The sequence below is a fragment of the Schistocerca americana genome, chromosome 9 (genome assembly GCF_021461395.2).
Source record: "Schistocerca americana isolate TAMUIC-IGC-003095 chromosome 9, iqSchAmer2.1, whole genome shotgun sequence".
Classification (NCBI taxonomy): domain Eukaryota; kingdom Metazoa; phylum Arthropoda; class Insecta; order Orthoptera; family Acrididae; genus Schistocerca; species Schistocerca americana.
The window spans coordinates 16,382,003-16,454,091 of record NC_060127.1 but is presented as its reverse complement, the minus strand read 5'-3'; the positions used below and the strand labels follow the sequence as shown (position 1 = coordinate 16,454,091).

The window sequence follows — 72,089 nt, the reverse complement described above, 5'->3', positions numbered from 1 at the left end:
CCAAGAATACGAACAGGCAGGGCTAAGATCATATAGAACAATTGCATTTGCCAGTCGGGTACTCACAAAAAGCGAGAAAAACTATTCAGTCACGGAGCTGGAAGCATTGGCCATTGTATGGGGCTTCCAACGTTTTCGATACTTCCTATTCGGAAGAAAAACAAAAGTATACACTGACCACAAAGCATTAGAATTTCTGTTATCCGCCGAACTAACTCATGGAAGGTTAACCAGATGGATGTTGATACTACAAGAATTTGACTTCACTATTACACACATACCAGGACCAGCGAAAGTATGCTTTACCACGATGTCCACAGGGTGCATCCAATAACATAGGTTTGGAAGCAGCAGAAGACCAGTTTACAATGTACCATATGAAACAAGTACCTTTCGAAAACTACATTACGACAGCATTGAAAAACATAGGCAAAGAACAGGACAAGGATCCCGAAATACTAGGAATCAAACACAAGTGGAGAAGTAAGGATTTTCCAGACATTCAACAGCACTACCTCGTAAAAAACAGTGTTTTATTTTTTAGACGAAATGTTGCAACGAATGAATGGTTAATTTATATCCCAGATGAACTAATTAATAAGTACATATGGTATACATATTTAAGTAATGTCCACTTTGGACCAAAGAAATGCTTTTTAAAAATAAAACAAACAAGCCATTTTCCTAATATGGAAAGACGAATTAGAACAGTATTAGTCAAATGCAAAAAATGTATGAGGGCTAAACACGTCACTTTCCAAACCAAACCACCTATGTTTCCAATAATCCCTAAAAGATTAAAACAAATAGCTGCAACAGATTTGATGGGGCCCCTCCCACACACAAAAAATGGATATATTTTCATATTTGTCGTTTTGGAACTTACTTCTAAATATGTTACCTTGACACCATTGAAACCGGCAACAGGTCTTACTATAAGTAAAGCATTTAGACAAGATTTTCTCAGACAAGTAGGTCGAGTGGAACGAATAATTTCGGATAATGGCACACAATACAAATCAGTGCAATGGCAGAACACGTTAAAACAACACAAAATAAAACCCTTCTGCATATTTAAGTACAAACCTAGCGTAAATCCAGCAGAACGACCTATGAGAGACATAGGCACTTTATGCCGATTATATGCAGGCAAAAGACACAACACTTGGGATATATACCTTAAAGATTTTCAAGAAGTAATAAATGAAATGCCACATAGCACTACACTACTACCTCCAGCTACTGTAGTTAAAAATATTGAACCCCCAAACATAACCAGAGGAAATGTTAGATTTCCTATTGTACCACGTAGACAGCACAAACAAATCATAGCAACAGCACTCTCCAACATCAGAAAGGCAGCCATTAAAAGAAAAGAAAGAGGAGATAGAACAGCAATTAAAAGAATATTCTCAGTAGGCTAGAAAGTATTTGTAAAAACACACCATCTCTCCAGCAAACAGAAACACAAAATACATAAGTTTTACACTGCATACAAAGGACCTGTCATAATTAACCGAATTGCTCATGATAGTGCTGTGGAACTAATGAACCCAAAAACAGGCAAAACCTTAGAACATCACCATGTGAGCCATATCAAAAAGTTTGAAGATTAATTTTATTACTGGTAAATAATCAGCACAATATTTCAAGATTATGTTGCAGATAAGATCGTCAGGAGAAAGAAGAAGGTGGGAAGAAGAAAGTAGTTTCAATAAAAACAAAAACAAAAGTAACACCAATAGTACCACAGAGTAAGGTGAAGGGATAAAGTGTAGATAGTCTAACAGCATGAAATACTAAAATGCTATACACCACGGCACCACACAAAAATAAAAAACGAATTTGAGGATTCTTGGAGACATTAAGACTCAAAATATCTTAGAATTGTAACATGGAAAGGGCGCCGAAATTTGTAAAGCTTTTAAGAAGGCGTAAAACAATGTAGATACTAGACATATGTTAGATGATTATAAGTAAAACTTTTTGTAAGAATCATTGTAAAGACTCCAGCAAGGACGAGATGTAATGACCCAAAAGCTGCAACGCGAGAAGTATCAAGAAAGGAAAGGACGTAATTAGCAAGACACGATTCCTACAAGGCAGAAGCATCGAGAGAAGGGAAAGGACAGTGAGACCAACAGAAGGCCCTTGCAGCCGAAGTGGGCAGTAAATAAATCTGCTGCCAAGCTGAACCACAGCGTGGCGGAACCCTGCTGGGACAGAACACGGACCCACACAGTGGCGGACCCCTGCAGAGACACGACAGGACACCAAACGCCAGAAGGGTCTCCGAACGCCCCGACTCAGTGGAGCGAGCAAAAAAAACGAGTAACGAGTGAGCAAATGGAATACCACAGACTAACACAAGAATGCCTAAATGCATGTCATACCTGACCACCGTGAGACAGATGCAGTTCTGAGGGGAGAAACGAGAACAGAAGCTGAGAGCAGAACCGTGTTAAGCTGGAAGGCCCTACGATAAGGGACAGACACCCACGTCGCCAGCTAACCGCTAGGACCACCCCCCAGCCCATGTTAAAAGCTAGAGCCCTCCAGAAGAACAGTATAGATCTTACGATAACACAAAAAGGGCTACCCCAGCCGCAAGTTTTAGCGTGAGACTTTTTCACATCTCTGTTATGTCAAGATCATCCCCCAGCCCATGTTAAAAGATAGAGCCCTCCAGAAGAACAGTATAGATCTTACGAAAACACTAAAAGGACCACACCAGCTGCAAGTTTTAGCATGAAACTTTTTTGCATCTCTGTTACGTTGTAAACTTTAAAAACACTGCCCCTCCACGAAAAGTATAATGTTTCTCATTGGATAGACAGAACTTTGGAGGTGGAGCTTAAGGTTAACATTAAGACCCTGATTGGTCAGACGAAAACACAGCCAGATAGTTTTTTAAACGAACTTCAGTAAATTGTAGTAAGGAGAAGTTAGGAGAGAGTTACTTCCGAGACGGCGAGATGAGTGTAGCTGTGCTGTTCGCCGCCCCCTGATGAACACCGACAAGGTAATGAATGCACGCGATGCCGCATAACAGCGCATAAAGCTTCACTCAGAACTGGAGAAGTCTCATCTGTTACACCCCCTTTTTGTGTAATACTAGTGTCGATCATCAATTAAAGCTCATGGTGTTCACATTTGCCACTTGAATCTGAAACGCGATGATTTTTCTGTCATACAGTTATTGAGAAGCCACATCAGCCACTGTAATTTACGACAAGTTAGATAAGTAATTAAAGATAATTGAGGGTCACTGTAGACCATTTTGATAGTTATCTCTTCTGTGAATCTTAATTTAAACCTAGATTATAAATGTGATATGGCATAGGTCATCCTTCGATCCATTGTAGAACTTGGAAACCCATTCAGGGAATATTCGTTCACATTTTTGTTGCACGCAGTTGGTTTTTACCATCCTGTATTAAAACATTTCCTTTGATCAATAGTGCAATTTATAAACAATGTTTTGTGAGTAGAATAAAATTTTCAATGGTAAACTTAACTGCTTTTTCGACGTTATTTTACCAGCTAACTAAAAATAGGAAAGCCTTGAACCCCTTCCACTAAATTTAGTTAGTATTAAGATTCTTGTACAGGGAGTGCAGTGGAGCTGATGCTGAAATCATTAAGTATTTGGTTATATCATCGCTAGTCTCAATGAACTCTTCTGAACTCTACATGTCATGTGTGGTCTGGCGTCTCGTTGCCAGCAACAGGTCCCAGGTTCAAACAAGTCAATTCCCTAAAAAACACGCTCAGAGTGTCGTTGCGCAAAAGTGGTAGGGAGCAACGATATAGAACAAACAGACACCACGCAGAATGTTAGAGCTCTATTTGTTATTTCTATGTGAAAAAAGTGTAACGTTTTTCTACGTAAAGAAGCTGCCATTTATGTATCTTCTGTACAAGTAACATTTGTGTAACTTGCATGTCATGCTTATCTACATCTTCATCTACGATGACATTCCGCAAATCCCATTTAAGTGCCTGACAGAGGGTTCATCGAGACACCTTCACAATTCTCTATTATTTCAATTTCCTATAGCGCGCAGACTATAGCAAAGGACTTGGAAGAGCAGTTGAATGGAATGGACAGTGTCTTGAAAGGAGGATATAAGATGAACATCAACAAAAGCAAAACGAGGATAATGGAATGTAGCCGAATTAAGTCGGGTGATGCGGAGGGTATTAGATTAGGAAATGAGACACTTAAAGTAGTAAAGGAGTTTTGCTATTTGGGGAGCAAAATGACTGATGATGGTCGAAGTAGAGACGATATAAAATGTAGACTGGCAATGGCAAGGAAAGCGTTTCTGAAGAAGAAAAATTTGTTAACATCGAGTATAGATTTAGATGTCAGGACGTCGTTTCTGAAAATATTTGTATTGAGCGTAGCCATGTATGGCAGTGAAACGTGGACGATAAATAGTTTGGACAAGAAGAGAATAGAAGCTTTCGAAATGTGGTGGACAGAAGAATGCTGAAGATTAGGTGGGTAGATCACATAACTAATGAGGAGGTATTGAATAGAATTGGGGAGAAGAGGAGCTTGTGGCACAACTTGACTAGAAGAAGGGATCGGTTGGTAGGACATGTTCTGAGACATGGGATCACCAATTTAGTATTGGAGGGCAGCGTGGAGGGTAAAAATCGTAGAGGGAGACCAAGAGATGAATAGACTAAGCATATTCAGAAGGATGTAGGCTGCAGTAGGCACTGGGAGATGAAGAAGCTTGCACAGGATAGAGTAGCATGGAGAGCTGCATCAAACCAGTCTCTGGACTGAAGACCACAACAACACAGCGCGCGGAAAAAGTGAGCATCTACATCCTTTCGAACGAGTTCTGATTTCCCTTATTTTATCATGGTGATCGTTTCTCCCTATGTAGGCCGGTGTCAACAAAATATTTCCACATTCGGAGGAGGACGTTGGTGATTGGAAAAACGCCTTTGTTTTAATGATGTCCACCCCAAATCCTGTATCATTTCAGTGACACTCTCTCCCCTATTTAGCGATAATACAAAACGTGCTGCCCTTCTTTGAACTTTTTCGATGTACTCCGTGAATCCCATCTGGTAACGATCCCACACCGTGCAGTAGTACTTCTACAGAGGGCGGACAAGCGTGGTGTAGGCAGTCTCCTTAGTAGGTCAGTTACATTTTGTAAGTGTCCTGGCAATAAAACGCAGTCTTTGCTTTCCCTTTCCTAGTACATTATCTATGTGTTCTTTCCAACTCAAGTTGTTCATAATTGTAATTCTCAGGTATTTAGTTGAATTTATTGCCTTTAGATTTGACTGATTTATCGTATAACGGAAGTTTAACGGATTCCTTTTAGCACTCATGTGGATGACCTCACACTTTTAGTTATTTAGAGTCAACTGCCAATTTTTGCACCATACACATCTTTTTTTTATATCGTTCTGCAATTTATTTTGATCTTCTGATGGCTTTACTAGTCGATAAACCACAGCATCACCTGCAAACAAACTAAAACGGCTGCTCAGATTGTCTCCTAAATCGTGTGTATTGATAAGGAACAGCAAAGGGCCTATAACGCTACCTTGGGGAACGCCAGAAATCACTTCTGTTTTACTCGGTGACTTTCCGTCAATTGCTACGGAATTTGACCTCTCTGACAGGAAATCACGAATCCAGTCACATAATTGGGACGATATTCCATAAGGACGCAATTTCACTATAAGTAACTTGTGTGGTACAGTGTGAAAAGCCCTCCGGAAATCTAGAAATACGGAATCAATCTGAAATCCCTTGTCAGCAGCACTCAACACTTCATGTAAATAGAGAGCTAGTTGTGTTTCACAAGAACGATGTTTTCTAAATCCGTGTTGACTGTGTGTCAAAAAATTGTTCAAATTTCTCTGAGCACTATGTGACTTAACTTCTGAGGTCATCAGTCCCCTAGAACTACTTAAACCTAACTAACCTAAGGACATCACACACATCCATGCCCGAGGCAGGATTTGAACCTGCGATCGTAGCGGTAGCGAGGTTCCAGACTGTAGCGACTAGAACCGCTCGGCCATCTCCGCCGGCAGCTGTGTGTCAATAGACCGTTTTCTTCGAGGTAATTTATAATGTTCGCACACTCGTATGTTCCAAAATGCTGCTGCATATCGGGCCTGTAATTTTGTGCATTACTCCTACTACCTTCCTTGAATATTGGTGTGACCTGTGCAACTTTCCAGTCTTTGGGCATGCATCTTTCGTCGAGCGAACGGTTGGATATTATTATTAAGTATGGAGCATCAGCGTAGTCTGAAAGGTACCTAACTGGTATACAGTCTGGACCAGTAGACTTGGTTTCTGTCTTTCCGACATTCAATTGTCACTTGAAGATGGCCTGGGTAGCCGAAAGCCGGTTCGTGATCAAATGTTTATAATTTTGCGGAACTTCATGAAGTGTTTTCCTTTTGTAATTAATAATTTTTTTATGTACAAGAGTATATTTTAGAAGAATGGGCTGACATTCCTCAATAGACAGTCAGACACCTCATTGTAAATGTCCAGTTACTTTTGATCAAATAGTGTACAACAGATAATTCATCGGAGAAAAAGCTGTATCAGATGTCCCAAGGTGAAGAAAGAAGGGAAATTAGAGCATGTGTTCGCGTCGTTAGTATGTGATGGCGACGTATGTTCATCATTTCATAGTGCTCAAAAGTTAAATTACTTACTTTTCATTCCAATAACAAGCGTTTTGCTAATTTTATTGTTTGTAGTGGCGATACATCTTTACAGAACTGAAGATGACAGGACAAACTCGAGCTCAGATACGGATACAGAGCCAAAAAAGAAATTATATTAAGCTGTTGTCCAGTCATACAATATTAGCTTTCACGGCCGGTGTCTATTTCAGTTAAGACATACAAGCTGAGTGTCCGTGGTCGATGTACGAGGCTGAGTCAAACGAAAACCTTACATTTGTAATAACAAATCGAAATTTCGCGCCGTTATCCTGTAAGTCGGTAGGCGTGCTACAAACAGCGTGCAGAATGGCCTGTAGGTGGCAGCATGGTGCAGATACAAACTTACCCTCCCAGTATCAGTATAAAGATGTCGACTTGCGACTTGCACCAGGGAAGAACAGCGTTCTGTTATTCGGTTTTTGCGTAGGGAAGGTGTGAAACCTATCGAAATTCATCGACGAATGAAGGTTCAGTACGGTGATGCATGTTTGTCACAGCAGCAAGTCTACGAATGGAGTAGGAAGTTAGAAAAAGGTGTGACTTCAGTGGAAGATGCTCCTCGTCCAGGTCAGGCACAGCGAGTTGTGACTCCACAGAACATTGCAGCAGTTGAAGCCATAGTGAAGGAAAACCGCCGAGTGACACTGAATGACACTGCAGCATGTTTACAGATTAGTCATGGGTCAGCACACCACACTGTGCATGATGTGCTCCAGTTTCACAAAGTGTCTGCAAGATGGGTGCCACGGCAGCTGACTCCTGAAATGAGAGAACGACGCGTTGATGCTTGTAAAGAACTTCTTCGGCGCTTTGAACGAGAAGGTGATGGCTTCCTTGCAAGAATCGTTACTGGGGACGAAACCTGGGTTCACTTCCACCCGCCGGAAACGAACAGAGCGAGCAAGGAATGGCGCCATCCCTCATCACCAAAACCAAAGAAGTTTCGAACAGAACCATCAGCAGGGAAGGTTATGCTGACTCTCTTTTGGGACGAAAAAGGCGTCATTTTGGAGCGTTACATGCCTAAAGGGACCACTGTCACCAGTGCATCATACACAGATCTCCTAAAAACTCATCTGCGGCCTGCAATCAAATCAATGCGTCGTGGATTGCTGTCAGCAGGTGTCCTTTTGCAACATGACAATGCAAGGCCCCACACTGCCCGTACAACAGTTGCAACAATCACAGACCTGCATTTTGAGTGTCATCCTCATCCACTATACTCACCAGACCTTGCCCCAAGTGATTTCCACATGTTTGGACCACTCAGAGACGCAACTGGAGGAAAGAAGTTCCGTTCTGATGAAGAGGTACGCCACGCGGTGCATGAGTGGTTGCCCAGACTACGAAAAGAATTTTTTTTTTCTAAAGGAATTTATGCACTTTGTAACTGCTGGAGGATGGGCACTGAGCGTGGGGGAGGTTATGTTGAAAAGTGATACAGCTTTGAACCACTTCTGCACAATAAATAATATTTAAAAAAATTTAAGGTTTTCATTTGAGTCGCCCTCGTAAAAAACTGTTCCCCGATGTTTCATGTCCGACTGCGGGTGACAATTTCAGAGGTAAATATTACGTTTTACAGCCGAAGACATTTCCAGCATTAGGAGACGAAACGTCGTGCTGTAGTTTGATATAGTGACCACGGACTCTCAGCCAGCAAATTTTAACTAAGGAAATTGTCTTTGACCTGTTTAATCACGCACTACATCTACTGGTACAGTTATACAGCATGTTTCAGAAGTGATGTTCAGTATTCAGGGATATGAGAAGAATGATCACTCGAAACAAGAAAGTCAAGTAAACATGGGCTTTAAAACGCTTACCTTATGAGCTATAAGTAATTCTTGATCTCCAATATTGTGAGACAAATCTCTTGTGCTGCAAGCACTTTGCTTTCCATATTTTGGGAAGTCGTAGTATGGCCCAAAAGAAGAAAAAATGTCGAGTGAACGTCTGCTCTGAAATTACGAGCACTTGTTCGTTAGAATAGTTGTGTTTCAAAGTAGCGAAGATGAATAAGTCTTCATAGCTCTTAAGGTATGCATTTTAGGGTGTATGTTCACTGGGCATTTTTTTTTTTTTTTTTTTTTTTGGTCGATACCACCTCTGCCCAAAATATGGAAAGCAAATAGCTTGCAGTAGAAGAGATTTGTTTGACAGTATCGAAGATCAAGAATTGCTCAGAGCTCTGCAGGTATTCGTTTTAGAGCCCATGGTTACTTGACTCTTTTGTTTCGAATGATCATTGCTGTCATATCGCCGAATATTGACCATCACTTCTGAAACACCCTGTATAAAGTGAAAGTGTTGCGTTGGGAGAGACACTGTCATTTCGGTGCAGATTTCCTTCAGTCTTGACGAAAACTGAAAGGAGCCTATACACGCTGGCAAAGTTGGAACGAAAACATTGCTCCGGTCTGCCACAACCGAAAACGAGCGTAAAATAACAGCGCACGGGGACCCACTCATTATTCGGGCGAGGTGCTCGGGAAGTGTGTCGCCGGTCACGGGCGGAAGGGAAAAGGAGTGCCCTGGGACCGGGGGAACGCCCCCACCGTCGTCCTGAGAGGTGCTTCAGGGGCACAGACCTGCCAGGCCGCTTACTGGAGCGAGAACAGTCGAGCGGGACTCCAGGAGAGTGTGTCGAACTGTGCCGGAGGCCCGCAGGTAGCTGAGTGAACAGAACACACGGAAAGGCTCCTCTAATTAACTGATCATCAGTTGACTTCGTAGCAGCTGAAGAGAGTTCTGCCTACCATCCTCCAAGGGCGCCATGGGTCTGAAGATGGTTATATAAATATAACCGAAACCGGTGACCTATGTTATTGAGACATAAGTGTTGTGAGCAAGCCTGAACTTTAGTTAAAATATAATAATCTATTGATCACTGTATTCCAAAAATGTTTACCAAAATTGTAATCAGAGAGCTGTCACTGAGTCTCTTTTGGCGGGAAACCAGTCACACATGCACAGAGGTGCTTGCAGTTTCTATACAGAGACCTTGCAGTGAACAAAAGCACGGTGAGTCGTTGGGCGAAGCGTGTATCATCGTCGCTCCTAGGTCGCGCAAACTCGTCAGGTCTCCCGCGTGCCGGCCGGCCGCACACGGCTGTGACTCCTGCAATGCTGGAACGTGTGGACACTGGCCGGCCGGGGTGGCCGAGCGGTTCTAGGCGCTACAGTCTGGAACCGCGCGACCGCTACGGTCGCAGGATCGAATCCTGCCTCGGGCATGGATGTGCGTGATGTCCTTAGGTTAGTTAGGTTTAAGTAGTTCCAAGTTCTAGGGGACTGATGACCTCAGATGTTAAGTCCCATACTGCTCAGAGCCATTTGAGGCATTTTGAACGTGTGGACACTCTCATTCGCACCTCGCCGCTCAACACGACGTCTCTGTCGGTGGTTCTACTGACGTACCCGTCCACCAGTTCAGGTGCTCACACGTGTGTACCCTCTGGATTCCTCGCCGTCTGCGTGGAATTGCTTAGCGACAAGGGTTTTTTTTTTTTTTCAGACGTCGTCGCGACGATGAAACATTGACGTCGACCAGTAAAGTGGTACCATGTGAGCATATAGTTCCTGCCAGTAACGTACCACAAGGTGTCACATTGAATGGGGGTTATCTTGAAGAATAGGATTTTGTAGTCAAAACAGTGGGTAATAATACGACGTCTTGGAATCCCGAAAAAAGGCAACATGCTTTCAAAAAAAAAAAAAAAAAAAAAGTGTGTTACATTACTTACTGTATGTTCCTCCTACGTTTAGGATTAAAATCTTGTTGAAGTTTCAGAAAAGTCAGCAAATAAGACGAAGCAAATTTTCCACAATTCGAATCAAGAACAACTGCCAGCATGAGTAACTTAGAACTAGATATCCTCGGAGTAGTGAAGCAACATAAACCACTTAATAAAAGCAAGTCTTCCGGTCAAGATTGTAAACCAGTTAAGTTCCTTTCAGAGTACGCTGATGGAATAGCTCTATACTTTACAATCATATACAACCGCTAGCTCGACGAAAGATCCGTACCCAAAGACTGGAAAGTTGCATAGGTCACACCAATATTCAAGAAAGATAGATGGAGTAGTCCACTAAATTATAGGCCCGTATCATTAACGTCGATATGCAGCAGGATTTTGAAACGTACATTGTGTTCCAACATTATGAACTACCTCGAAGAGAACAATCTATTGAGTCACAGTCAACACGGATTTACAAAACATCGTTCTTGTGAAACACCACTAGGTCTGTATTTACGAGGGCAGTTCAATAAGTAATGCAACACATATTTTTTCTGAAACAGGGGTTGTTTTATTCAGCATTGAAATACACCAGGTTATTCCCCAATCTTTTAGCTACACAACACTATTTTTCAACGTAATCTCCATTCAATGCTACGGCCTTACGCCACCTTGAAATGAGGGCCTGTATGCCTGAACGGTACCATTCCACTGGTCGATGTCGGAGCCAACGTCGTACTGCATCAATAACTTCTTCATCACCCGCGTAGTGCCTCCCACGGATTGCGTCCTTCATTGGGCCAAACATATGGAAATCCGACGGTGCGAGATCGGGGCTGTAGGGTGCATGAGGAAGAACAGTCCACTGAAGTTTTGTGAGCTCCTCTCGGGTGCGAAGACTTGTGTGAGGTCTTGCGTTGTCATGAAGAAGGAGAAGTTCGTTCAGATTTTTGTGCCTACGAACACGCTGAAGTCGTTTCTTCAATTTCTGAAGAGTAGCACAATACACCCCAGAGTTGATCGTTTGACCATGGGGAAGGACATCGAACAGAATAACCCCTTCAGCGTCCCAGAAGACTGTAACCATGACTTTACCGGCTGAGGGTATGGCTTTAAACTTTTTCTTGGTAGGGGAGTGGGTGTGGCGCCACTCCATTGCCGTTTTGTTTCAGGTTCGAAGTGATGAACCCATGTTTCATCGCCTGTAACAATCTTTGACAAGAAATTGTCACCCTCAGCCACATGACGAGCAAGCAATTCCGCACAGATGGTCCTCCTTTGCTCTTTATGGTGTTCGGTTAGACAACGAGGGACCCAGCGGGAACAAACCTTTGAATATCCCAACTGGTGAACAATTGTGACAGCACTACCAACAGAGATGTCAAGTTGAGCACTGAGTTGTTTGATGGTGATCCGTCGATCATCTCGAACGAGTGTGTTCGCACGCTCCGCCATTGCAGGAGTCACAGCTGTGCACGGCCGGCCCGCACGCGGGAGATCAGACAGTCTTGCTTGACCTTGCAGCGATGATGACACACGCTTTGCCCAACGACTCACCGTGCTTTTGTCCACTGCCAGATCACCGTGGACATTCTGCAAGCGCCTATGAATATCTGAGATGCCCTGGTTTTCCGCCAAAAGAAACTCGATCACTGCCTGTTGTTTGCAACGCACATCCGTTACAGACGCCATTTTAACAGCTCCGTACAGCGCTGCCACCTGTCGGAAGTCAATGAAACTATACGAGACGAAGCGGGAATGTTTGAAAATATTCCACAAGAAATTTCCGGTTTTTTCAACCAAAATTGGCCGAGAAAAAAAATGTGTTGCATTACTTATTGAACTGCCCTCGTACATGAAATATTGAGTGCTACTGACAAGCGACTTCAAATTGATTCTGTATTTCTAGATTTCCAGAAGGCTTTTGACACTGTACCAGACAAGAGGCTTGTAGTTAAATTCCGTACTTATCGAATATCTTCTCAGTTATGCGGTTGGATACGTAACTTCCTCTCAGAAAGATCACAGCTCGTAGTAATTGACGGAAAGTCATCAAGTAAAACGGAAGTGATTTCTGGCGTTCCACAAGGTAGTGTTATAGGCCCTTTGCTGTTCCTTATCTATACACACGATTTAGGAGACAATCTGAGCAGCCGTCTTAAGTTGTCTACATATTATGCTGTGGTTTGTCGACTAGTAGAGTCATCAGAAGATCAAAATAAATTGCAGAACGATATAGAAGAAATATGTATATGGCGCAAAAATTAACAGTTGACCCCAAATAACGAAAAGTGTGAAGTCATCCACATGAGTGCTAAAAGGAATCCGTTAAACTTCCGTTACACGATACATCAGTCAAATCTAAAGGAAGTAAATTCAACTAAATGCCTGGGAATTACAATTATGAACAACTTAAATTGGAAAGAACAGATAGATAGTGTATTGGGAAAGGGAAATTCTGCGTTTTATTGGCAGGACAGTTAGAAAATGTAACAGATGTGCTAAAGAGACCGCTTACACTACAACTGTCCGTCCTCTTTCAGAATACTGCTGCGCAGTGTGGGATCCTCACCAGATATGATTGACGGAGTACATCGAGAATGTTTAAAGATGGGCAGGAGTTTTTGTACTAAATGGTTCAAATGGCTCTGAGCACTATGGGACTCAACTCCTGAGGTCATTAGTCCCCTAGAACTTAGAACTAGTTAAACCTAACTAACCTAAGGACATCACAAACATCCATGCCCGAGGCAGGATTCGAACCTGCGACCGTAGCGGTCTTGCGGTTCCAGACTGCAGCGCCTTTAACCGCACGGCCACTTCGGCCGGCGTGTTTTTGTACTATCGCGACGAAGACGAGAGTGTGTCCGTGACATGATACAGGATTTGCGGTGGACATAATAAAAATAAAGGCTTCTTTTTGTGGCAGAGTCTTCTCACAAAATTTCAAACTTTCTCTTCCGAATGCGAAGATATTTTGTTGACGCTGACCCACATAGGGATAAACGATCATCATTATAAAATAAGAAAAAACAGAGCTGTCACGGAAAGATATAGGTGTTCGTCTTTTCCGGGCGCCGTTCGAGATTCGAGAAATACAGAATTATTGTGAAGGTGGCTTGATGAAACCTCTGCCACACACTTAAGTTTATCCATGTAGATGTAGATGTAGATGTAGATATAGATGTAGATGTACCCTCCACCAGACGCATGACAAATATCCAGATATCAGTGATACCTGTTCAATACATCTGCAGTACCTCCAGACACGATCGAAAATATTTGGATGGATTTGACCGTCGTCTGGATGGTTGTCGTGCGCCTGGTGCAGAGTACATTCATTCACTGCCGTTGCTATGGCAACTTGTCACTTCACCTGAAGTTGTTGGAAGTGGAGCCACATAGATAGAGTCTTTAATAACTCTCTTCCTCTTCCGTCCGACCGGGCCTTGGAAGGCCCAACGGAACCGACTGGCCGCCGTGTCATCCTCAGACCACAGGCGTCACTGGATGCGGATATGGAGGGGCATGTGGTCAGCACACCGCTCTCCCGGCCATGTGTCAGTTTACAAGACAGGAGCCGCTACTTTTCAATCTAGTATTTCCTCACTTTTCCTCACAAGGGCACTGCTCATTTTTTTTAAATTTATTTTATTTTATTTATTTATTTATTTTTGCATCAGTCTTCTGATTAGTTTGACACGACCCGCCACGATTTCCTTTTCTGTGCCAACCTCTTCATCTCAGAGTAGCACTTGCAACTTACGTCTTCAATTATCTGCTGGATGTATTCCGATCTCTGTCTTCCTCTACAATTTTTGACGTCTACTGCTCCCTCTAGTACCACGGTAATCATTCCCTGATGTCTTAACAGATATCCTATCATTCTGAACCTCCTTCTTGTCAGTGTTTCCCACATATTCCTTTCTTGACCGATTCTGTGCAGAATCTCCTAACTCCTTGCCCTATCGGTCCTTTCAACTTTCAGCATTCGCCTACGCACCACGTCTCAAATGCTTCCATTCTCTTCTGTTTCGGTTTTCCGTCCATGTTTCTCTATCATACGATGCTGTGTTCCAATACTAGTAGATGTATCTTGGCCAGGAACGCCTTTTCTGCCAATGCTAGTCTGCTTCTGATGTCCTCGTTGCTCCGTATGTCGTTGGTTATTTTGCTGCCTAAGTTGCAAAATTCCTTAACTTCATCTACTTCGTGACCATCAATCCTGATGTATTATGCTATGGGAGACATATTCCTGCGCTTGCATGGGACCCGTGATGGTAATCGAAGACACGCTGACAGCTCCAAACCACCCTCAACCCTTCATGCTTGATATCTTCCACGACGGCGAGGTCACGTTTCAGCAGTATAACTATCGGTGACTCGGAACCACAGCCGTGCTGCAGTGATCTGAGTAACATAATAGTGAGGTATATGTCAAAAGCTTGAAAAAGTGGAGACACATGTTGCGGAGATGGGGCTGAGCATTAATCAGTCAAATGTGTTAACATCTAAGAAAAGATACAGTGAAGGAGAAAGAAGCATGGCTTTGAACGGAAAAGAATATGAACGCTGTGAGAGCTTTAAATATCTTGGGTCACTGGTAACTGGGAATAATGATATGAGAAAAGAAATACGTGCGAGGATTGCAGGTGGTAACACGAGCTTCTTTGCACTGGTTAAAGTGTTTAAGGCGATACGGAATCGCCTATCCCCGCAATGTTAAAATATGCCTACTGTAGGGAACATTTTCTCACAAACAGGTGGAGACAGAGAGACATAATTTTTACTGTATGTGCATTGATATGTTATAACAATACCGAAACAACAGTTTATTGTCAAAGTATTTCATTACAGAGATATTTTACATTTATTTTTAAGTAATTTTTTTCCATCATTTTTTACTAGATTATCACCCCTAAGTCTTTTGTAAACCAAGTAATTAAAAAATCGTTGTTTCAGTGTGTAAAAGAAACCCATGTGACTGAGCCATAAAAATTTCAGACTTCTAGGTTCACCAGTACCTGAGATAATGTACCTAAAACAAGTAAAAAACAAACTTACGGAAACGGAGAAAGAAGATTAAAACATTTCTGGTCCATAGTTAATACTCCCTTCACAGTCTTTATAATCATGTTAAAGTCTTCTTTTGGCACTCCTCTTCACCTGTCACGCTTTTTTCACTAATGTCTTGATTATATTGTCAGCATGCCTTAGTCTGTGCTGATCTAAAGTCAACATAGCACTCATTGTACGGTAACCAACACGCAATCCCAACTTTTGAAGGACCTGGCATTTAGTTATATTCCCAAGATTGAAGGTTGCCACAGCATCATACACAACAAAATGTAGTGTATTAATTCCGACAAACACTGGTTTTGGGAGACGATGCCATATCACACTATTCAATCACTCGTTGGGGTTCTCCATTTTTCCATGAAGACATTTCATCAGAAGACTTCTGTCAGCCAGATCCCTGAAAATGGGCTTTATTTCTTCCATGATGGCTAATAGTAAACTGTGGTAGTGAGTGTATTTCTCTCCGGTTGTTAGTCCCTCATTGTATTTACACCAGCTCTTTTCACCTTTGGAGCACAGACAATGTTCTGGGTGCTCATCTGTTGATGCAGTGTGGAAATACAAAGCCCATATAGATTTCCTCATTGCTTCAGGATTGCCTGTATTTTGCCTGATTGCAAGGCCCTAGCAACTCTGAATGTGGTCGGTTTACTATCGAATCCGTCAATCTTCCTTTGCCATGCAAGGTTTTCCCTTCATCTAGTTTTCTGATTTTAATCATCTCAGCCTGACACCCATTCTCTTCTGCACAAATACTATACAATGTCCTATACATTCAAGTTTGCTTATATTTACACTGATCCCATATGGCTTGCTTTCCAAAACTTCTTTGAGTGCTTTAGATTTAGCCAGACACTTGACATAGCGAACATTATACCACTATGAAGAGCGATGAAAATTTTTTTATCACCCCAGCAACCTCCATGCCACCACTACTACCATAATAATTAGCAACACAGCCATCACTATGTTCTTTTCTCAGCCTGTCTCTGCAATCTGTATTATTTAGACATTATTGCAACAACAATAACCTTGCCAGTGTCAACACTAGTTGCCGTTACAACACAATTGTTGGAGGTGTGACCCCTTTTTTGTCACGTGCCATCAAAAGCTACTGTGAGGTCACGACTGCCATCATTTTCTTTCACTGCTTGCTATCTGCGTTGACTGCTGTGCTACATCCTTCAACTGAAGATCCTAGTACATAGTTGTAAGCATCAAATGGTTCAAATGGCTCTGAGCACTATAGGACAACATCTGAGGTCATCAGTCCCCTAGAACTTAGAACTACTTAAACCTAACGACAGCACACACATCCATGCCCTCGGCAGGATTCGAACCTGCGGCCGTATACAGGGTGAGTCACCTAACATTACCGCTGGATATATTTCGTAAACCACATCAAATACTGACGAACCGATTCCACAGACCGAACGTGAGGAGAGGGGCTAGTGTAATTGGTTAATACAAACCATAAAAAAATGCACGGAAGTATGTTTTTTAACACAAACCTACGTTTTTTTAAAGGAACCCCGTTAGTTATGTTAGCACATCTGAACATATAAACAAATACGTAATCAGTGCCGTTTGTTGCATTGTAAAATGTTAATTACATCCGGAGCTATTGTAATCTAAAGTTGACGCTTGAGTACCACTCCTCCGCTGTTCGATCTTGTGTATCGGAGAGCACCGAATTACATAGGGATCCAAAGGGAACGGTGATGGACCTTAGGTACAGAAGAGACTGGAACAGCACATTACGTCCACATGCTAACACATTTTTATTGGTCTTTTTCACTGACGCATATCTACATTACCATGAGGGGTGAGGTACACGTACATACGTGGTTTCCGTTTTCAATTACGGTGTGGAATAGAGCGTGTCCCGACATGTCAGACCAATAGATTTGCTGCACACAATCTGTGCGTAATGAATGTCGTACACGCCGCAGTACATCTGGTGTAATGTCTCCGCAGGCTGCCACAATACGATGTTTCATATTCTCTGTGGTCGTAGGCACATCACGGTACACATTCTCCTTTAACGTACCCCACAGAAAGAAGTCCAGAGATGTAAGATCAGGAGAACGGGCTGGCCAATTTATGCGTCGTCAGCCTAGTGTTAATTGCGGAATGTGCAGATGCACCATCATGCTGATACCACATACGTCGACGCGTTTCCAGTGGGACACACTCTACTCCACTTCGTAATTGAAAACGGAAACCACGTGTGTACGTTTACCTCACCCCTCATGGTAATGTACATGTGCGTCAGTGAAAAAGTCCAATAAAAAGGTGTTAGCATGTGGACGTACTGTGCTGTTCCAGCCTCTTCTGTACCTAAGGTTCATCACCGTTCCCTTTGGATCCCTACGTAATTCGGTGCTCTCCGATACACAAGATCGAACAGCGGAGGAGTGGTACTCAAGCGTCAACTTTAGGTTACAATATCTCCGGATGTAATTAACATTTTACAATGTAACAAACGGCACTGATTACGTATTTGTTTATATGTTCAGATGTGCTAACAAAACTAACGGGGTTCCATTTAAAAAACGTAGGTTTGTGTTAAAAAACATACTTCCGTGCATTTTTTTATGGTTTGTATTAACCAATTACACTAGCCCCTCTCCTCACGTTCGGTCTGTGGAATCGATTCGTCAGTATTTGATGTGGTTTACGAAATATATCCAGCGGTAACGTTAGGTGACTCACCCTGTATGTAGCGTGGTTCCAGACTGAAGCGCCTAGAACCGCTCGGCCCGGGTTCCCGGGTTCGATTCCCGGCGGGGTCAGGGATTTTCTCTGCCTCGTGATGGCTGGGTGTTGTGTGATGTCCTTAGGTTAGTTAGGTTTAAGTAGTTCTAAGTTCTAGGGGACTGATGACCTAAGATGTTAAGTCCCATAGTGCTCAGAGCCATTTTTGAACCGCTCGGCCACACTGGCCGGCTGTAAGCATCTAACTTTGAAGGTACACTTGGAAGATTTGGAACACCACCAACTGCTTTGCCCTTACCAATTGCTCGCAATCCATAAGTAACCTAATATTTACACTGTAAGTTGATTTTTTCTTGAATCCATTATTTACAGTTACTGACACAGAACTTGGAATCTTACAGCTGTAGTTACAAACACTGCATGTTAAATGAAACTGGGCAGCCAGGCCAACATGGGATTCTACTTTCAGAGAAACGTTTCCCTGACATTTTTTGCAGCACACACTGTTTTCAAGAGCTTCGCACAATACACTCGTATCAATGAGTTCAAAAACTTCTTTCACTTTCTCGAGTAAATTATATTTCTCTTCGAAATCTCTTAGTTTTGTATGAGAAGCAGTGGTTTCATTTGGAGTAAGTTCGTTCGGCAAATCAGTAGTAAGTGGACTCACATTTTCCAGCAGTGATGATGAAGAACTGCTTTGCTTTGCTAATGAATCATCATTTCCTTTCTTTTGCCAGTTCACACGCTTTTTAAACACGTTTGCTCTAGCTCTAGCCATTTTCACTGGGAAAAATAAAGCACTAAATGCGAAATAACTCGACAACAACAACTTTCGTATAGCACACTGTTTACAAACAATTCCCTCACGAAGCCAACGCGTAACTTGAGGAAACCAAAGGGAAACATTTTCGGACAAATAGTGTATAAAGAGTCGCTGGAAAGCACGATATTTGAATTCATGTCACAAAAATGTACTGCCAAAAAGTTTATGGTCAGCCATGAGAGACGTGCGTAACTAAAGCGCAATACCCTATCTCACAAATATAGAAAGTTGAAATACTTATAATTCTAGTAGAGCTATGTATGATACGTCATTTTAAAGAGGAATATAATACGTCAATACAACGAAAATCGATTTTTTTAACCCAAAATCCGACTCCGTATCTCCTTAAAGCAAGGAGCCTTAGCAGGAATCTGAAGCTGACTGTGTATCGCACAGTAGTTAGACATGTGGTGATGTGTGGTTCAGAGACCTGGACTCTGACACAAAATGGTGGGGAGTTGTTGCTGACATGGGAGAGGAAGATACTTAGGAAACTCTATGGGCCACTGAATCATAGGGGTTTTTGAAGAATCAGAAATAATAAGGAGATCAGAGAGTTGTACAACAAAGCAGATATCGTGACAGAAATAAAGAGTAATAGACTATGTTGGTTGGGACATGTGGAGAGAGTGTTGGAGAGCAGCACAGTCAAGAAAGTTTTCGATGGAAAACCTGGAGGACGTCGTATAAGGGCCAGATGAAGGACCAGATGGCTAGACAACGTGGAGGAGAAGGATGGGAGTTAGATGGATAGCCGAGGCAGCCAGCAGCTCTCCTGCGAACCTTGCAAAACTAGCACTCCTGAAAGAAAGGATATTGCGGAGACATGGCTTAGCAGGAGAGCTTCTGTAAAGTTTGGAAGGTAGGAGACGAGGTACTGGTAGAAGTAAAGCTGCGAGGGCTGGGCGTGAGTCGTGCTTGGGTAGCTTAGTTGGTAGAGCACTGGCCCGCGAAAGGCAAAGGTCCCGAGTTCGAGTCCCGGTCCGGCACACAGTTTTAATCTGCCAGGAAGTTTTACATTACACTTGTCCGTCCTCTGCTGGAATACTGCTGCGCGGTGTGGTACCCATTTGGGTCAGTATCAGGCACCAACACCACATTCACAAATCATTAGCCGGCTATTTACGTAAATTACATGACCTGTGGATAGACATCTAATGCCACACACACCCACAAAGCTACCAACTGTCGGGTCCCTGATACTCAGAATCAGTAACCCATTTCGTTGCACATACGTACAAACAAGCTGTTTAGCAGGTGGTCAGAATGTTTTCGCTGATCAGTGTATATACATAACTAACCCTCAGTGTGCAAGTCCTATTCCCAATTGGTCAGTTTTCTTTCTTAATCGTGTGGCATTTTTAGTGACATCTACATCTACATGATTACTCTGCAATTCACATTTAAGTGCTTGGCAGAGGGTTCATCGAACCACAATCATACTATCTCTCTACCACTCCACTCCCGAACAGCGCGCGGGAAAAACGAACACCTAAACCTTTCTGTTCGAGCTCTGATTTCTCTTATTTTATTATGATGATCATTCCTACCTATGTAGGTTGGACTCAACAAAATATTTTCGCATTCGGAAGAGAAAGTTGGTGACTGAAATTTCGTAAATAGATCTCGCCGAGACGAAAAAAGGCCATTGCTTTAATGACTTTAATCCCAACTCGCGTATCATATCTGCTACACTCTCTCCCCTATTACGTGATAATACAAAACGAGCTGCCCTTTTTTGGACCCTTTCGATGTCCTCCGTCAATCCCACCTGGTAAGGATCCCACACCGCGCAGCAATATTCCAACAGAGGACGAACAAGTGTAGTGTAAGCTGTCTCTTTAGTGGACTTGTTGCATCTTCTAAGTGTCCTGTCAATGAAACGCAACCTTTGGCTCGCCTTCCCCACAATATTATCTATGTGGTATTTCCAGCTGAAGTTGTTCATAATTTTAACACCCAGGTACTTAGTTGAATTGACAGCCTTGAGAATTGTACTATTTCTCGAGTAATCGAATTCTAACGGATTTCTTTTGGAACTCGTGTGGATCACCTCACACTTTTCGTTATTTAGCGTCAACTGCCACCTGCCACACCATACAGCAATCTTTTCTAAATCGCTTTGCAACTGATACTGGTCTTCGGATGACCTTACTAGATGGTAAATTACAGCATCATCTGCGAACATCCTAAGAGAACTGCTCAGATTGTCACCCAGGTCATTTATATAGATCAGGAACAGCAGAGGTCCCAGGACGCTTCCCTGGGGAACACCTGATATCACTTCAGTTTTACTCGATGATTTGCCGTCTATTACTACGAACTGCGACGTTCCTGACAGGAAATCACGAATCCAATCGCACAACTGAGGCGATACCGCATAGGCCCGCAGCTTGATTAGAAGTCGCTTGTGAGGTACGGTGTCAAAAGCTTTCCGGAAATCTAGAAATACGGAATCAACTTGAGATCCCCTGTCGATAACGGCCATTACTTTGTGCGAATAAAGAGCCAGCTGCGTTGCACAAGAACGATGTTTTCTGAAACCATGCTGATTACGAATGAATAGATCGTTCCCTTCCAAGTGATTCATAATGTTTGAATACAGTATACGTTCCAAAACCCTACTGCAAACCGACGTGAATAATATAGGTATGTAGTTCTATAGATTACTCCTGCTACCCCTCTTAAAGACTGGTGCGACCTGCGCAATTTTCCAATCTGTAGGTACAGATCTATCGGTGAGCGAGCGGTTGTATATGATTGCTAAGTAGGGAGCTATTGTATCAGCGTAATCTGAAAGGAACCTAATCGGTATAGAATCTGGACCTGAAGACTTGCCCGTATCAAGCGATTTGAGTTGCTTCGCAACCGCTAAGGTATCTACTTCTAAGAAACTCATGCTAGCAGCTGTTCGTGTTTCAAATTCTGGAATATTCCACTCGTCTTCCCTGGTGAAGGAATTTCGGAAAACTGCGTCCAATAACTCCGCTTTAACGGCACAGTCGTCGGTAACAATACCATCGGCACTGCGCAGCGAAGGTATTGACTGCGTCTTGCCGCTCGTGTACTTTACAAACGATCAGAATTTCTTCGGATTTTCTACTAAATTTCGAGACAATGTTTCGTTGTGGAACCTATTAAAGGCATCTCGCATTGAAGTCCGTGCCAAATTTCGCGCGTCTCTAAATTTTAGCCAATCTTCGGGATTTCGCGTTCTTCTGAACTTCGCATGGTTTTTCCGTTGCCTCTGCAACAGCGTTCGGACCTGTTTTGTGCACCATGGGGGATCAGTTCCATCTCTTACCAATTTATGAGGTATGAATCTCTCAATTGCTGTTGCTACTATATCTTTGAATTTGAGCCACATCTCGTCTACATTTGCATAGTCAGTTCGGAAGGAATGGAGATTGTCTCTTAGAAAGGCTTCTAGTGACACTTTATCCCTTTTTTAAATAAAATTATTTTGCGTTTGTTTCTGGTGGATTTGGAAGAAACGGTATTGAGCCTAGCTACAACGACCTTGTGATCACTAACCCCTGTATCAGTCATGATGCTCTCTATTAGCTCTGGATTGTTTGTGGCTAAGAGGTCAAGTGTGTTTTCGCAACCATTTACAATTCGCGTGGGTTTGTGGACTAACTGCTCGAAATAATTTTCGGAGAAAGCATTTAGGACAATCTCGGAAGATGTCTTCTGCCTACCACCGGTTTGGAACAAGTATTTTTGCCAACATATCGAGGGAAGGTTGAAGTCCCCACCAACTATAACCGTATGAGTGGGGTAATTTATTTGTTACGAGACTCGAATTTTCTCTGAACTGTTCAGCAACTATACCATCGGAGTCTGGGGGTCGGTAGAAGGAGCCAATTATTAACTTAGTTCGGCTGTTAAGTATAACCTCCACCCATACCAATTTGCACGGAGTATCTACTTCGACTTCACTACAAGATAAACCACTACTGACAGACACAAACACTCCACCACCAATTCTGCCTAATCTATCTTTCCTCAACACCGTCTGAGACTTCAGATCATTGCGAGGTAACAAGAAAAGCAACGGACCGAGAACAGAACCCTGTGGCACCCCGCATTTCACACGAGCCCACATTTTGGCCCACTGCTACCCGCCAGCTGCCGCAACGTCGCTTGCCAGCGCCAAGAGTGGAGAGATGACGATTCTGAGCGCTGACCGCCCACTTGCTGGGAGCGGCAGGCGGCGGGAGAAAGTAGCCGCCGCTCCTCTGCTCAGCTGCCCGCTTCCTTCCTTCCGTCCGCGGCTCCCGAGCAGGGAGCGGAAACCCGCTCCAAACGAGCAGACGCCAGTGCGGCCGGCCGTGAGGAGGGGAAGCGGATCGCGTGTCGACGGGGGGGGGGGGGGGGGGGGGGGGGGAGGGGCAGGCGAGGCTGCAGCGAGTATAAATCGCTGGCGCCACCCGCGGCCGCCAGCAGTCGCTATCCTCCCGCCTGCAGCGAGCAACTCAGCCCAACTCAGCCAGCCGACATGAGGACTCACGTGAGTACAGGCGCGGCGCCAGCATCCCGCCGCAGAAACTGTCCCACCGAAGACCCCCGCACTTCAGCTCCGCTGGCTGACGAAGCCCGCTCTCAAAGTCGACCTACCGGATGGTTATAATTAAACTTTCCCTATTTAACACCGTGTGAGTACCAGTCTTGGCAGCATTAATGTCAAGGACATGGGGAAGAGAAATAATGCAGAATCAATTCAATATGCTGCTACAGTACATCATTCCATTACACACTGGCACCATTACTGCTGCAAAAGGGGCTCAACATGGCGCTCATCAGTGTCGCGTAGAGTCTGAAAGCGCAACATTCTGCGCAGCAGAACAAAGCGTGTCCATAGGTATGCTGGCTACCTCTCTTGATATGCTGCGCTTCGGATCGGCACGTGTGTGAATATCCCCCTGGTAAACCCTGTCCTTCCGGTGGCCACACAACCCGAAATCACAGGTAGTGAGATCAGTTGATAGAGCCAGCCAAGCATTTGGAAACGATCGACTGATAATGCGATAGTTCCGAAATGTGTTTCGGTGAAGCAGGTGAACTTCACGAGCGGTGTTCGCTGGGACCCCATCTTGGATGAAAACCGTCCAGTTCGTCTTTTTGCTGTAGGGTGGGTACGAAATGCTGGCGAAGCATATCGCTCTAACGCTGGCCAGTCACACAGTCCTTAAACGCCAACCTGTTCCAAAAAAGAAAGGGCCAATGATGAATGTACCCATGAAGCCACACCGTACGGTGACACTTTCACCATACAGAGGCACTTCATGCACAGTGACTGGAGGTGAAGATCCCCGCTCTCTGTATGTCCACCTCACCCATCAGAGAAAAATGAGCTTCTCTGGGCATAGGATGGTCCAGGGGCAGACCTCATCGACTTCAATGCTTCCGGGAAAGTGGAGAGCGAAGTCAACAGGTCGTTGTGCGTCCTGTGGTGAAAGCTGCTGCACGATATGGATCTGGTACGGATAGCATTTTGGAATGGTTCGAAGCAACTTCTTTGCAGTGGACCACGGGATGTTCAACTGTCGTGACACGGCATGCGCGCTGCCTGACGATCGGGAATTGCGAGCCGTAGCAACAGCGATTTCATCAGCCAGCTGTGGTTTGCACCACAAGTGGTTGATGAAATCGCTGTTGCTATGGCAGAAACCGCTGATGGTCGTCGGACTCTTTCCGAAGCGCCGTCCAGTTCTCCAGTCGAATCGAACTTCTTCGTCACGCTCTACACAGCAGCTGGAGAAAGAGGAGCCTTCTGTAATCCTTTCAGCTGGCGATATTCTCGAAGTGCAGCTGCAGCATTACTGTTGTCTCGATAACAGAGCTTCACTAATAATGCCCTGCTCCTTTTGTCCAGGCGCAGACGGCCGGTGTGGCCGTGCGGCTCTAGGCGCTTCAGTCTGGAACCGCGCGACCGCTACGGCCGCAGGTCCGAATCCTGCCTCGGGCATGGATGGATGTGTGTGATGTCCTTAGGTTAGGTTAGGTTTAAGTAATTCTAATTTCTAGGGGACTGATGACCTCCCATGTTAAGTCCCATAGTGCTCACAGCCACTTTGTCCAGTGTCACCTTGACACGTCAACAAGTGCACTGTGACTGGTTAGGCATGTGAGACAGTGAATCACGGTGACTGACCATGGGCCGGCCGGAGTGGCCGAGCGGTTAAAGGCGCTACAGTCTGGAACCGCACGACCGCTACGGTCGCAGGTTCGAATCCTGCCTCGGGCATGGATGTGTGTGATGTCCTTAGTTTAGTTAGGTTTAAGTAGTTCTAAGTTCTAGGGGACTTATGACCACAGCAGTTGAGTCCCATAGTGCTCAGAGCCATTTGAACCATTTGACTGACCATGGCACATGGTGGCCATAGTTGTAACTGGACGGTAGCGCTGTGACGCATGGAAATCGCGCACCCCATATTCTCGACATTAATACTACCAAGTTTGGTACTCGTACGGTAATTAGTTTCCGTGTTATAACGTGGTAAATCGGGAAAGTTTCATTATAACCACCCTATATATTGTGAGACAAATATTATGACAACTCGCTTAACAGCGCACGGGTCCGCCTTTGCGATCCAGCACAACTGCGTGCCATGGATTCGACAATCCCTTACTAACAAGGGAACCTCCCCATCGCACCCCCTCTCAGATTTAGTTATAAGTTGGCACAGTGGATAGGCCTTGAAAAACTGAACACAGATCAATCGAGAAAACAGGAAGAAGTTGTGTGGAACTATAAAAAAATAAGCAAATTATACAAACTGAGTAGTCCATGCGCGAGATAGGCAACAACAAGGAGAGAGCAAGTACCGTGGTCCCGTGGTTAACGAGAGCAGCTGCGGGACAAAAGGTCGTTGGTTCAAGCCTTCCCTCGGGTGAAAAGTTTAGCTTCTTATTTTCAGTTTATGTAACAAACGCTTATATTTTCATCAATTTTTTGGGAGTGATTATCACATCCACAAGAAAACCTAAATCGGGCAAGGTAGAAGAATCTTTTTACCCATTCGCCAAGTGTACAAGTTAGGTGGGTAGACAACATATTCCTGTCATGTGACGCACATGCCGTCACCAGTGTCGTATAGAACATATCAGATGTGTTTTCCTTTGGAGGAATCGGTTGACTATGACCTTGTGATCAAGTATTTTCGGTTCCCATTGGAGAGGCACGTCCTTTCGTCTACTAATCGCACGGTTTTGCGGTTCGGTCGCAAAACACAGACACTAAACTTATCACAGTGAACAGAGACGTCAATGAACGAACGGACAGATCATAACTTTGCTAAAATAAAGTAAACTTTTCACCGGAGGGAAGACTTGAACCAAGGACCTCTCACTCCGCAGCCGCTCACGCTAACCACGGGACCGCGGCGCTACTGAGCTCACACTCTCCTTGATGTTGCCTACCTTGCACATGGACTACTCAGTTTGTATATTTTGCTTATTTTTTCATAGTTCCACACAACTTCTTCCTGTTTTCTCGATTGATCTGTGTTCAGTTTTTCAAGGCCTATCCACTGTGCCAACTTATAACTAAATCTGAGGGGGGTGCGATGGGGAGGTTCCCTTGTAAGAGCCTGGAGGTATGTGGCACTAGGTTTTGCAGTTCCTGAGATAAAGTGCTGGTGATATGTGAACGGCGAGCTGGCGCTCGATAGTATCCCAGACGTGATCATGTCGTTCGGATCAAATTTGCTGGACACGATATCAACGTAATCTCTCCTCACATTACTGTAGAACGATTCTGGCCTTATGATATGGACAATTATCGTGTTGGAAGATGTCGCCGCCGGGGAAGACATCAAGGATGAAGGGATGCAAATGGTGTGCAAGAATGTTCACAAAGTCCACAGCTGTTGTGGTGTCTTTGGTTGCTACCACAGGAGCCACAGAAGGTCAGGCGGATGTCCTCTCTAGAATAGTACTGAACCCACCGGTATTCACCCATGGCACATTGCAAGTTTGGAGGAGCCATTTGCCTGGATGATGGCGTAACTGAACACGTTCATCGATTTGGTGTGACAAGAAACGCGATTCATCCGAACACGTGACACGTCTCCATTGTTGTATGGTCGAATCTCGATTGTCGCATGGCCCCTGCAATCGTAAATGACATTGTCCATGGCACAGTGGAGATTTCTGGGACACACGAGCTTGCACCGGCACTGTGCACTCTGCCACAGATCGCAGTCTGTCCTATTTTACGGAACGGGCAAGCCTCCGACCTTTAAAGTTCTGTGATGATTTGTGGACGTCAACCACCTGGTAACCTGCTAGTGCTTCCACCGTCCTTCATCCTCTTTGCCGACACCCTCACGACAGTAGCTCGCGAACAGTCGACCGACTTCGCCGTTTCCGCGATGCCCGTTCACAGCCGTCAGAGGATAACTGTCTACTCTTTGTCATATTCGCTTATGCCAGTTCATTACCCAATTTGCGGTTGGATGGCTGAAGTAAAGATGACGTAAAATGGCAAGAAATGCATTTCTGATGAAGAGAAATTTGTTAATATCGAATTTAGATTGAAGTGTTAGGAAGTCTTTTCAAGTGGTCACCAGTTTAGTAATGGAGGGAAATGTGTGTAGGTGGAGGTGGGGGAGGGTAAATATCGTACAAGGAGACCAAGACATGAATACAGCAAGCAGATTCAGAAGTATTTAGACTGCAGTAGTTATTCGGAAATGAAGAGATTTGTGCAGAATATAGTAGCATGGAGAGCTGCATCAAAACAGTCTTCGGACCGAAGACCATAACAACATCAACAACAACGTCGCTCGAATGATCCCCCTTCGTCTCTGCTCGGCTTACAGTGTTTCATTACCGCGCAATGTGCCCACAACGCGATCAGATAGCAATCAATGTCGCGATGGGCAGCGGTCACAATGTTTTCCATCCCTACTATCAGCTGCTTCGCTGGGACTTCAATCTTGTTTGAGGGCTCGGTGGCTAAGCGGTCCAGTATCAAGACTAGGTCTCAGGTTCGACCTCTGGGCAGTCCAAGGACTCCTAGCTGTCAGTTATCACTTTTGGGAATGTTTGTGAAATATGCCGACTTTCTCTATGGTCCAGAGAGTAAATCAGCCCAAAAGCTGGAGGAAGGCAACGCCAGACCAATTTCTAGTAGGACCATGCTTACTAAAGCGCCCCCCTCTCTCCTGCCGCCACATCCCACATGTCTGTTGCCATCGCTTTCTAACATTTCCACTCTTCCTAGTCCTCTTCTATTTCTCTCATGTCCTCCTGTAACCCCTCTCATCAGGAACTTTCAGTCTTACGCCTCTCGTTCTGCCTTGAGGGTGCCCATCAAGATCTTATTTGGAAATCTGTCATTTGTAATGTCCATACTAACCGAGTTTCCGTTCTCTTATTCTATCTGTGACGCTTTCTTGAGTCTGGGTCATTTCCCTAACTTTTTTTCTCCTTACGTGGTCTCGCCGAGATACTCTACACGATCTTCTTAAATGATCCATTTCTACTGTTGTGGATTGGCAAGAGGGCCAGCCCACTAATGTAAGAGGAAGCCGAAAGGCACGCGTTTTAGCTCACGCAGGCTGGCGTGAGGTCTGGAACAGGACAAGGAAGTTAGACTAGAAAAAAAGGATGTAACTGGTGGAATACTTAACTTTAATCCATTAATATTGAACGTAGCTCTTGTCTGTACATTATTTACAATATCAATAGCAATTGATAATGGCGCCTTGCTAGGTCGTAGCAAATGACGTAGCTGAAGGCTATGCTAACTATCGTCTCGGCAAATGAAAGCGTATTTTGTCAGTGAACCATCGCTAGCAAAGTCGGCTGTACAACTGGGGCGAGTGCTAGGAAGTCTCTCTAGACCTGCTGTGTGGCGGCGCTCGGTCTGCAATCACTGATAGTGGCGACACGCGGGTCCGACGTATACTAACGGACCGCGGCCGATTTAAAGGCTACCACCTAGCAAGTGTGGTGTCTGGCGGTGACACCACATCTACAACTCTCAGTTTGTTTTTATTTTTTATACCAAGCTCCCAGCGCTCAAGCCACAGGTCGTTATGGGTACTACAATGTTTCTATACAGCATCTTCGGTGTATTGATGACAGCTTCACCTGCTTTTGTCCAACTAAGTAGTGGAAACAACTGCCTACCATTGATCAACGTTCTGGACTCTTCATTTGAAGAACAACTTTATTTGCACTCACAGCAGCAGTCTAAACGCTGTTAGTGGGTTCAATGGTTATGCTGCCTCCTGTCACTGAGTTCTGTTAAGCTTTTTGTTCCATCCGGCGACTTCACCAGATAAACCATCAGCTCCAACAGATGAGTATGGGGCTAGGCCGACTGCAAAAGACATAGCCAACTGCAAATACAGTTGTTTTATAATAATTAACAGTAGCAGAAACACCGCCATCATACGCCAAATTTGAACAAATTGATGCTAGAGGTCACCATATATGTGATGTTCAATGGTCACTGGATCCTGGACCAAATCAGCTGAGCGATCGCGTAATTTTTTGACGAATTCATAGCCGTTCCCTAACCAAACAGATTAAAGTGGACAAATTCTAGTTTGTAGTGAGATTTCTGTCCTCCTAATGGCATTTGTAAAGTCCTGCCCTTGATTTTCGTGATATAGCACCGTTCCAGAACCTTAAAGACAATGACGCCCCTGTTAATACCCTCTCCATTCGAAAAAAATAAGCCAGTCTTTGTGCTACCACGACCCAAGACTCACGACCGCTTGAAAATGGCCTTGGTGGCCTAAGCTGCTAGTGGTGAAAGGAAATAGAAGAGCAACTGGTGATGGTATTTGATTCCATGTAATTACCACTACTGCGGACCCCGCGCCACCACGTTTCACATGATGCTTCAGAATGTATTTCGAAACGAAAGAAAATGTGAAAAATACGACTGGCCAGGGTGCCTGAAGGCATAGTCAATGACGGCAGACTTGTTCTCACTGTTCCAAGCCTCGTACCGCCTGAAATACGTAGACTTGAAGGGTTGGCAACTGCACCACAGTTTCTCCAGTTCTGCGCAGAGCAACAACGATGCCTACAGTGGGCTTCAGAACAGTGTAGGCAACCCGCATTACGGCATTGCAGCAATACGGCAGAAAGTGTGGCACAGTTTCCATCATTTAAAGTCTATGTATTCCAAAAGCTGTAAAGTTTAGAGCAGTGAAATCAAGTCTGCCATCACTAACTCTAAGTCCAGTTTTATTTCAGTAGACAAAAATATATATATGTCCCATTTAAACTGACATAACCTTTTGTTGAAAGTGGATGTTCGTTTACTTGTGGGGATTGTGCATTCCTACACATTGTGTGAGCCCCTGACATAGGTGTATCCCTGCCTAATTGTATTTTTCACATTTCGTTTCATTTCGGAAATACACTATGTGATCAAAGGTATCCGGACACCCGGCGGAAAATGACTTCCAAGTTCGTGGAACCCTCCATCGGTAATGCTGGAATTCAACATGGTGTTGGCCCACACTTAGCCTTGATGTGAGGTTCCACTCTCGCAGCCATACGTTCATTCAATGCTGGAAGGTTTCTTTGGAAATGGCAGCTCATTCTTCACGGAGTGCTGCACTGTGGAGAGGTATCGATGTCGGTCGGTTAGGCCTGGCACGAAGTCGCCGTTCCAAAACATCCCAAAGGTGTTCAGGTCAGGACTCTGTGCAGGCCAGTCCATGTTATTGCCGTGTAACCACTCCGCTACAGGCCGTGCGTTACGAACACCTGCTCGATCGTGTTGAAAGATGCAGTCGCCATCCTCGAATTACTCTTCAACAGTGGGAAGCGAGAAGGTGCTTAAAACATCAATGTAGGCGTGTGCTGAGATAGTGCCCCCTCCATGAAAAACACGACCACACCACAACACCACCGCCTCCGAATTTTACTGTAGGCACTGCACACGCTGGCAGATGACATTCACCGGACATTCGCCATACCCACACCCTGGCATCGGATCGCCACATTGTGTACGGTGATTCGTCACCCTACACAACGTTTTTCCACCGTCCAATGGTCCAATGTTTACGATCCTTACACCAAGCGAGGCGTCGTTTGGCATTTACCAGAGCGATGTGTAGCTTGTGAGCAGCCGCTCGACTATGAAATCCAAGTTTTCGCACCTCCTGCCTAACTATCATAGTACTTGAAGTGGATCCTGATGCAGTTTGGAATCACTGTGTGATGGTCTGGATAGATGTCTGCCTATTATACTTTACGACCCTCTTCAATTGTCGGCTGTCTCTGTCAGTCAACAGACGAGGTCGACCTGTATGCTACTGTGCTGTACGTGTCCCTTCACGTTTACACTTCACTATCAGATCGGAAACAGTGGACCTAGGGATGTTTAGGAGTGTGAAAATCTCGCGTACAGACGTATGACACAAGTGACACCGAATCACCTGACCACGTTCGAAGTCTGTGAGTTCCACGGTGCGCCCCATTCTGCTCTCTCACAATGTCTAATGACTACTGAGGCCGCTGATATGGAGTCCCTGGCAGTAGGTGGCAGCACAATGCACCTAATATGAAAAACATATGTTTTTGGGGGTGTCCGAATACTTTTGATCACATAGTGTATGTGAGGTAGCAACGTTATGTGGGATACATGACATTAGTGAAGATGAAAAAGTGCTCATAGCTCCTAAAATGCGAGTATTAGAGCCCATGTTTGGTATACGTTTCAGTTTCGCATGATGGTTACTACCATTTCTCTGCATATTGATCGTTCCCCTTGGAACACCCTCTAAAGGGCGATCAAAACAAAACTGGCTCGAAAGATATTTTTGATTGACGCAGAACTGGCTCTTCGTAATGAACAGAGTAACTGCGCACGTGTCCATGAGTTAATGGGTCCAGGCAGTCTTCTGCCGGTGGTTTCTGACTTGAGTGGAATCTGAACTGTTCGATCAACAGTTTTTCGTTTCTTCAGCTGAGGCCTCGATCAGTCTGTCAGGGTACGTGATATTGCAGACCATGTCCCGTTACGCGTCTTCCCATGGGTACTTTGAAGAGCAGATGCCTAATCTCAAGATTGATGTTGGGCGCGCAGTGTATGGAGTCGGCATACATTGCGCTAAAATGCTTATGTCCACGAATCAGCACGGTTTTAGGAAGCATCGGTAGTGCGAAACTCAGCTCGCCCTTTTCTCACATTATACACTGAGAACTATGGATGAAGGGCAACAGGCAGGTTCCATATTTCTAGAGTTCCGGTAAGCATTTGACACGGTGCCCCATTTGCAGGCTGTTAACGAAGGTAAGAGCATGTGGAACAAGTTCACAGACTTGTTAGTGACTCGAAGACATCTTAAATAATAGAAACCAGTTTGATGTCCTCGACGGCGAGTATTCATCAGAGACAAGGGCATAGTCAGGAGTGCTCCAGAGTACTGTTATAGGATCGCTGTTGTTCCCTATATACGTAAATGATTTTGCGGATATGGTGGGCAGCTGTCTGTGATTGTTTGTGGATGACGCCGCGTTGTGCAGTAAGCTGTCGAAGTTGAGTGACTGCAGGAAGGCGAAGATCAGACCTAGATTTGTAGGAAGGGTTCTGGAAATGTGGAGTAGGTCTGTGACTGATAGTACATGCCAGAGACTAGTGCAATCAATTCTGGTGTGTAGTTCTAGTGTTTGGAGTCGTTATCAAGCGGGCATGACAACAGAATTCAAGGAACTCCTACGACACTTCCGGAGCTCCGACAGGTGCTCATAAATTAAGGATAATGCTGATACATGGTGAAACAAAGCTCTGATAGTCGGTTTGCGGGTTTAAATCACCTCGGGGTATGACCATGCGGTGCATTTGACCTGCGGTCGTCGCACGGTGGCGCTGGCAGCAGTCCACATACGCAGAGGTGTGTTGGTGCATGGCAGAGTACGGTGCAGCGAGTAAGTGTGCAGATGTTTCCAGACGTGCTAACGGTGACTGTTCGTTGAAAATGGCTCAAAGAACACATATTGATGACGTTATGAGGGGTAGAATACTAGGACGACAGGAGGCTGGTCAGATACAGCAGGTGGTAGCACGGGCCCTCAGTGTGCCACAAAGTGTGATCTCAAGATTATGGCAACGATTCCAGCAGACAGGAAACGTGTCCAGGCGCCACAGTACGGGACGTCCACAGTGTACAACACCACAAGAAGACCGATATCTCAGCATCAGTGCCCGCAGACGGCCACGGAGTACTGCAGGTAGCGCAGCCACTGGAGCAGTTGTCTCCAGACACACAGTCTACAGACGAATGAACAGACATGGTTTATTCGCCCGGAGACCTGCAAGGTGCATTCCACTTATCCCTGGTTACAGGAGAGCCCGTAAAGCTTGGTGTCAAGAACACAATACTTGGTCATTGGAACAGTGGTCCCAGGTTATGTTCACGGACGAGTCCACGTATAGTCTGAACAGTGATTCTCGTCGGGGTTTCATCTGGCGTGAACCAGGAACCAGATACCAACCCCTCAGTGTCCTTGAAAGGGACCTGTATGGAGGCTGTGGTTTGATGGTGTGGAGTGGGATTATGGTTGGTGCATGTATACCCCTGCATGTCTTTGACAGAGGAACTGTAACAGGTCAAGTGTATCGGGACGTCATTTTGCACCAGTATGTTCGCCTTTTCAGGGGTGCAGTGAGTCCCACCTTCCTACTGATGGATGATAACTCACGGCCCCGCCGAGGTGCCATTGTGGAGGAGTACCTTGAAACAGAAGATGTCAGGCGAATGGAGTGGCCTGCCTGTTCTCCAGACCTAAACCCCATCGAGCACGTCTGGGATGCTCTCGGTCGATGTATCACTGCACGTCTTCAAACTCCTACGACACTTCCGGAGCTCCGACAGGCACTGGTGCAAGAATGGGAGATTATACCCCAGCAGCTGCTCGACCACCTGATCCAGAGTATGCCAACCCGTTGTGCGGCCTGTGTAGTGTGCATGGTGATCATATCCCATATTGATGTCGGGTTTCATGCACAGGAAACAGTGGCGTTTTGTAGCACATGTGTTTTTCGGGACGGTTTTCTCAACTTATCACCAACAGCGTGGACTTACAGATCTGTGTCGCGTACGTTCAAATGGTTCAAATGGCTCTGAGCACTATGCGACTTAACTTCTGAGGTCATCAGTCCCCTAGAACTTAGAACTAAGTAAACCTAACTAACCTAAGGACATCACACATCCATGCCCGAGGCAGGATTCGAACCTGCGACCGTAGCGGTCGCTCGGTTCCAGACTGTAGCGCCTAGAACGGCACGGCCACTCCGGCCGGCCGCGTGTGTTCCCCATGTGCCTATGCTATTAGCGCCAGTTTTGTGTGGTGCCCCTTTGTGTGGCACCACATTCTGTAATTATCCTTAATTTATGAGCACGAGTGTGGGATCGTAACAGCTCTGTGTAGCCGATACGTAAGTGTAACAAAAGTGCTTCGGAAATTTAATAGGAGAGACACGGCGTATTTCTCGCGAAACCCTCTTGAAGAACTGACTGGGCGGCCAATTCGCTGCCACCAGCGTATGTTTGCGTAGGGATTATCAGAATAAGACAGGAGAAATTAGGTTGCGAACAGAGACAAGGTCACTGTCATTTTCCTGTCGATCAATACGCAAATGTAATTGGAAATCGGTAAGAAGCACTCTCTGCCACTTACTGGCTCTACCTAACGACTGTCAATATTAATTAGTACAGCTTCTCATCTCCGCTTCAACCCGCCAAGTCACGCAGGCTAGTGGCTTGCTAACCCAACTTACTGCTTATTGCCACTCGCGCCTACTTCAGCAGTACCATAACCTCTCCATTGCAGAGACATACGCCTCGCAGGTAACTAAGTGTAAGAGCTTCCACGATATTCACTTGCCCCTCGTCCGTGACCAGCGCACACCACGCGCAGTTCCCTATCCAGAATGCGGGTCACCGCGTACGCTGTTATTTCACGCTCGGTTTCGGTTACGGCAGCGCAAAACTGCGTTTCCATTGCGCCGTCGTCTATGCACACACGTTTCTTTCAGCTTTCTCGAACACGGAAAGATTTTACATTCACATCGCAGTCTGACACACACTACAATACTTCCCCTCATCTTTCTCGTTCACCAGACGCACGATTATTTTGTAACGCTAAGTTCCATTCGAAAGAAACACATCTGTCTGGCAATATGACTAACCACTTTCGATTATTAGAGACGTCGCACAAATGGCTCTGAGCACTATGGGACTTAACTTCTGAGGTCATCTGTCCCCTAGAACTTAGAACTACTTAAACCTAACTAACCTAAGGACATCACACACATCCATGCCCGAGGCAGGATTCGAACCTGCGACCGTAGCGGTCACGCGGTTCCGGACAGAAGCGCCTAGAACCGCTCGGCCACTCCGGCCGGCGACGTCGCACATGTAGCGAATTAGGACAACAATGCCGATATAACAGATGTCACTTTTTTAAAAAAAAAATCGACAGTCACTAAATATTATTGCTAAAGTTTGCAAGGATTGTAAAGAAGAAAAAATAGGAAGAAGAAAGTAACCCTCGAGTCTTTTAAAGATCGAAGTCACTTCTACAAAACAGCTTCAAACTTCTCTTTACCTTACAAACGAGTTAACGTGTTAAACATTTTACGTTAGACATGTAAGCGAGAAAAACTTTTAAATGATTTGAAAATAAAGTTTTTTTGCAAGTCGATAAGTGCTCTCATTATCGAACAGTAAATGAGTGCAGTCTGGGTAGTTTCCACCCCGTTCGAGCACCTTTTCACGCATCTCATTGTTAAGAAGTCATACCTCGTGAAGCATGTATCGCACAGAGATATAATTTTGTACGTACAGGGTGACAATTATTGAACTATGCGAAGTAAAATCGTCATAACTTGTGAACGATTTGAGTTAGGACATTCAAACTGCACGGCTGGCCGTGGGGCACGATGGGACTTACACTGCGTATGTATAGTTGGGTTTAGCCCACTTTCTTTTGGGTGGGTTTGTCAATAAGCAAAATTGGAGCATGTTGGGGACATAAACCGCATTTCGCGATCGAGAAGTCTCTTCACCCTCAACGGAAGACTGCGTGGTGTGCAATGTTCACTCACGGAATAATCGGTGCGATTTTCTTTGATGGCACGGTGACTACCGAACGGTGCGTGAAGGTTTGGAAGATGATTTCATCCCCATTATCCTCAATGACGCTGGTTTCGAAAAGATGTGGTTCATTTAAGACGGAGCTCGACCCCATCGAAGCAGGAAAGTGTTTGATGTCCTGGAGGAGCACTTTGGGGACTGCATTCCACTGTCAAAGTCATTATCATCTCACGTTACCTCGCGACGTATTGTCTCTTTCATAGAACACTTGTCTGTAACAGGATGCGTACGTGTGGCGCCTAGACTTGCGTCACACTTCGCGTCTAGCAGTACAGACAGGACAGCTTGAAAAAGTCCGATCCTTCCCGTCGATTCCCTCTCCCCCCCACCCCCCCCCCCCACCCCCCTCCCGCTTACTTAGAACTTTAGAACGTACTTTGTGCTTTCATTTCTTGGAGAAAGATGTTGGAAGTCTTTTTACCAGAACGTAATTTCCGTCTCTCAGATTAGTTTTTACTACTTCGGTATAGAAATTTGTATTTTCTCCATGTATAATGACCATGCAAATTCTCATTCCTTGGGTGCTCGGCTATATATTTCTTAATGGACACAACAGTGTCAGAAATATATTTATTTACTGATTTTCTGATTAACCGTCAACAAGGTTCAAACTGGTTCAAATGGCTCTGAGCACAATGGGACTTAACACCTGAGGTCATCAGTCCCCTAGACTTAGAACTACTTGAACCTAACTAACCTAAGGACATCACACACATCCATGTGCGAAGCAGGATTCGAACCTGCGACCGTAGCAGCAGCGCGGTTCCGGACAGAAGCGCCTAGAACCATTCGGTCACAACGGCCGGCGTCAACAAGATTCCTCAAATTCTATTTTGTTAAAATCATTTTATCCGTCCCAAAATGCTTCATACTGCATGCTGTATTGTCCCTAAATGTAGCAGCTTCTTGCAACACAGAGTGGAAAAAAAGCGAAAAAATACCTTTCCAATAGCGTTTTCGACAATTATCGATGCATCAAATCAGGAACGGTAAAGAAGTGATAGGGACTTGTATTCTGAATCCAAACGCCCGTGATGGCATTCGTCCTTGCACTACGAAAAATTTTAATTAAACCAACTATCAATAGATTGTAAAAATTAATGTGGGTTGTCAGTAACATAATACGACTGCAGATTGCTCGCTTTCTCTGAATCGACAGGCCTTGAATTAAAGACACGAAAAAAGAGGATGTGAGAGGAAACACACTTGAAGAAAAAGAAGAACCCAATAGTTATGTGAGCAAAGTGATTATTTAGGGCGTACACTTAAGGTATCACCCAGAGATTATAGCGAGGAATTTGAAAGTGAGTGGGAGGAAAAAGTGAGGTTGTATTGACGAAAGAGCAAGCGCAGTTGAAGATCAGCTCGCAAAAAAAGGTTACTGCATCCACGTAGTGACATGAAACCAGGTTCCGTGTACACGACTACACACCCACAAATCGCTTTATTCCTAGCAGCCTCAGTGTTTGGCGACAAGCACAACAGAAAACAAAATGGTCACCTCAGGAGACGTGACGCTAATACCGTGTAACGCCGCCGGTAACCTTCATAAATGGCGTCAGTTCTTCTGGAATGCCATATCCAGCTACAGACACTCCATGATGATTACATCCGATAGAGCTACAAAAGTATGGAAATCTCGATTGCTATGTTTCACTTGTTGTTCCAAACAGACCCCATATTATCGGATTAAGAGCGGGTAATTTAGGCGCCCATTTTTACATCTACATCTACATCTACGTGATTAATATGCTGTGCACAATAAAGCGCCTGGCAAAGGGTTCAATGAACCACCTTCATGCTGTCTCTCTACCGTTCCGCTCTGGAACGGCACGCGGGAAAAACGAGCAGTTAAAATTTTTCCGTGCGAGCCCTGATTTGTCCTATTTTATCGTGATGATCATTTCTCCGTATGTAGGTGGGTCCCAACAGAATGTTTTCGCAATCGGAGGAGAAAACTGGTGATTGAAATTTCATGAGAAGATCCCGTCGCAACGAAAAACGCCGTTGTTTCAATGATTGCCGCTCCAATTCACGTATCATGTCTGTGACACTATCTCCCCTATTTCGCGATAATACAAAACGAGCTGCCCTTCTTTGTACTTTTTGGATGCCGTCCGTCAGTCCCACCTGCTGCGGATCCCACACCGCACAGCAGTACCCCAGAATAGGGCGGACAAGCGTGGTGTAAGCAGTCTGGTACACCTGTTGCACCATGTAAGTGTTCTGCCAATGAATCGCAGTCTTTGGTTTGCTCTACCCACAATATCTATGTGATCGTTCCAATTTAGGTTATTTGTAATTGTAATCCCTAAGTATTTCAGTTGAGACAGGCTGCTCGAGTTCATGGAACCAGGTTCCAGACCTGTGAATACGGCTGTTAACCTGCTTGGAACACAGGCGTGTCCACAGCAGACTCATCATGACGCTGTAGAACTAAGAGCAACACTTGGCAAGGGGACAACTGTTGTGACTTGGCAAGACAGCCAGGCCACTATGATTGGTAGCCGAAAGGCACGCGTTAAGCTCACGCAGGCTGGCGTGAGGTCTGGAACAGTTAAAGGATTTGAGTCTAGCAAATAAAGTACGTAGCTGTTGGAATACTTAACTTTAATCCATAATTGGTGAACATCGGTCTGACGGTACAGGCATCACAAGATAAATAGCAAATGATAATGGCGCCTTGCTGGGTCGTAGCAAATGACGTAGCTGAAGGCTATGAGAGCAAATGAGAGCGTAATTTGTCAGTGAACCATCGCTAGCAAAGTCGGCTGTACAACTGGGGCGAGTGCTAGGACGTCTCTCTAGACCTGCCGTGTGGCGGCGCTCGGTCTGCAATCACTGACAGTGGCGACACGCGGGTCCGTCGTATACTAACGGACCGCGGCCGATTTAAAGGCTACCACCCAGCAAGTGTGCTGCCTGGCGGTGACACCACAACAACCTACGAGGCCCGTCCACAATGAGTGCAAGGCCCACATCACTCGCCCACCTTACATTTTTAATACACAATTACGCAATTCGCATACAGTACGCGCAATCGTTCTATTTCTAGTCATGATCTCCCGGGACTAGCCAAGTGGAGCATGGGATGATTAAATGTCTCGTTTCGCGCAAATAGCAAATTTTGTAGCAGATCGAAATAATTGAGTTAGTTGCGGTTTCTGTGAGCGCGACACAGCGCGTCCTTCGCAATGTGGCGAGCGAACGTCAGAGTCTAGGGCGGTTTCCAGCGGCCTCCAAGGAGAGCCCGAGAGAATGCCAGCCGACACGCTCCCTGCGGGCGGTAGGCTTTGTTTAGGACGGTGATGGGGTGGCGCCCTCATCCCGCACCGTACAACCTCAAAAGCTGCGATTCCACCACTGGGTGGAAATCTGGCCCAGGCTCAGGTGTTTTTTTGCGGCCCAGGCGCCGTATTAACACAAACGCCGAGTCTGGGGTTGCTACGAGCGAGGTGTGCTTCTTAAAAGCCCCGCTCTTGGCGTAGGTTCTGCAGGAAAACTCCGATGGTTGCGTTGGCGACGGAGAAGCCTCGAGAACGTTTCAACTTAAAACGCCTTTCAGAAGCCACCCATTTGCTGCAGTTGTGCGACGTGGATCGATCATTCCCTTGCAGTCGATGTTTGGAGGAAAGTCAAGAGATTGGCGAAAATTTTGTTGCAAGAGGGTGATTGGCCAGCCGCTACACTTCAGCTGGAAAGAAACACTCGTGTTCTGACTGCCTTAGCCAGCAGTCCTATCTCCCTGTATCGTGTGCTACAGGCCAGGGTGATAGCAGCTTTACTTGTCCGGTAAACGGACAGGAACACGTTCTTCATAAGCATCGCAACTGCAGCTCCTTGGGCCATGTGCATAACAACCCATCGAGCACTGCAGGCAGTCGACAACACCGGCTACAACTGCAATTGCTTACGCAGTACCGGCGTACTTCGATCGGCCTTGTGATTCCCGGTTAGCGCATTGCTCCATCTTGCTAGAGCCATAGAGATCGCGACATTTAATTACTAGTTCGCGCCTTTCGTGGTCAATACTGATGGATGATAACGCACGGCCCCACCGAGCTGCCATCGTGGAGGAGTACCTCGAAACAGAAGATATCAGGCTAATGGAGTGGCCTGCCTGTTCTCCAGACCTAAACCCCATCGAGCACATCTCAGATGCTCTCGGTCGACGTACCGCTGCACGTCTTCAAACCCCTGCGACACTTCCGGAGCTCCGACAGACTTTGTTGCAAGAATGGGAGGCTATGCCGCAGCATCTGCTCGACCACCTGATCCAGAGTATGCCAATCCGTTGTGCGGCCTGTGTACGTGTGCAACGTGATCATATCCCATATTGATGTCGAGGTACACGCGCAACAAACAGTGGCGTTTTGTAGCACATGTGTTTCGGGACGGTTTTCTCAACTTATCACCAATACCGTGGACTTACAGATCTGTGTCGTGTGTGTTCCCTATGTGCCTATGCTATTAGCGCCAGTTTTGTGTAGTGCCACCTTGTTTGGCACCACATTCTGCAATTATCCTTAATTTATGAGCATGAGTGTGGGATCGTAACAGCTATGTGTAGCCGATACGGAAGTGTAACAAAAGTACTTCGGAAATTTAATAGGAGAGTGACGGCGTATTTCTCGCGAAACCCTCTTGAGGAAGTGACTGGGCGTTCAATTCGCAGCCGCCAGCGTATGTTTGCGTAGGTATTATCAGAATAAGACAGGAGAAATTACGTTGCGAACAGAGACAAGGACACTGTCATTTTCCTGTCGATCAATACGCAAATGGAATTGGAATTCGGTAAGAAGCACTCTCTGCCACTTACTGGCTCTACCTAACGACTATCAATATTAATTAGTACAGCTTCTCATTTCCGCTTCAACTCGCCGGGTCACGCAGGCTAATGGCTTGCTAACCCAACTTACTGCTTATTGCTACTCGCGCCTACTTCAGCAGTACCATAACCTCTCCATTGCAGAGACCTATGCCTCGCAGGTAACTAAGTGTAAGAGCTTCCACGATATTCACTTGTCCCTCGTCCGTGACCAGCGCACACTTTGCATGATTTATACCGATAAAGTTGTGATAGGATACACGTCATAAGAATTCTGTGCAGTCCGTCTTGATAAGGAAAGTGCCAGCCGTCACGTACGTTGTTTTGAAGTTTACTGTGTAGCAGTGTCTGTCTGTAGTGGCAGACGCTGCACATTGCGAAGAAGTTTATTACTGAAGTTCCGGAAAACTAAGTCGGGCATCGTATTACTCCCTTACACATAAGTTTCAAGATTTTTTTTTTTTTTTTTTTTTTTTTTTGTGTGTGTGTCATCATTCTTCTGCCACGAATTCCTTACCTGTGCCAACCTCTTCATCTCACAGTAGCATTTGCAACTTCCGTCCTCAATTATTTGCTGGATGTATTCCCACCTCTGTCTTCCTCAATACTTTTTGCCCTCTACAGTTCGCTCTAGTACCACAAAAGCTATTCCCTAATATCTTAACAGATGTACTACCATCCTGTCCCATCATCTTGTCAGTGTTTCCCAAATATTCCTTTCCTCTCCGACTCTGTGAGAACTTCCTCATTCCTTACTTTATCACTCCACCTGATTCTCAACATCTGTCTGTAGCACCGCATCTCGTATGTTTCGATTCACGTCTGTTCCGGTTTTCCCGCAGTTCATGCATCACTGCCATATTACACTGTTCGCCAAACGTGCATTCTCATAAATTTCTTCCTCAAATTAACACCTTTGTTTGATCCTAGCAGCCTTCCCTTGGCCAGGAAATCCCCTTTTGCCAGTGCTAGTCTGCTTTTGATGTCCTCCTTGCTCTGTCCCTCATGTGTTATTTCGCTGCCTACGCATCAGAATCCCCGATCCATTGTTCAGTAATATTTTGAATTAAAAATTCCCGCACTTCCAGATGCCTGTGTGGCTGTGCCCCATCCTGTTGGTGAATGAAGTCGTTCGAAAAAGTCTCCAACTGCGGGAAAAGAAAGTTCTCAAGCAGAACGGGATATGTGCTTCCTGTAACAGGGTTCTCGGCAAAGAGAAATGGACCACATACCCATTCCGTGAAACTGCACAAAACACATTAAATTTTGGAGAATCCCTCTCACGTTGTACAACTTCATATTCTGACATTATGACGGTCCACTTTTCCATTTAAATGGAATGTTGACTCGTCACTAAACACTAAACGTGGAAGAAAACTGTCATCCTTATAACGACTCCTCTTACTACTAGGCTAATTACTGTTTAGCTCTACAGGGCCATTATACTGAAATGTTTCCCCACACCACCTAGTATTGTCTTTCTATGTGTGTGAGTAACTGTATGTTCACTGTTGTGGGTAAATACATACAGCGTACACAGGGCGGTGTGTGAAACTGATGGCGATTACACGCTTCCGCTGTTGTAGAAATCTGCTCCAGATGCTGCAGATACCGTGTTGAGCTGAAAGTGGTAACCAAAATACGGAGAAATATTCTTCGGTGGTCTGTTGCATAGCAATCAGATTGCTTTCAGTTCTGAGAAATGTCCAGTTACTATTGTGGATTTCAATGATCCATGAAGTGACTTCTTTTCCGAAGAAAACATCGAACTATTTCACTAGAACTGAACGCTCCCGTCGGAACTGTTCTCAACTGGTGTTTATTAGTAGATCACAATAGCAGTACATCGCTGGGTGAATAATAAGACGTACCTTCTTGAAATGAACAATATTTTTATTGTTCTATTAACTGATTTCCTTCCATATGCACTTATATTTTACAATGTGAATCAAAAACTCGCAATGGCGTCGATTTTTACATCACAAGAATGGCTCTCCTCTACTAAAATTACTCTTAACCAGAACAAACAAAAACTATATCCTAAGAATAATTATGTGAGCGCTGTCCGCCACAGAGTAATAAACAATATCTTTGTCTCTCTCTCGCACTGTCACAGCAAGTTACGCTGCGTGATACATCATATCCTCCATCTTGCCAAGGACGAAATTACAGAACTGCACGCGTTGTGAATGGTGGGCTCCATGTGGTTCCCAAGCCATACAGCGACCGTAAACCATAAAATTACCAAATATGCAGCAACCACTCGCAAAATGATGGTTTATTTATTCACTTTTGTAAATCGATTTCGAGTGATTAACAGCCGTCATCGGTGCTTTCAACCAATATGTGCCCTGACTAGTAGTACTGTCTTATGCTCGGTTTACACTAGCAAGTTATTGCAGCAATTTACTTGCGCGGAGGAACTTGCCGCGCGATTTGCGAGTGTAAACATATCGCCAAGTCGACTTGTGACTGTAGCAATTTATTGCGGAAGTGACTTGTTTCACGTTTTCCGCTTCCAGTGTGAACACCACGCAAGAAGTATCTGCAAGTAACTTGCAGCTTTTAGGATTTATTTCTATTTCCTGCAAGTAGGAAGCGCAAGTTATAGTATGTTGTCTGCATAACATTCATATTTAACATTTTACTTAATGTGGTGACTTAATTTTATGCAACCATCTTACGTATTATATGCAAACAAATTTCAGAAATGGAGGAGAGACGGGAATGGATGAAGCAGGATACAGAACATTTTATTGAAGCCCTGGAGAGCTACCCCGAAATACGGGACGTGCATAACCGAGACTTTAAGGATAGACTGAAGAAGATGAGCGCTTTAAATGAAATCTCGTCGATATTCGACACATCTATAAAAGAAGTACATAGGAAGTAGCATAACTTGAAGACACAACCCCTTTGCCACCTGCATCCACTCGCTTGCTGTTTTAGGAGTCTAGAAAAAGACGATGTGTAATTGTTACATGTTCTATTTACTTAGCTTTTCCCTTTCCATTTTATGAGCATTAGAAAAAAAAATTATAAGCATATCATTCTGTACAATGCAGTTTATTTCAATAAAAATTTAATTTCATTGTTGTGTTTTCACATACCTTCAAATACTTTTCCCTTTTCAAGACGATAAAAAAGGCTCTACATACATCGGGTGCGATCAGAGAAATCGTGCAGACGGGATTATGAAACAAGTACATTAGGGACTTGTATGAGTCTCCTACAATGAAAAGATTTCAAAATTCAAACTTTTTTGGTTGTATGTTTCACATAAATATATGAAATGCCTATTTTATTCGTAGCTCACCGGTAGCTATAAATCATAGAGTGAGTAGCAAACGTTCCTTTGCTAAAATAGCAGTATCGAAGTTTGTGTCTCGTTTTGATATGACGGGCGCTATTAACATCAACAAATACCGAGGATTATTTGAGGACATTCTGCAAAAGTATCCATGCTCTCGATACTAAGTTCTTGCAAAAGGTTATTACAGGCACCATTTTGCGATCTTCTCATTATCTACTCTCTAACCAAAATACTTCTCTTTTTCTTTTGCACGTTTTGCATTACAATTACAAGAGCTGCAGCATATCTCACCCGCCTACTTGTCATTTTACACTTCGGCTGACACTCGTAGTGGTACTGAAAGCATATGTAAACAGTATGAGCAAGTTGTTGACGCAAGTTTCTTGCCAAAGAACTTGCGGAAAAATCTTGCTTAATTCTTGCGCTGCTGTGTAAACACAGCTGCAAGCGGCTAGCAATAACTTGCAGCAATAACTTCTGCAAGCGACTTGCTAGTGTAAACCCAGCTTTAAGCAGAGGTCAAACATAAAGTTTGTGTTTGACCTCTGCTTAAGACAGTATTACTACTCAGGGCACATATTGGTTGAAAGCACCGACGATGGCTACTAATCAGCAGAAATCGATTTGCAAAAGTGAATAAATAAAACATGATTTGGCGACTGGTTGCTGCATATTTGGTAATTTTACTGCTCACGTTGATGTTCGTCACCTTCACGAAGAGCTCGCAGTAGCTGAATTTTGTTTCGTGTGTAAAGATCGACGCAACACACGCCAGACGGACATCGGTGCCATGTTGAGCTGTCGAGCTGCACGGCTGACGGATTTCTGCTGACCCCTTCTGAAACTACGGCGGATGCGTTCGAAGTCTGTGTCAGACACTCGGGGACGGCCCGGCGATTTGCCTTCGCACAAACAACCTGTTTCTCGGAATTGCTCGTCCCATCGTCCAATCCTCTGTGCTGTAGGAGGACCACACCATGTTGTTGTGGTCTTCAGGCCTGAGACTGGTTTGATGCAGCTCTCCATGCTACTCTATCCTGTGCAAGCTTCTTCATCTCCCAGTACCTACTCCAACCTACATCCTCCTGAATCTGCTTAGTGTATTCATCTCTTGGTCTCCCCCCACGCTGCCCTCCAATAATAAATTGGTGATCCCTCGATGTCTCAGAACATGTCCTACCAACCGATCCCTTCTTCTAGTCAAGTTGTGCCACAAGCTCCTCTTCTCCCTAATCCTATTCAGTACCTCCTCATTAGTTATGTGATCTACCCATCTAATGTTCAGCATCCTTCTGTAGCACCACATTTCGAAAACTTCTATTCTTTTCTTGTCCAAACTATTTATCGTCCATGTTTCACTTCCATACGTGGCCACACTCCATGCAAATACTTTCAGAAACGACTTCCTGACACTTAAATCTATACTCGATGTTAAAAAATTTCTCTTCTTCAGAAACACTTTCCTTGCCATTGCCAGTCTACATTTTATACCCTCTCTACTTCGACCATCATCAGTTATTTTGCTCCCCAAATATCAAAGCTCCTTTACTACTTTAAGTGTCTCATTTCCTAATCCAATTCCCTCAGCATCACCCGACTTAATTCGACTACATTCCATTATCCCCGTTCTGCTTTTGTTGATGTTCATCTTACACCCACCTTTCAAGACACTGTCCATTCCGTTCAACTGCTCTTCCAAGTCCTTTGCGGTCTCTGACAGAATTACAATGTCATCGGCGAACCTCAAAGTTTTTATTTCTTCTCCATGGATTTTAATGCCTACTCCGAACTTTTCTTTTGTTTCCTTTACTGCTTGCTCAGTATACAGATTGAATAGCATCAGGGAGAGGCTACAACCCTGTCTCACTCCCTTCCCAGCCACTGCTTCCCTTTCATAGCCCTCGCCTTTTATAACTGCCATCTGCTTTCTGTACAAATTGTAAATAGCCTTTCGCTCCCTGTATTTCACCCCTGCCACGTTCAGAATTTGAAAGAGAGTATTCCAATCAACATTTTCAAAAGCTTTCTCTAAGTCTACAAATGCTAGAAACGTAGGTTCGCCTTTCCTTAATCTATTTTCTAAGATAAGTCGTAGGGTAAGTATTGCCTCACGCGTTCCAACATTTCTACGGAATCAAACTGATCTTTCCCGAGGTCGGCTTCTATCAGTTTTTCCATTCGTCTGTAAAGATTTCGCGTTAGTATTTTGCAGCTGTGACTTATTAAACTGATAGTTCGGTAATTTTCACATCTGTCAACACCTGTTTTCTTTGGGATTGGAATTATTATATTCTTCTTGAAGTCTGAGGGCATTTCGCCTGTCTCATACATCTTGCTCGCCAGATGGTAGAGTTTTGTCATGACTGGCTATGCCGAGGCTGTACTAATGGAATGTTGTGTACTCCGGCGGCCTTTTTTCGACTCAGGTCTTTCAGTGCTCTGTCAAACTCTTCACGCAGTATCGTATCTCCCATTTTATCTTCATCTACACCCTCTTCCATTTCCATAATATTGTCCTCAAGTACATCGCCCTTGTATAGGCCCTCTATATACTCCTTCCACCTTTCTGCTTTCCCTTCTTTGCTTAGAACTGGGTTTCCATCTGAGCTCTTGATATTCATGCAAGTGGTTCTCCTTTCTCCAAAGGTCTCTTTAGTTTTCCTGTAGGCAGTATCTATCTTACCCCTAGTGAGATAAGCCTCTACATCCTGACATTTGTCCTCTAGCCATCCCTGCTTAGCCATTTTGTACTCTCCTGTCGATATCCACACCATATGTAGTACGAAAGTCAAGATGAACAGCTATTACTGACGCGCACTGCGCAAAACGTAGAACGCCTTCTGTTGTCCCGACGCCATTTTCACTAGAACAGCGGTGGGCGGACATTGCTGCTATCTAGCGGGAACTACGTAAAAGTCGAGAGTTTGCTCTTTCCAACAGTATGTTGTTAACATACATATCTCAAATGAGATAGTAGCTATTTATCCAAGGTTCTCGGGCGTCCAGCCGGATCCGATCGTCGAAGTCCCACGATATTTCGGCGAATAACCGTCCTGCCATCATCAGATGGTGCTGATGGAATGCACCACCTGATGATGGCGGAACGGTTATTCGCCGAAATATCGTGGGACTTCGACGATCGGATCCGGCTGAACGCCCGAGAACCTTGGATGCAGCACATTCGCCGGGAAAGCCACAGATCACAATTACAGTAGTTACGATTTTTTTAATAATTGGATTTGTGGTGATCGGAAATGGTGCTGGAGAGGAGAAAGTACCCACTCTCTTCACGGAGCAACTGGAAAGGTGCGTTAAATCAGTCGGTCGGCCGCTCGGGGGATCGCGCCGGTGGATTTCTCACGCCCCGCCGAGCGGGCGCGGAGAAAGTGTCCGGAGATCGAGAGGTCTGGTTGGCGGCAGGTCCGCCTTTCACGGGAAGCAAGAGCGGCCGTTTATCCGGGCACAGCCGCGCCGCCGCCCCGGACACGGGCCGGTTCTTCTCTGTGTTTTTGCTTTTCTTCCCGGCCGAGCAGCGAAAGTGGTCGCGGCGGCGGTCAAGGTGAGCCCTGGTCTGGGCTGGGTCGGACCGCCCGCTCGCCTTTCACCGTCACTCGGCTGACCGAACACCTCGGCAGGCCTCGCTCTCTCACACGCGGCGTCTGACGCCTCCTCCGCCGTGTGGGCAAAACCCTCGGCGATGAAATTTCGGGAATGCGGCCGCCACCTGCTGCTCTGCACCACCGCAAACCACAGGTCAACACTTGATCCGTTGCCTGACGGGTCGAGTTGGCTAACGTCGACATTGCGCGCGGTGACTTTTCCAGCGTCAAAAAAATTGGTTCAAATGGCTCTGAGCACTATGGGACTTAACATCTATGGTCATCAGTTCCCTAGAACTTAGAACTACTTAAACCTGACTATCCTAAGGACATCACACACATCCATGCCCGAGGCAGGATTCGAACCTGCGACCGTAGCAGTCGCGCGGCTCCGGACTGAGCGCCTAGAACCGCTAGACCACCGCGGCCGGCTTTCCAGCGTCACTTCCTGCTGTTTCACGATGAGGATGCACCTTGTCGTGTGAAATACAAAATAATTTCCACGTGAATTAAGACAAACAAGAAGCAACTTGAGGGCGGGACCGGGACTAAAGCAGGAACTACACTACTGGCCATTAAAATTGCTACACCAAGAAGAAATCCAGATGATAAACGGGTATTCATTGCACAAATATATTATACTAGAACTGACATGTGATTACATTCTCACGCAATTTGGGTACATAGGTCCTGAGAAATCAGTACCGAGAACAATCACCTCTGGCTGCAATAACGGCCTTGATACGCCTGGGCATTGAGTCAAACAGAGCTTGGATGGCGTGTACAGGTACAGCTGCCCATGCAGCTTCAACATGATACCACAGTTCATCAATAATAGTGACTGGCATATTGTGACGAGCCAGTTCCTCGGCCACCATTGACCACACGTTTTCAATTGGTGAGAGATCCGGAGAATGTGCTCGCCAGGGCAGTAGTCGAATATTTTCTGTATCCAGAAAGGTCCGTACAGGATCTGCAACATGCGGTCGTGCATTATCCTGCTGAAATGTAGGGTTTCCCAGGGGTCGAATGAAGGCTAGAGCCACGGGTCGTAACACATCTCAAATGTAACGTCCACTGTTCAAAGTGCCGTCAATGCGAACAAGAGGTGACCGAGACGTGTAACCAATGGCACCCCATAACATCACGGCGGGTGATACGCCAGTATGGAGATGACGAATACACGCTTTCAACGTGCGTTCACCGCGATGTCCCCAAACACGGATGCGACCATCGTGGTGATGTAAACAGAACCTGGATTCGAAACTTCCTGGCAGATTAAAACTGTGTGCCCGACCGAGACTCGAACTCGAACTGTAAAGTTTGGAAGGTAGGAGACGAGATACTGGCAGAAGTAAAGCTGTGAGGACCGGGCGTGAGCCGTGCTTCGGTAGCTCAGATGTTAGAGCACTTGCCAGCGAAAGGCAAAGGTCCCGAGTTCGAGTCTCGGTCGGGCACACAGTTTTAATCTGCCAGGAAGTTTCATATCAGCGCACACTCCGCTGCAGAGTGAAAATCTCATTCTGGAGAACCTGGCTTCATCCGAAAACAAGACGTTTTGCCATTCGTGCACTCAGGTTCGTCGTTGAGTACACCATCGTAGGCGCTCCTGTCTGTCATGCAGCGTCAAGGGTAACAGCAGTCATGGTCTCCGAGCTGATAGTCCATGCTGCTGCAAACGTCGTCGAACTGTTCGTGCAGATGGTCGTTGCCTTGCAAACGTCCCCATCTGTTGACTCAGGGGTCGAGACCAGGCTGCACGATCTGGTACAGCCATGTGAATAAGATGCCTGTCATCTCGACTGCTAGTGATACGAGGCCGTTACAATCCAGCACGGCGTTAACGGCAGAACTTGCGAGACGCCATATTGTACGAGGGGTGATCAATGAATAACGCAACACACTTTTTTTTCTGAAAGCAGGTTGGTTCCATTCGGGGTTCCAATGCATCAAATTATCCCCAACTCTTCTGGTTACAAAACGTTGTTCAATGCGACAGCCTTATGCCAGCTTACTAGGGGGGGGGGGGGGAGGGGTCAACGTCAGAGGTAACGTCTTGCTGCATCAGTAACCTTCCCATTATCTATGTAATGCCTGCTACAGAGGGCACCTTTCATTAAACCACACACATGGAAGTCGGAAGGTTCGAGGTCCAGGCTGCAGTGTGGATGAGGAAGAACAGTTTTGTGAGCTCCCCTCTGCCCTTCAGACCTGTGTGAGGCATTTCCTCGAACCAGAGTGTCCGCACGTTCCAACAATGCAGGAGTGACAGCTGTGTGCGGCTGGCTGGTAAGCGAGAGATGGAACAGGTTTGCGTGGGATGGTGACAGACGCCTCGCACAACGACTCACTGTGCTTTTGTTCACTGCCAAGTCTCTGTAGACATTACACAAGCGCCTATTAGTGTCTCGCTGTCATGGAAGAGGAGAAGTTCATTCGCATTTTTGAGGCGAGCAGCTGGAATGAGAGTGTCCAGACGTTCCAGCACTCCAGGGGGCACAGCTGTGTGCAACCAGCCAGTACTTGGAAGACTGGACAGGGTTGTGTGGCCTTGTTGCCATGGTGACATCTGCCTCGCCCAACGACTCACCGCGCTTTTGTTCACTGCCATCTGCGCTGCCCTGTTTTTCCGCCAAAAGAAACTCAATGACAGCTCTCTGGTTGGAATACACTTCTGTTGTAGACGCCATGTTGACGGATGCGTGCAGTGCTGCCACCCATTAGAACTTCATTAAACCATAGGGACTTAATCAGTAATATTCCACGATGTCTCACAATAAATTCTGCATTTTTTCAAGAAACCTTGGCCGAGAAAAGAAAGTGTTGCATTGTTTGCTGATCGCTCTTCGTATTTGTTGTGTTCACTTCAAGCACCTACAAGATTGTGTAAATGAATGAAGCTATGTCATAAATTCACTCTAGTTACATTAGTTGATATATTGTCACAAAACGGAACACCTGCAGAGAAAACCTCGAAAATTTTGTATTGTTGCAGCCTCACTTCAGATTCCTGCCACGACAACGTAACTGTGGGCAGTTAGGCAATATGGCGGCCGTGGTGGGGTTGAATATAAGCAATTGATGTCACGGCCTCCACCCTCTTCTGACCTAACCACACGAGATTTTTTTGTGTGGGCTCATGTGGCAGAATGAGTATTTACACCTTCCCTACCAACAAACCTACCAAAACTGCGAGCGCTCATCAACAGTCCTTTTGAAGACACTGGTACGGATATGCTTCGCTGAACTAGGGAATAACTTTATTATCGACTTGATGTCTGCAGAATCAATGTGGGGGCACAAATGGAACACTTGGAATATTTCAAGTGCAAAAGTACTAGTTTCACTACGAGAGACATTCACATCTGCTCAGGATCTCAGAGAGGAACTGTAGTAACGATAAAAACAATATACCGATTTAATAGGACCAGAAACACACGTATTGCGCTCTTGTGTCTTATTGATATATTTCCCTCTGCTTAAAATAAATGTGGGATTTGAACAATTAATTTTTTCTACATAATACTGTCGCACATCTGTTCAGTCTTCAGATTCAGTGTCGGATTGAAATCGAGGACCGGGTTGGGGCGGAGATCCCGGACATATACACATATACTCTCATATATACACACTGAAGAGCCAAAGAAACTGGTACTCCTGTCTAATATGATGAAGGGCCCCCGCGAGCACGCAAAAGTGCGGAAACACACCGTGGCATGGACTCGGCTAATGTCTGGAGTAGTGCTGTAGGGAACTGACACCGTGAATCCTGCAGGGCTGTCCATAAATCCGTAAGAGTACGATGGAGTGGAGACTTCTGAACAGCACGTTGCAAGGCATCCCAGATACGCTCAATAAACTTCATGTCTCGGGAGTATTGTGGCCAGCGGAAGTGTTTAAACTCAGAAGAGTGTTCCTTGAGTCACTCTGTAGCAATTCTGGGCGTGTGGGTTGGTGCATTTCCTTCCTGGAATTGCCCAAACACGTCGGAATTCACAATGGACATCAATGGATGCAGGTCATCAGACGTACGTGTCACCTGTCAGAGTCGTATCTAGACGTATCAGGGGTCCCATATCACGTTAGTTGCATGCGCACAAGCTTGAACAGTCCCCTGCTGACATGCAGGGTCCACGCATTCATGAGGTTATCTCCATACCTGTACACGTCCATCCGCTCGATACAATCTGATACTAGACTCGTCAGAGCAGGCAACTTGTTTCCAGTCATCAAATGTACAGTTCGGCTTTAGAAGTCGTTTGACAACAGAAAATGCTATATTCTCTTTTCTCTGTGAGGTACTGGATGGGCTAAACAAAAAGTTTTGAATGCTTGGCGTATTTTTTGATTTAACAAAGGCATTTGACTGTATGATCTCACAATATTGCTCCAGAAGTTGGACCATTACGGAATAAATGGGGTAGCTCACAATTGGTTCACCTATTACTTTAGCAACAGGAAGCAAAAGGTCATTATTCACAATGTTGATAACGGCTGTGATGTGGGGTCTGAGTGGGGTACTGTCAAGTGGGGGGTGCCCCAGGGATCAGTGTTGGGGCCGCTCCTGATCCTTATTTATAGAAATGATATGCCCTCTAGTATTACAGGTAACTCAAAAATATTTCTGTTTGCTGATGACACTAGCTTGGTAGTAAAGGATGTTGTGTGTAACATTGACTCGGTTTCACGTAGTGCAGTACATGACCTCAGTTCATGGCTTGTAGAAAATAAAATAACGTTAAATCACAGTAAGACTCAGTTTTTACAGTTTCTAACACACAATTCAACAAAACCTGGCGTTTTAATCTCACAGAACGGGCATATGATTAGTGAAACTGAAGAGTTCAAATTTCTTGGTGTTCAGATATATAGTAAGCTGTCGTGGAAAGCCCACGTTCAGGATCTTGTCAAAGACTTAATACTGCCATTTTCACTATTCGAACGGTATCAAAAGTGAGTTATACTTCGACGCGTAAATTAGTCTATTTTCATTATTTTAATTCACTTATGTCGTATGGTATTATGTTTTGGGGTAACTCTTCCCCGTTCTAGAAGGATATTTTTGGCTCAGAAACGGGCGGTTGGGGCAATAAGTGGTGTGAGTTCACGAACCTCTTGTCGACCTCTGTTCACGAGTCTGGGTATTTTGACATTGGCCTCTCAATATGTATACTCCTCATTGTCGTTTCTTGTTACCATTATTAGTTTATTTCCAAAGCAGCTTTCACTCGGTTAATACTCGGCAGAAATCAAATCTCCATTTGGATCGGAGTTCCTTAACTCTTGTGCAAAAAGGTGTGCAGTATACTGCTGCATACATTTTCAATAAGCTGTCACTAGAATTCAAAAAACTTAGCAGTAATCCACGCGCTTTCAAATCGAAACTGAAGAGTTTCCTCATGGGTCACTCCTTCTATTCTGTCTAGGAGTTCCTTGAAAAATTAAGCCGATTCTTATTGTATTGCTGATAGCGTTTACTTACTCTTATGGACTGACTTTTTCTCAGGTTCATGAACATTTATTTTTATCTGTTATTACTTTTATGTTGTAAGTTCGTGTACTGACACGTTCCATGACCTTGGAGATTCGCTCCTCAATTTGATCCTACGGAACTTGTCGTGTAAATAAAATAAAATAAAGAGTCCAATGTCGGTGTTGAAGGACCCAGGCGAGGGGTAAAGCTTTGTGTCGTGCAGTCATCAAGGGTACATGAGTGGGCTTCGGCTCCGAAAGCCCATATCGATGATGTTTCGTTGAATGGTTTGCACCCTGACACTTGTTGATAGCCCAGCACTGGGATCTGCCGCAGTTTGCGGAAGGGGTGAGCTTATGTCACATTGCATGATACTATTCAGTTGTCGTTGGTCCTTTCTTGCACGAGGTTTTTTCCGGCCGCAGCGATGTCGGAGATTTGATGTTTTGCCGGATTCCTGATATTCACGGCACACTCGTGAAATGGTCGTACGGGAAAATCTCCACTTCATCGCTACCTTGGAGATGTTGTGTCCCATCGCTCGTGCGCCGACTATAAGGCGGCTTTGAAACTCATTTAAATCTTGATAACACGCCATTGTAGCGCAGTAACCGATCTAACAGCGGCGCCAGAGACTTGTTGTTTATATAGGTGTTGCCGACCGCAGCGCCGTATTCTGCCCGTTTACATATCTCTGTATTTGAATACGCATTATGAAAGGTCTCTGTTGGATTCCTTTCATGTTAATTTTTTGAAACTGATGTCATTTACGGTATACATTCCACTTCTAAATTTACTGTAGTGTTTCTGACTCTATCTGGGAGGAGACTGAGCAGTGGAACGTGTTACTTTTACACATAAACAAGAACGATCTGTCACACTACTACACTTTAAAACACAGTTTATATGTAATTCATGTCACACAGTCTCATACGGAACCTACATCCGCTTTCTTTTATATACTGTATATGATAAGATACTGTCATCCCGCTTCCCTTCTGTGTGAAAGGATGAATGAGCAAATGCATTTCTAGTTGCATGCTCGATGGTAGCAGACAAGCCGGACTGCTAGAGAACAGTAGGACCAACGTCGGAACAGGTAGCTACGCTTTCTAAAAGCAGAGAGGTTTCTATTCTTGATATGGTCCTCTCTGTCCCTTGTCATGTTGGTATAGGAAGTTGCCTCTCTGGTCACTTCCGTTTTGTATCTGTGAAGCACCCTCGGCAGGGGCCCACGGCAGTCAGTCTGCAGCGAGCGTCTGAAGTGGTAAGATCTCCGGCTAAGCGCGTCTCTGCTAAGTCTATAGGACAATGGATTTCTTAAGTTCAGCCTAACTGAAAATTTAATCACCTTTATTTCAGGTTTAGATCTAAAATATCTAATGTTGTCTTAAATTGCAACGCAGTGTAATTCGAGTGTGAAGTTCAGAATATCTTCCAGTAGTTGCTTTGTCACTACTTTGTGAGTAAAGTGGAACCACGTGTTGAGAATCCGTAACTCTAACTAAGATCATCAATCTTAAATGCGAATGTGTGTGAGATTATAATGTCTCGTCTTCACAATATTTTCCAATGTAGCAACTTTTCTTTATGTTCAACCCACGTGGGGTGTACTTTGTGAGACCAGTACCACGTGCTTATACAATTGTTTGACCCATCGGGTTAATAGTAAGTCGATAGTAACCAGTTCGAGGTTTTTCTTTTGTAAATTGCGTTTCGATGTAATTTATTTTAATTATCAAAATTATTGTGGAGTTACACTCTTTGTGTAAAGCAACTTGATCCCGTGAAGCATGTGGTGTAATCATCAAAGTAGCCCTAAGCTATTCTTTTTGGGAAGATTTCACAGAGAGTTAGTATGAATTTAGTATACCGGTGTGTGGTAGTTTCACGACGGACAGGATGCGCTACGAACGTAACTCCTTTGGGTGAAAATTGAATCGGATGGTTGTGGTTAATTTCCTCTTGGATATGTTTCAACATTCTTCGTGCGTTATTATATGAATGCAGTGTTGTATGCAGTGTCCCAATCTTGGCTCCATATTTGATGTGTTCCGTAAGATTACAAACTCACATTTTCACAACCCTAAATAAGGCACCAGTTTAGTTATGAATCAAGTTTAATATGCTGAAATTTTAACGGAACAATGATCACTGTTAAAATAAATGTCTAAATATAAACTGACTTATTTCTTTTTATTTAAATTATATATATATATATATATATATATATATATATATATATATATATATATATATATCATCGGTTGTCGTAAGATAACTATTAAAAGATTATAATTGATGTTAGTCTGGTTGGGAATTTGGTAAGCTAGACTGGATACCTGGTGAAAGAGTTGCTCAGTAATGCAAGGTTAACTTCCCCAGATAGCTCACAGCTCGTAACCCGCTTTTATTGTCTTGAATATCAGCACCGCTTTCAGAACAAATAAATGCATCAACATTACAATGCCTATAGCAGTTTCTTTGGCGCTCCAGTGTATTTGCGTTGTGTTGACACAGGTGGACGCAGCCCTTGCTGCGTGTTGTGCACCTCGGCATGACACGCGTCTCCTCTTTTGTCCACGACAGGTGCTGTACAACTCCGTGCTGGTGACGGCGTTGGTCCTGTCGCTGGTGCCGGCCAGCTGCCTGTCTCAGGAGTCCGGTCCGGTTCCAGAGTACGACCTGCACGTGGAGTTCGAGCCGGTGGAGGTCCACCACGTGGTCAAGAAGCGAGGCGTCATTCACGACGGCGGCCAGGGCGTTGGGCTGGACGGCGCTGCGTACGGCGGTGGATATGGCGGCGGATACGGCGGCGGATACGGTGGTGGATATGGTACGTCACCCTTCGACACGTCTACGTGATTTTTTTCTTATGTATTTTTTTTTAATCCGTATTCTGACTGACAGATACGTTGGCAGTACGACCCATAGCGATTTCTACGGTTGTTTCGTGCAGTGTTGCTTGTCTGTTAGCACTGACAACGCTACGAAAACGCCGCGACTCTGGGCCGTGAAGTGAAGCCTGGCGGCCTCTGCGAGAGGTAATGTCTGGAATTTTGCCTTCCCGGCACAGTCTTGGCGCTGTAAATCTCGGAATATTTACTTGCCTGACGATAGTCGGACTGGAATGTCCCATCCGTGTGACTCCAACTACCGTTCCGCGGTCGAAGTTTGTTAAATGCCCTCGTGGGGCCACAATCACGTCGGAAACCTTTTCACTATGTGCGTAAAGTGTTGGATTCAGATCAGTGGTTAAGTTCAAATGGTTCAAATGGCTCTGAGCACTAGGGGGCTTAACTTCTGAGGTCATCAGTCCCCTAGAACTTATAACTATTTAAACCTAACTAACCTAAGGACATCACACACATCCATGCCCGAGGCAGGATTCGAACCAGCGACCGTAACGGTCGTGCGGTTCGAGGCTGTAGCGCCTAGAACCGCTCGGCCACCCCGGCCGGCAGTGGTTAAGTGTTCGAATAGAATTTACCTCGAAATGGATGAAGTGACAGAAAACTTGAAGGGAAAGCGAACGAAGGGGGCAGGGGGAGGGGAAGGGGGGGAGGGGGGGGCGGGAAGGGTACTAGACACTAGCGCCAATTAGAATCTTCATCCAGACAATGCACCGAGACACACCCGCTTCTTGGTCAATGACGATCTGTCATCGCAGCAAAGGTTTCCCAGACACACCTCCCGATGTGTGTGGTGCAGGGGTTAGCGTTGCTGTCTCTGGATCACGGGGTCCCGGGTTCGATTCCCGGCCGGGTTGGTCATTTTTCTCTGCCTGGGGACTGGGTGTATGTGTTGTCCTCATCATTTCATCGTCATCACCATCATTATTCGTGACTGTGGCTAGATTGGACTGTGTGTAAAAAATTGGACTATGTAAAAATTGGGACTTTGTATAGGCGCTGACGACTGTGTAGTTGAGGGCCCCACAAAGCAATCATCATCACCTCCAGATGTGGCTCCAGTGGACTTCCCCGTGTTCGCCCGAGACCTACCTAAAAGGACAATGCCATGAGACCATAACAGAGGTCAAAGAGACGCGCTGCTGGAAGGAGGGACTGGAAAGGTACTTCCAGGACTCCCTCCAAACGAGGAAAACTCGTTGGCAGAAGTTCGTCTACACCTAGGTTTCCTATTTTGTAGAATAGCCTGTTTCAGTGCTGCCCCATGGGGCACTGGTGCTGATAAACGTTGGTTATTCTGTTCGCAGACTGGCACAGCTGGTGTAGGTTACCTGGCACGTTCCCTATTACACTTGTTCCGTGCACGCGAGAACTACTTGGTCACCCCTGCCTAACACCCCCACATCAGCTGTTTGCCCACCCCTGCCGACCTCTGTCCCCCCCCCCTCCCCCGCAGCTTGCAAGTGGACACTCGAGCTGGAAGATCCTATGTAGAATGCAACTGCTCGTACCGATGTCTTCATTTTTGTTACCGAGTTTGAATCCATTCCTTTTATACAAAAGCTGTATGCTGAGGTGACAAAATACACATGGGATAGCGATATGTACATATACAGATGGCGATAGCATCGCGTACTCAGGGTATAAAAGGGCAGTGCGTCCGCGGGGATGTCTTCTGTACTCAGGTGGTTCATGTAAGAAGGTTTCTGACGTGGCTATGGCCGCATGACGGGAATTAACACACTTTAAATGCGGAATGGTAGTTGGAGCTAGACCGTTGATACATTCCATTTTGGAAATCGTTCGGAAATCCGGTATTCCGAGATCCGCACTGTCGAGAGTGGGACGGCAATCCAAATTTTAGGCACTACCTCTGACAACGGACAACGCAATGGCCGTCGGCCTCCACTTCACGACCGAGAACAGCAGCGTTTGTGTAGAGTTGTCAGTGCTAACAGACAAGCAACACTGCGTAAAATAACCGCAGAAATGAATGAGGAACGCACTGCGAACGTATCGGTCAGGACAGTCCGGCGAAATTGGCGTTAATGGGGTGTGGAAACAGCCGACAGACGAGAGTGCCTTAACTAACAGCACGACATCTGCTCCAGTGATCTCTCCCGGGCTCGTGACTTTATCAGCTGAGCCCTAGACGACTAGAAAACCGTACCCTAGTGAGATAAGTCCCGTTTTCAGTTGGTAAGAGCCGATGGTAGCGTTCGAGCTTGACGCAGATCCCACGAAGCTATCGACCTAAGTTGTGAACAAAATGGCTCTAAGCATTATGGGACTTAACATATGAAGTCATCAGTCCCCTAGAACTTAGAACTACTTGAACCTAACGACATCACACACATCCATGCCCGAGGCAGGATTCGAACCTGCGACCACAGCAGCAGCGTGGTTCCGGGCTGAAGCGCCTAGAACCGCTCGCCCACAGCGGCCGGTGGTTGTGAACAAGGCACTGTGCAAGCCGGCGGTGGTTCCATAATGGTGTGGTCTGTGTTTACACGGAATGGACCGGGGCCTCTGGTGCGACTGAACGATAACTGACTGTAAATGGTCACGTGCAGCTATTCGCAGATCCTTTGCAACCGTTCACGGACTTTATGTTGTCAAGCACGATCGAAATTTTATACATGACAATGCACCCATTTACCAGGCCACAATCGTTCGCAGTTGGTTTGAAGAACATTCTGAACAATTCGAGCGAATGATTTGGCCATCGAGATCGCCCAGCACGAATCCCGTCGAACATTAACAGGACGTAATCTAGAGGTCAGTTCACGCACAAAGTCCTGCACCTTGTAATGGTACTTGAATTACGTAACCATTACGGAACCTCACCTCAACCTGTCGATACCAGGAATATTCTACTGTGTTTCTGTAAAATAGTTGACATATTTCTGTGACAACATTCAGATTTGATTTCATTAAGGGGATACGGAATCGGATTTTGGGTTAAAAAATCGAATTTTTTTTTATTGGCGTATTATATTCTGCCATGTTTCCTCTTTAAAATGACGTATCATACATAGCTCTACTACAATTATAACTATTTTATTTTTATATATTTGTGAGATCGGGTATTGCGCCTTAGTTATACACGTCTCTCGTGGCTGACCATGAACTTTTTGGCAGTACCTTTAAAGTGACATGAATTCAAATATCCCGGTTTCTAGCGACTATTTATACACTAGTTGCCCGAAAATGTTTCTCTCTGGTTTCCTCAAGTTACTCTTTGACTTTGTGGCGGGACTGTTTTGTAAACAGTGTGATATAAGAAAGTAGTTGTTGTTGAGTTATTTCGTATTTAGTGCTTCATTTTTCGCAGTGAAAATGCCTAGAGCTAAAGCAAAAGTATTTAAAAAGCGTGTGAACTGGCAAAAGAAAAGAAATAATGATTCATTAGCAAAGCAAAGCAGTTCATCATCATCACTGTTGGAAAATGTGAATCCACTTATTACTGATTTGCCGAACGAACTTACACCAAATGAAAACAGTGCTTCTCATAAAAAACTAAGAGATTTGGAAGAGAAATATAATTTACTTGATAGAGGGAATGAAGTTTTTGAACTCATTGATGCGAATATATTGTGTGAAGCTCTTGAAAACAGTTTGTGCTGCAAAAAATGTCATGGAAACGTTTCTCTGAAAGTAGAATCCCATGTTGGCCTGGCTGCCCAGTTTAATTTAATATGCAGTGTTTGTAAATACAGCTGTAAGTTTCGAAGTTCGGTTTCAGTAACTGTAAATAATGGATACAAGAAAACTGAACTTTATAGTGTAAATATTAGGTTAGTTTATGGATTGCGAGCAATTGGTAAGGGCAAAGCAGCTGGTGATATGCTATGTGGTGTTCTAAATCTTCCAAGTGCACCTTCAAAGTTTGAAGCTTACAATTATGTACTAGGATCTGCAGTTGAAGATGTAGCACAGAAGTCAATGCAGGTTGCTGTGGAAGAAGCAGTGGAAGAAAATGACGGCAGTCGTGACCTCACAGTGGCGTTTGATGGCACGTGGCAGAAAAGGGGCCACACCTCCAACAATGGTGTTGTAACAGCAACTAGTGTTGATACTGGCAAGGTTATTGATGTTGCAATAATGTCTAAATACTGTAGGTGCACAGGCAGGCTGAAAAATGAACACAGTGATGACTGTATTGCTAATTATTATGGTAGTAGTGGTGGCATGGAGGTTGCTGGGGTGAAGAAAATTTTTCATCGCTCTTCACAGTGGTATAATGTTCGCTATGTCAAATATCTGGGAGATGGTGACTCTAAAGCATTCAAAGAAGTTTTGGAAAGCAAACCATATGGGAACAGTGTAAATATAAGCAAACTTGAATGTATAGGACATGTGCAGAAGAGAATGGGTGCCAGGCTGAGAAGGTTAAAATCAGTTATGAAAGGGAAAAAACTAGATGATGGGAAAACCTTGGATGGCAGAGGAAGATTGACTGATTCCATAATAGACCTCATTCAGAACTGCTATGGCCTTGCAATCAGGCAAAATACGGGCAATCTTGAAGAAATGAGGAGAGCTATATGGGCTTTATATTTCCACACCGCATCCACGGATGAGCATCCACAACATGGTTTGTGCCCCAAAGGTGAAAACAGCTGGTGTAAATACAATAGGGGACTAACAACAGGAGAGAAATACATTCACCACCACAGTCTACCATCAGCCATCATGGCAGAAATAAAGCCCATTTTCAGAGATCTGGCTGACAGAAGTCTTCTGATGAAATGTCTTCACGGAAAAACGCAGAACCCCAACGAGTGCTTGAATAGTGTGATATGGCATCGTCTCCCAAAAACAGTGTTTGTCGGAATTAATACACTACATTTTGGTGTGTATGATGCTGTGGCAACCTTCAATCTTGGAAATATAACTAAATGCCAGGTCCTTCAAAAGTTGGGTATGTGTGTTGGTTCCTGTACGGTACGTGCTATGTTCTTTTTAGATCAGCACAGACTAAGGCATGCTGATAATATAATCAAGACATTAGTGAAAAAAGCAAGACAGGTGCAGAGGGGTGCCAAAAGAAGACTTGAAGATGATTATGAAGACTGTGAAGGGGGTATTAGCTACGGATCAGGAATGTTTTAATCTTCTTTCTCCGTTTCCCGTAAGTTTACTTTTTACTTCATCTAGGAACATTATCTCAGGTACTGGTCAACCTAGAAGTCTGAAATTTTTATGACGTAGTGACATAGGTCCCTATTACATACTGAAACAACGATTTTTTAATTACTTGATTTACAAAAGACTTAGGGGTGATAGTCTAGTAAAAAGCGATGGAAAAAATTTACTTAAAAATAAATGTACAATATCTCTGTAAGAAAATACTTTGACAATAAACTGTTGTTTCAGTATTGTTGTAACATATGAATGCACATACAGTAAAATTTTTACCTCTCTGTCTCCAGTAGTTTGTGAGAAAATGTTCACGCACAAAGTCCTGCACCTTGTAATGGTACTTGAATTACGTAACCATTACGGAACCTCACCTCAACCTGTCGATACCAGGAATATGTAGAGGTACTTTGATACATCGATATGTTTATATTGCAATGATATTATTCTTATGTGTATTCTTTCTTTTGTCACTATGATCTTTGGTGTACTTGTAACTCTGATTTTTGGGCGCGTAAGCGTTATTAGAGAGTCAAGCTTTGGCCGTCATGTTAAAAAGAGGCAAATTGTAGTCATTTTATGAAATGTGAACTTTAACAGTGAGGAAGATATTTTCGAGTATGTTTTAGATTGTGAAGTGATGTTTTCGAACGATTTACGTGATATTTCAAAAAAAGTAATAAAAAAGAAGTGTAACTTAAATTCGGAGTGCTGATTAATCTTTTTTACATCACCAATGTGCTAACTTGCAAAGTTCAAGAATGCTTTACGAAACACATCTATAAAACTTTTGAATATGGCAGAATAACACCTAGGCCTCTTTGCATCCGAGCTTGGAATCATCACTACCTAGATTTTCGACCACTGAGCCATGAGTTCACAACGAGACCAGGGTGGGAAACACGAAAAGATAAAGTGCCTAGTTTATGCACTATTTCAAGAAATGACTTTATTAACTGTGTGCTCTAATGACACCTGCCACATAATATAACTTTGTTGTTGCCCGAAAATGCAATATTTAGCAGCGTGAGCAACACTACAATCACAATTAATTTTTGACCTTTCTTGTGGTAGGGTTGTGAGAACCTGCCACACTTTCGCAGTTATGGACGGTCCAGTATATGTGCAGGGCACTCCCAACAACTTGTTGAGTCCATGCTGAATCAAGTTGCGGCTCTACACTGGACAAAAATAGGCCCAATACGATTTTAGGATCGCTCTCGGTACCTCAATGTATACTGACCATGCGAGAGGATTGCAGGAGCTTGCAGAAGGTGCGCAGGGCACAGAGGTTTAACCAGAAGTCTGATATTTTCTTCTCGGTAGGGCTTTCCTGCTGTGCCCCATTCCTTCGGAATGGAAACCTCTTCTCTTCTCTTTGTGCCATCAGCCAGAATGATTCAGATTCTTGGAGTGTGTTGAGTTGTGTAATGAGCTCTGACGTTTAGTTCTAGTGGCAGGTGCAGCGCAGCTCTCGAAGAACACTGTAACGGAACATATTAAAGGCTTTACTGTACCGAAGTATGCGATACCCTCCAAATTCAACCAGTTTAACGAGTATTTATGATTATAGCAAAGGTATTGTGTATGTTAACAATGATTGAATAACATGTCTCCATAAACAGTCAACCCATTAAAGTATACTGAATAACTGACCCACACAAAAGTTTATATCACTTGATCACTGATACAGCAAATGTCATAATGTAAAAACACTAAGTTCATCTTAAATAATTAATATTAAGTACGAAAAATAGTGGCCAACTTAGGTATTTTGGATCTCCTTAAATAAAAATCACCCAGTGAAACATATTTGTTCACTAGGAGCGTTTTCACTCAGTATTCACGAAATCAATCCTATTTTAGACGAAAACCAATGTAATTCTTAATAATTCATGTTATTTACTTATTTATGCAAATTAGAGAAGTCAATTGACAAACTTCTAAAAAACGGCCTTCTTGTAACAAAGAATTATTCTGTCAAGTCAACAAATCTGTCTGTCATTTTAATAACATGTTATGTCACTCGATGTAAATTAATAACTTTTCTGCACAAATTATGATAACAGATGTACATGTGACTTGTAAACTATATCTCTTTTTAGTAGTTCTTCGACAATGTTATAAATACAAGCAGCAAGGACGGTCGGGAGGCAGTCGGAATGTCACTTTGGTAGAGTGTGTTTGTGTGTTATTGTTTGAGGTGGATAAACACTGCAAAGAACATGTAACGGAAGTACTACTTTGTGTTGTGTCATGGTCTTTGGTGGACAGTGGAATTAAGATGGCCACCAGAGTAATAAATATTTGAAGTTTACATATTTGTTGGTTTCGCTCGTTCTTTATCATCAAAAGCACATAAAAAAACACGGGACCTCATGTTTTTAACCCTAGACAACCAGATTTAGAGCCAGCATCAGCATCGAGACACAGCAGCGATCCAGCAAGCAGCAGCGATTACCACAACACAATGCATTTTAATGGCGCCAACCTAACATCAAGTGCTAACAAGATCCGTAAATGGGAGTGAAATAGTGCGATTATAGCAATTAGCTATATCTACGACCAGGCGACCATTACAACACGGTGGGGTACCAAAGCGTGTCGAGTGGCGTAATGGGGTTAGGTGGTGGTGGTGACGTTTCAGCAGCAGGTACATATACCAGCGCAGAGCGTCTGGGGTTCTGACCCGCTGACGGTCCCGAAGCGAGTGTGCGCTGATCCCCGGTGCCGTGTGTGTTGCAGCGGCCGGCGCGGTCCCCATCTCGGAGCACGTGGAGGTGGAGCGGCCGGTGGCGGTGCCGGTGGTGAAGCAGGTGGAGGTGAAGGTCCCCCACCCCGTGCCTGTGCCCGTCCCCCACCCGGTGGCGGTGGCCGTGCCCCAGTCGTGCACTCCCAACAACTTGTTGAGTCCATACTGAATCAAGTTGCGGCTCTACACTGGACAAAAGTAGGCCCAATATGATTTTAGGATCGCTCTCGGTACCTCAATGTATACTGGTCATGCGAGGGGATTGCAGGAGCTTGGAGAAGGTGTGCAGGGCACAAAGGTTTAACCAGAAGTCTGATATTTTCTTCTCGGTAGGGCTTTCCTGCTGTGCCCCATTCCTTCAGAATGCAAACGTCGTCTCTTTGTGCCATCAGCCAGAATGATTCAGATTCTTGGAGTCTGTTGAGTTGTGTAATGAGCTCTGACATGTTAGTTCTAGTGGCAGGTGCAGTGCAGCTGTCGAAGAACACGGAGGGGTACCAAAGCATGTCGAGTGGTGTATTGAGGTTAGGTGGTGTTGTCGTTTCAGCAGCAGGTACAGAGCCCAGCCCAGAACATCTGGGGTTCTGACCCACTGACGGTCCGGAAGGAAGTGTACACTGAGCCCCGGTGCCGTGTGTGTTCCAGCGGCCGGTGCAGTCCCCATCTCGGAGCACGTGGAGGTGGAGCGGCCGGTGGCGGTGCCGGTGGTGAAGCAGGTGGAGGTGAAGGTCCCCCACCCCGTGCCCGTGGCCGTCCCCCACCCGGTGGCGGTGGCCGTGCCCCAGCCGTACCCCGTGCCCGTGGAGGTGCCGCAGCCCATCGCAGTGCCCGTGGTGCGGACCGTGGCGATCCCCGTGGAGAGGCCGGTGGCGGTGCCCGTGGAGCGCCCCGTGCCGGTCCCCGTGGAGCGGCCCTACCCCGTCCACATCGAGAAGCACGTGCCGGTGCCCGTGCCCCGGCCGTACGCCGTCACCATCCCCGTCGTCAAGCACATCCACCACTACGTCAAGCACGGCGGCTGGCACTGAGCACACCAGGTACGTGCACCACTTTCCCAGCTGAGTGTAGAGCCCGACTGTGGGCGGGACCGCCACTGAAGCAGCTATTATTCTGATTACACGCTTTTGTGCAATAAATACTGTATTCCTCAGTGATGAATTACCCCAAAATATGATACCATATGCAAGCAATGAGTGAAAATAGGCGTAGTAGGCTAATTTACTAACAAGGGAACCTCCCCATCGCACCCCCCTCAGATTTAGTTATAAGCTCGCACAGTGCATAGGTCTTGAAAAACTGAACACAGATCAGTCGAGAAAACAGGAAGATGTTGTGTGGAATTATGAAAAAATAAGCAAAATATACAGACTGAGTAGTCCATGCAGAGAAAGTCAACATCAAGGAGTACGGAAGGTTAGGAGCGCCGTGGTCCCGTGGTTAGCGTGAGCGACTGCGGAGCGAGAGGTCCTTGGTTCAAGTCTTCCCTCGAGCGAAAAGTTTTATTTTTTATTTTCAGACAATTATCAAAGTTCACGCACTCACACATAATCAACTTCGCTCTCCAAAATGCCAGGACATGTTGAGATTTGCTTGGACATATGCAGGATTTGACGGTCTACACACGGAAAAATTTGAAAGCGTTAAAAATATATGTTTTGACAGAGCACAGAGAAAACTGTGCGACTGTGGAACTGTTGCTTTCATTTATTGCAGTTTATGAGACAAACTCTAATGTTTTCATCACTTTTTTGGGAGTGATTATCACATGCACATGAAAACCTAACTCGGGCAAGGTAGAAGAATCTTTTTACCCACTCGTCAAGTGTACAAGCTAGGTGGGTTGACAACATATTCCTGTCATGTGACGCACATGCCGTCACCAGTGTCGTATAGCATCTATCATACGTCTTTTTCTGTGGAGGAATCGGTTGACCTATGACCTTGCGATCAAATGTTTTCGGTTTCCATTGGAGAGGCACGTCCTTTCGTCTACTAATCGCACGGTTCTGCGGTGCGGTCGCAAAACACCAAACTTATTACAGTGAACAGAAACGTCAATGAACGAACGGACAGATCATAACTTTGCGAAAATAAAGAAAGTAAACTTTTCACTCAAGGGAAGACTTCAACCAAGGACCTCTCGTTCCGCAGTTGCTCACGCTAACCACGGGACCACGGTGCTCCTGAGCCCACGCTATCCTTGATGTTGCTTATCTTCGCATGGACTACTCACTTTGTATATTTTTCTTACTTTTTTCATATCTCCACACAATTTCTTCCTTTTTTCTCGATTGATCTCTGTTCAGTTTTTCAAGGCCTATCCATTGTGCCAATGTATAACTAAATCTGAGGGGCGTGCGATGGGGAGGTTCCCTTGTAAGGTGCTTATCACCAAAATTTGCAATGACCCTTATTCCATAAGTAGCTGAACTCAAACGTTTCAGCAGATCATCAATGTGTTTCTTCCAATTTAATCTCTCATCAATGCACACACCTAAAAATTTGAATATTCTACCTTAGCTATATGCTTCTGATTAAGGTCTATATTTATTAATGCCGTCATACCATTTACTGTACGGAACTGTATGTACTGTGTCTTATCAAAATTCAGTGAGAGTCCGTTTACAAGGAACCACTTAGTAATTTTCTGAAAGACATTATTGACAATTTCATCAGTTAATTCTTGTTTGCCAGGTCTGATTACTATACTTGTATCATCAGCGAAGAGAACTAACTTTGCCTCTTCATGAATGTAGAATGGCAAGTCATTAATATATATTAAGAACAACAAAAGACCCAAGACCGACCCTTGTGGAACCCCATTCTTGATAGTTCCCCAGTTTGAGGAATGTGCTGATCTTTGCATATTATGAGAACTGCTTATTTCAACTTTCTGCATTCTTCCAGTTAGGTACAAATTAAACCATTTGTGCACTGTCCCACTCATGCCACAATATTTGAGCTTGTCTAGCAGAATTTCATGATTTACACAATCAAAAGCCTTTGAGAGATCACAAAATATCCCAATGGGTGGTGTTCGGTTATTCAGATCATTCAAAATTTGATTGTTGAAAGCATATACGGCATTTTCCGTTGAAAAACCTTTCTGGAAACCAAACTGACATATTTTTAATACTTCATTTTTACAGATATGTGAAGCTACTGTTGAATACATTACTTTCTCAAAAATTTTGGATAAATCTGTTAGAAGGGAGATTGGACGGTAATTCTTGACATCAGATCTATCCCCTTTTTTATGCAAAGGTATTTTTCCCTCCTTCTGCTTGGCCATTGAAATTGCTACACCAAGAAGAAATGCAGACGACAGACAGGTATTCATTGGACAAATATATTATACTAGAACTGACATGTGATTACATTTTCACTCAATTTGGGTGCATAGGTCCTGAGAAATCAATATCCAGAACAACCACCTCTGACCGGCCGGGGTAGCCGAGCAGTTCTAGGAGCTACAGTCTGCAACAGCGCTTCCGCTACGGTCGCAGGTTCGAATCCTTTCTCGGGCATGGATGTGTGTGATGTCCGTAGGTTACTTAGGTTTAAGTAGTTTTAACTTCTAGGGCACTGATGACCTCAGAAGTTAAGTCCCATAGTGCTCAGAGCCATTATCAACCACCTATGGCCGTAATGGCATAAATGGCTCTCAGCACTATGGGACTTAAGTTCTGATGTCATCAGTCCCCTAGAACATAGAACTACTTAAACCTAACCACATCACAAACATCCATGCCCGAGGCAGGAGCCAAACCTGCCACCATAGCAGTCGCGCAGTTCCGGACTGGGCGCCTAGGACCTCTGCCCGTAATAACGGCCTTGATACACAGGGGCATTGAGTCAAACAGAGCTTGGATGGGGAGTGAAGGTACAGCCGCCCATGCAGCTTCAACACGATACCACAGTTCAGAGTGAGTAGTGAATGGCGCATTGTGACGAGCTAGTTGCTCGGCCACCATTGACCTGCCGTTTTCAGTTGGTGAGAGAGCCGGAGAATGTGCTGGCCAGGGTAGCAGTCGAATATTTTCTGTATCCAGAAAGGCCCGTACAGGACCTGCAACATGCGGCCGTGCATTATCCTGCTGAAATGTAGGCTTTCGCAGAGATCGAATGAAGGGTAGAGCCACGGGTCGTAACACATCTGAAATGTAACGTCCACTGTTCAAAGTGCCGTCAACGGGAACGAGAGGTGACCGAGACGTGATCCCATACCATTACGCCGGATGATACGCCAGTATGGCGATGACGAATACACGCTTCCAATGTGCCTTCATCGCGATGTCGCCAAACACGGAGGGGACCATCATGATGCTGTAAACAGAACCTGGAGAGAAACTTCCTGGCAGATTAAAACTGCGTGCCGGACCGAGACTCGAACTCGGGACCTTTGCCTTTCGCGGGCAAGTGCTCTACCAACTGAGCTACCCAAGCACGACTCACGCCCCGTCCAGGTTCGCAGGAGAGCTTCTGTTAAGTTTGGAAGGTAGGACACGAGGCACTGCCGAAAGTAAAGCTATGAGGACACGGCGTGAGTCGTACTTGAGTAGCTCAGTTGGTAGAGCACTTGCCCGCCAAAGGCAAGAGTCCCGAGTTCGAGTCTCGGTCCGGCACACAGTTTTAATCTGCTAGGAAGTTTCATATCAGCGCACACTCCGCTGCAGGGTAAAAATCTCATTCTAGAACCTGGATTCATCCGAAAAATGACGTTTTGCCATTCATGCACCCAGGTTCGTCGTCCAGTACACAATCGTAGGCGCTCCCGTCTGTGATGCAGCGTCAAGGGTAACCGCAGCCACGGTCTCCGAGTTGATAGTCCATGCTGCTGCAAACGTCGTCGAACTGTTCGTGTAGATGGTTGTTGTCTTGCAAACGTCCCCATCCATTGACTCAGGGATCGAGACGTGGCTGCACGATACGTTACAGCCATGCGGATAAGATGCCTGTCATCTCGACTGCTAGTGATACGAGGCCGTTGGGATCCAGCACCGCGTTCCGTATTACCCTCCTGAACCCACCGATTCCATATTCTGCTAACAGTCATTGGATCTCGACCAACGCGAGCAGCAATGTCGCGACACGATGAACCGCAATCGCGATAGGCTACAATCCGACCTTTATCAAAGTCGGAAACGTGATGGTACGCATTTCTCCTCCTTACACGAGGCATCACAACAAAGTTTCACCAGGCAACGCCGGTCAACTACTGTTTGTGTATGAGAAATCGGTTGGAAACTTTCCTCATGTCAGCACGATGTAGGTGTCGCCACCGACGTCAACCTTGTGTGAATGCTCTGAAAAGCTAATCACTGGCATATCACAGTATCTTCTTCCTGTCGGTTAAATTTCGCGTCTGTAGCACGTCATCTTCGTGGTGTAGCAAGTTTAATAGCCAGTAGTGTATTATATGGATGCACAGCTTGAAGGAACGGACACATCACATTCATGCAATTGTTTCGCCTCGATGGCCAATGGAACCACCTTCTCCAGTGCAGATGCCCATGAAAGGTTCCAGGTTCGAGTCCCAGTCTGCCACACAGTTTTCATCTGGCAAGGAATTTCAAGGCAGTGCACACTGGGCTGAACGTGGGAGACCCTTTCTCTGCTCAGTTTATCTGGCCAGGGAGTTGAACCTAATTGTAAATTTGAAATGATGTATAAACTATAGTTAAAAACAAGGCACTAAAAGTACTTAAAAAATTCATTGTATCTACGTGGGCCACAGATTTTTCTCCTGAGTTTGTTCTTGACTTTGATTACCATGTAGAATATTCTCATGTGAACATTGTGTTTGCTCTATGGCCCAATGGCACTCAGAATGTTCAACAGGTGATAAATACTTCGTTCTTGATTTTCGGATTATATCTATGTGCAACTGGACAAATGCAGTTTCGTTGTAAGAAATAACGCATGTTCAGTACGGTTACATACAAAGTCAAATGTAGCGTTTAAACTTACAAGTTCTGCTGTTATACTTCCTGTTCTTGTTAAGTCGTAGAAGCTTAAAATGTTTTCGATGGTGCTGAACGACATTCGTACACTATTTTCTGAAAGAATACACACCGCCATTTGACTGTGTGTTACTGTATTTTTTCTTGTGTACAATCTAGATTTCAGCTTTCACGCCATTATCCAGCACAATGTTCTCTTGCTGTGTACTGTGCCAGGATCACAAATACACAGTTCAACACATTTGCTGAACACTGATACGAGTATAAATGTCACTAAATTAACGGCTTTTGTAGGAACGCAGCGAGCGCACTGTTGTACACTATCTGTTTACCGGCTTTGGGCTGCTTTTACCAGCTACTGCCTGTCTTCTGTTCGCAGGTCACTTCAAAGAGGTCCGACTGACTGACATTCGCCACATCTGCGCCTCTGCACCCCATCCGTCGCACAGCCATCTCTCAGGGAATACTCCTCCCATCATCTTGTTATCAATCGTTATGTTTGTGTACAGTATTGTTGCTCGTTGATGACATTTTTTTATAATAATAATTAATTCCAAAACATTTTCCTACTGTTTGTATTTCACTTCTTTGTACTTTGGTACCCTTTAAAGCAATGTTCTTTGGAGTTTGTTAGATCAATTTGAAGAACGTTACGTACCATCAGTTTCTCACTTTACGATACAACTGGTATTTTTGTTTCGGCACTTGTCGTGCTGCTATCGATCCGATGTGCATCGTGAGAAATGTCGGTATCAGCGTATGGAATGGTGCGGAGAGAAAATAATACTTCACTACCACTTTAATGAGAATTATAATTTGTGTGCCTTATACGAGGAACACACGTACAGAAGTAACAATTGAAAACCTTCCGCAGTCTATTATGAACGTATCAGGTAATCTGCAACCTATGCGAGTAATATGGACTACGTGCCCACTATCTTGGATATTCAAAAAAACGTGAACTAAAGGTTGCGTCAGTGTGTGTGTGTGTGTGTGTGTGTGTGTGTGTGTGTGTGTGTGTCTGTGTGTGTGTGTGTGAGAGAGAGAGAGAGAGAGAGAGAGAGAGAGGGGGGGGGAGGGAGGGAGAGAGAGAGAGCTCTATTGTTTACTCGCTGGCAGAGGCGTATTTAGGTCACTGCAGTCTAGGGAGCTGCCTAGAACAGAGGAATTTAAGGGGCGGCTTATTTTAAGGGATGATTTATAAGCTGTTACTATTATTTCAAAACATTTTATTCATAGCTCTGGACAAGACTTTACTTGCAACGAAATGAATACGAATAACACTGGCAACAATCAGCTCAAATTTCATGAACGATCTGGTCAAGCAACGGAAAAAGGACAGCGTCTGTCTTTGACATGACGTTCGGTCGTGAAAGTGTGACCGTTATTCAGTATCGTGCGTACTCATGTGGCATACGATGGAATCTCAAAAAAATGGCTCTGAGCTCTATGGGACTCAACTGCTGAGGTCATTAGTCCCCTAGAACTTAGAACTAGTTAAACCTAACTAACCTAAGGACATCACAAACATCCATGCCCGAGGCAGGATTCGAACCTGCGACCGGAGCGGTCTTGCGGTTCCAGACTGCAGCGGATGGAATCTCGTTCCTTCGTGATAGGAGAGGCCACCAATACTGTCATACGAGTAGCCAGTTCAGACACTCAACAATTCCCTTCCAAACTTGAAATCCAGAGAAAATACCGCCACTCATTCAAATAGCCAGCCATTCGCTGGCAGTTCAGTTTGAACTGTAAATTGTGCAGTTGTCTGGTGTTAGTACTAATCATATCTACATCTACGTGATTACTATGCTATTCACAATAAAGTGCCTGGCAGAGGGTTCAATGAACCACGTTCAAGCTGTCTCTCTACCGTTCCA

General features: G+C 44.9%; 1 protein-coding gene across 1 annotated transcript; it reads left to right on the top strand.

Moving 5' to 3' along the window:
- The first annotated feature begins 23,549 nt into the window (after nt 1-23,549).
- On the top strand, nt 23,550-70,679 carry LOC124551210 (zinc finger protein 512B-like). The gene is made up of 6 exons (XM_047126200.1): nt 23,550-23,602; nt 56,030-56,276; nt 64,240-64,286; nt 64,329-64,404; nt 64,892-65,283; nt 70,589-70,679. Exons 1-5 carry the CDS (start codon nt 23,591-23,593, stop codon nt 65,272-65,274), a joined length of 765 nt encoding a protein of 254 aa, XP_046982156.1. The 5' UTR covers nt 23,550-23,590; the 3' UTR covers nt 65,275-65,283; nt 70,589-70,679.
- Nucleotides 70,680-72,089: the final 1,410 nt, after the last annotated feature.

What these genes read in the sequence shown, in the direction of transcription:
- LOC124551210 (XM_047126200.1), top strand. An exon ending in ACGTGGAGGTGGAGCGGCCG is followed by an intron (nt 64,287 to 64,328) that starts GTGGCGGTGCCG and finishes GTGAAGGTCCCC; the next exon opens with CACCCCGTGCCTGTGCCCGT. An exon ending in CACTCCCAACAACTTGTTGA is followed by an intron (nt 64,405 to 64,891) that starts GTCCATACTGAA and finishes TGTGTGTTCCAG; the next exon opens with CGGCCGGTGCAGTCCCCATC.